Source organism: Mercenaria mercenaria, chromosome 11 (genome assembly GCF_021730395.1).
Source record: "Mercenaria mercenaria strain notata chromosome 11, MADL_Memer_1, whole genome shotgun sequence".
In the NCBI taxonomy this organism is placed as follows: domain Eukaryota; kingdom Metazoa; phylum Mollusca; class Bivalvia; order Venerida; family Veneridae; genus Mercenaria; species Mercenaria mercenaria.
The window spans coordinates 2,412,305-2,484,393 of NC_069371.1; the positions used below are offsets into that span (position 1 = coordinate 2,412,305).

Genomic DNA, 72,089 nt, shown 5'->3' on the forward strand with positions numbered 1-72,089 from the left:
TTCTCCTGTCCTTATGTTTGCATTCTCCTGTCCTTACGTTTGTATGGTTAGAATACTGGACCAGTTCTGTCCTTATGTTTGCATTCTCCTGTCCTTACGTTTGTATGGTTAGAAGTACTGGGCCAGTTCTCCTGTCCTTATGTGTGTATTCTCCTGTCCTTATGTTTGTATGGTTAGAAGTACTGGACCTGTTCTCCTGTCCTTATGTTTGTATGGTTAGAAGTACTGGACCATGTGAAATTTACTGGACTACCCTACTGGACTACCCTACAATATGGAGTGAAACTACCGGTAATAGCTATTTCCCATCATCACTAATTAACAGACAAAAATAAAATTTTAATGTTTATATAATTTTAATTTACTACTTTGCAGTTCATAAACAGATTCTAGACCATGATACTGACATTTCATCAAAAAGGCCCATGGCCAAAAATACCAAAGGCCCCAACCCTCTGAACATAGCGATATAATCCCTGGAAAGGAAAATGAATGTATCAACTATCATGACAGCTATGGACGTTTTTAGTGTCCAAATTATTGTTGACTGAAAGGTGGACTTGCCAAAAAATATGGTTGTGTTGATGTTTTTCTATTTTCCTGACTTACACAGGTAATTTAAGCAAACACATCACTTTCAAGAAGCTTTCCTTAAATGAAAATGTTTGTTTCTTTAGTGACAAAGACATACAATATTGTCTAACTAAAGATCCGACCTCTCCTAATCATATATAGTGATAAACACCATCCCCCCATTTTCCGAAAAAAAATTAAATTTATATTTTAATTAAGGTCTTAAGTGATGGTCCTAAGTGAATAACAGATGTATGGTGCATTTATATTTACTTAAAAATGTAAAAAAACCCCAACATTATAGGGCCTTAATAAATGCCACCTTTTTGTAAAATGTAATGTCCCTTGGGACATTAATAAGGGAATATACTTTAACCTCTGTGATAATTTGATACTAAATATGCCAATTTACAACTGTAAAAAGTATGCTTAAATTCTATATCATAAAAATCTTTCAATATGTAAAAATGACATCTAAATTTTTATTTTTCAATAGACTCTAATTTTTGTTAAAAACATGCTACATGTACTTTAGCTGCAGTGCCCTTAGCCAATCATCAAGCAGCCCTATACTTTTGGGCAATATTCTCTGTCTATCTTTTATTATGTGAATTCGCAAATTGTGCTTCTGAACAAAAGATTTTCCACAAATTCCACAGAAAAACTTTGGCGGTAGATGAATCTTAAAATGTTTTTTCATGTCTTGTTTCACTTTGAAAGTTTTCGAGCATTCAGGACAAGGAAATGGTTTCTCCTCCATGTGATATTTTTTGTGTGTTGTTAACAAATCAGCTCGTTTGAATTTCTTTCCACACTGCTCACAGTTGTGTGGCTTTTGATCTGAAAAATAAACAGACAATTTTTTAAACACAGATGTTTTAACACTTACTATAATGCCAATATCTTGCAAACTATTGGAAGTAAAATTTTGAAATTTAGCAGTTAAACAAGAGGGCCATGATAGCCCTAGATTACTCCCGAGTTTCACAGCCCTGCTTAATGGCGTATGCTAGAATTCAGGCGAAATTTTTCCCAATAACAGAATCTCTTCAAACTTTGGATATTAAAGGACAATCATCTAAGAAACAAAAATATGCAATAAAAATCATAGGTCACCAGTATTGAAAAAGTTATCTGCCCTTGAAAACAGCATTTTCCCCAAAAATGTTCGCCCAATCTCATATACAGGGAATTCTAGCGTACGCCTTCAAACTGTTTTGGCAAAGGGTCATGTAGGAAAATATCTACTGATCACTCCTGTGAAGCTTTGTCAAAATCCAGCCAGCAGTTTGACCTGTGAAAGCTGCATGGACAAGATTTTTCTATCTTTAGCTCTGGTGGACATTTTGTGCAGCAAAGCTGAATGTGTCAGCGATATGCACAATTAGGCTTGGTACTGATCACTCCTGTGAAGTTTCGTCGAAATCCAGCCAGCAGTTTGACCTGTGAAAGCCGGATTTTTTTCCCAATTTTTAGCCCTTGCAGCCATTTTGTGCAGTGAAGTGGAACATGTTGGCAATATGCACAACAGCCTTGGTACTGTTCACTCGTGTGAAGTTTGTCAAAATCCGGCCAGCAGTTTGACCTGTGACAGTTTTGTTTGTTTGTTTTGGGTTTAACGCCGTTTTTCAACAGTATTTCAGTCATGTAACGGCGGGCAGTTAACCTAACCAGTGTTCCTGGATTCTGTACCAGTACAAACCTGTTCTCCGCAAGTAACTGCCAACTTCCCCACATGAATCAGAGTTGGAGGACTAATGATTTCAGACACAATGTCGTTTATCAAATAGTCACGGAGAACATACGCCCAGCCCGACGATCGAACTCGCGACCCCGCGATCCGTAGACCAACGCTCTACCTACTGAGCTAAGCGGGCGGTTGACCTGTGACAGTGACAGCCTGACAAGCTTAATGCAGATGAAAAGACAGATGGATGGATGGATCTGAAGGAACCTGGTAGATGGTCACCCAAGAACAATTGCTGTCAAATATTTTTGGAATCGCATCTGCGGCTTCAGAGAAGATTTTTAAAGTCTTCCATATAGCCACGTGAGGAAAGCTAACCCCTTTCCACGATGGCGACATTTCTAGTAAAGGCAAGCTTTATTTAACGTGTCACAGATCTATGACCAACATCTAACACAAGCTACAAAGTTCTTGTCTGACAAACTAGGTATCAAGTTACAGATACTTACCTGAGCTTATTTTCCCTCCTAGTACAGCCCTATTTTGAAATTGGGCCAGAAGTTTCTGAGAGGAACATTTTGCAAAATGCATGTCAGAGTTAAGGGACTTGATGCTATCAGCTAGTTTTATAACCCCGAAGACACATGTGAAGTTTCAATTCAATATCTGCATTAGTTTTGGAGATAGTAACTTGCATGTGAAACTTTAACCAGGATTTTCCAAGTCCAAACGGGGGCATAATTTTCTCAAAATACAGGTCTAAGTTATGGGACTTGACCCAGTGAGGTTGGTAATTAATCTAGACAAAGAAAAAATAAGTTTCAAATCTATATGCTTTTAAGTACATGTAATAGCTGTATGTAGTTGCACGCAAAACTTCAACCAGGATGTTCTAAGTCCAAAAGCGGGCATAATTTGGCCAAAATGCAGGTCAGAGTTAAGGGACTTGATGCTATCAGCTAGTTTTATAACCCCGAAGTCATATGTGAAGTTTCAATTCAATATCTGCATTAGTTTTGGAGATAGTAACTTGCATGTGAAACTTTAACCAGGATTTTCTAAGTCCAAACGGGGGCATAATTTTCTTAAAATACATGTCAGAGTTATGGGACTTGATGCTATTAGCTAGTTTTATAACCCCGAAGACACATGTGAAGTCCAAAAGTGGGCATAATTTGCTCAAAATACTTGTCAGAGTTATGGAACCTGACCCAGTGAGGTTGGTAATTGACCAAGAAAAAGTAAGTTTCAAAGCTATATGCCTATAAATGATAGCTGTATGTACTTGCATGCAAAACTTTAACCAAGGTGTGATGCTGACGCCAGGGTGAGTAGAATAGCTAGACTATTCTTGGAATAGTTGAGCTAAAAACAAACCTTAATTGAATTGAGCTATATACAGCTTTTAGTCTGTAGCATGTTTTGTCTGCTCTTAAATAGAAAGTTTCTTTTATTGACTTCTGAAATACAGCTGTTAATCAGTCCATAACAAATCTGATTTGATGTGGTAGATGTCTTAAACCGTTTTCTAAAAACGCATTAGTGTTCTTTTTCAGTTCAGTGTTTTACCATCTATTTGCTTTTAACTAGCTTTTAGGCCTAGGCCAAGATTAACATATGTATTTCAGGTTTAACCAATTTGTATGTATAACTCATGTACTATTTATAAACTTGATTTGCTAATGTTGTAACTCTTTTAATAGGTACATCTTTATTATGTATTAAATATACTATTGTTATTTATGTCGGTCAATAGCTATACATAGCTAATGTTGTCTGTATATTTAACACTGACTTTAAATAAAATTTGTATCTTGTATCCTGTATATACCTGAATGTGTTTTCAAATTCATCTTGAACACTGCCTCATATTTGAATTTCATAGGGCAAACCGGACACAGAATATTTCTCTCTTTGATGTGGATTTGCCTGAAATAGATTTAATAGTTGTATTTTAGTACATGTATACAATATGTGCAATTTGATAGTGGAAAGAAACCCCAATAGGTATTGCCATATTCCAAGAAAACTAATCTAATTTTACAGTAGTTTATGGATGGATGTGTATATAACTGTACAACAGATACGTACATAGAACTAAATACATGAAGCAAAATTAAGTACCCGAAATCAAATGCAAACTGAATTGCATTACATCTGAGGAATGCCGTTAAATGTGCACAAATGCTAAAAGTATACATAGAGGAAAATTCTGAATAGTAATGGAAATATACCATTATAAGTCATATTAAATGAGACAAGCAATAAAAGTCACACATCAGAAATGGCAAAATTATAAACTGTTACCATAGGAACCATATTTTTGATATTACAATAACACAAGAGCTGTGTGTAAAAACAAGCAATTATGTCATGATTGCCTGTCCCAGGCAAGTGGATACCTGATTTTGTCTGCCATGATTTTTGACCTGACTAAAACATCAGAGGTCATCTACTGACTACAGGCAAACATGTTAAGACTGTTGATGGCGAAAACATTCTCCAACAGGTCAGATGCAACCGTTTCCAGTCTAGAGGTCACTGTGACCTTGACATCTGGTCTACTGACTCCAAAAATAGTAGGGGCAATCTACTGACCACAATCATCATATGAAATTTGATTACTGTGGGTCAAAGCATCCTTAAGTTATTGTGTGGAAACCATCTTCAGTATAGGGCACTAGGACCTTCACATTTGACCTACTGACCCATAAAAAAATAGGTGATCTAATGATCACAGGCAATCATCATGAAGTTTTATGACTAAACATCAAGGAATTCTTTAGTAATTGAGCAGAAACTACTCAATGGCACCTACTAAAGAAAATAAAAATGTGTTTACATATAAATTCAGTTCTTGTTGTGTGACAATATTGCAGGGTAGTATTAAACTAAGAACTTTACACATCTAACATAATTATATTCACTATACTTAATTTTTAAAGCTGTGTGTTGCTTCCATTTTAATTCATTTATTATCAATATCTATCTTGGTTGTGCAACTTAGTTAGGCAAAGGGAGGTAATAATAACTTTACAAACTTGTATTTCTAATGAATGTGTAATATCTAATGTAAATCTTTAATAAATATAAAACAACAGTTCTTATATTAAAATAATTGTAGGCTTTTAAAATACGTTTATCAAGTTTAATAATCATATAGATTCTACATCAGATCTTATTTTCATTATTTTGGGAATGCCACTAACACCGGTGGAACTGAGAAAATGCCCTTAGAATAGTTGTTTAAGTTGGGAAAATTATAATGTAATAATATACACAAGTTAGAATATAGGAAAACAGCTTTCATTGCCTTAGTTAGATGGCTTCATCATATGATGAAATTATATCTATTCTCTAAACTGCAGCTTGAAATTAACTGGTTTATTTACAGTATGCATAAATTAAGGTCATTTGTGAGATTCAGCCATTTTTGTTGACTTTGATTTTTTGGTATTTTCAGAAAAATCAAAGTCAACAGAAATGGCTGAAAGTTAAAATTGACCTTTATGTAATACGTTAGTGTTTAATAATGTGTATTTACAAAGTTTAATAAGCTACGAGCAGCTCAGCCGCGAGGCTGATTTAGTTTGTAAATGCACATTAGAGAGTTTGAGATTTCAACCTTCGCCTTCCCCTTCAAAGTCTCTTGCGAAGTTAACGTATGAAGTTGAAGTTCGATTAAAATTACTTGTGATTTCAAACTTTAGAACGAACCTTACTTCATTTAATCCGCCCTTTCAATTTATCCGTAATTATGATAGTTTTTTTCGGGCATTTTGATATCAACGGTATAAAACGGTATTGTAATGCTTAAACATTTTCAACTGTCCAACAGGGCAGGGCTTTACAAGAGGTTTTAAAAATGAAAATTAAATAAAAACATTTCAATTAATATAATTATCGCATGGATATTAGTGCGATTACGATAAAAAAGCGAAACACTGAACAATGTAAAAACTCGTTGGTGTTGCTCCAAACATTTAGATTTTATATAAAATGATGTCAGTATACAATGTACGATTGTACATCATACATGAGAGGAAATAAAAATGATAATCATATCAACGTATTTTATTGTTGATGGTGTTCTTGAAAGATGATGCAGTTAATATTTTTCAAATAAAAACATGAAACAGCAACTATTACATATGCATTTGTCGAAATACTTCTAAATTAAGTTAAATATATGCGATAAAGCAAACACAAAAGGCATGAACATAAAATATAAAGGACAGATTCATCCGTCATGCTGTTGACTAGTATTTCATAGTTTTTCTTAAAGGTTTTTTCACTTTGAATTGGTACTTTGTACATCGAATTCTTTAAAAGATGCGTTTTACTTGTAGACACTCATAAACAATGTACCTGATGAAAATTTAACCTTTTAAAAGATATGTTTATAACATGAGCCAATATACACAAGTTATGAATACATTCAACAAGCGAACTGAAACAAATGTAAGATACCCTCGTGATATCATACGTTTTGGCATCATAACACTCTGCATGACTCTGTATAATCTCAGACAGCACAATATACTCGTGCCAAGTCACCATGTGTCTAGGGAAACAGTCAAGAAATGTTAGGCGGAGACGGAAATTGTCGCACAAAATAACATGTGGGCATATACATGTATTTGTTTGAATATACTATTTTATAAGTAAAGCATGTGCAGATCCAGGAATTTCGGTGGGTCACACCGAGTTTCAAGACCGATTTTCTTTGTAAAATGTAAGAATCAAAGTGGGGACTGACCCACAATGCCCCTCTGCCAGGCTCTGGGTCCATGCATGTAAAGAATGGAGTTATCCCATACGGCTAACAGGAAGCTTCTCGCATCATGATATCACAGATCTGAAATTGATACTTCAGAAGAATTTTCCGTCTTACTAGTACCATTTTATGTTTATAATTAAAACGCAACTGTCGTATAAAGTGTCAGGGAGAAACGGATTGTTTTTATCTGGAAGTGAAAATAAAATGTTCCACCAAATGATAATCGCGCGTAATTATTTATTTTCATGTAAAATGACTGTCCTGCCATGTGCCTCAATCCAGATTTCAGTCTTTGATGCCAAGTATGTGGACAGAGTAGATGAAAAAATACTGAAGTTTTGACTTTCGTGATATCACATCTTCGGACGTTCAAAACTTCACTTCATACGACAAAAAGGCCCATCTAGTATAATCAATACCGCCTGGGGACACAATTATGCCATAGAAGTTAAAGTTTGAACAAAATCTCAATGCTTCTCAAAATCAGTTGATAACTTCATACTTCCAGGTTCAATTCAATGCATTTAGTTAAAATTATTAGCCATACAAAACTTCATTATTCTAATACTTATTGATAGTGTTTCACATCAAATTTAGTCTAATTATACATAATAAATTATGGATAATCGAATAACTTAATAAGCAGAAATCCTGAAACAAAGCTTTTTATTTCACATAGTAATAAAGAGAAGTCTTAGGCTTACTTGATATTACATGGAAAACTTTAGTAGCAACGTCTGATATAAATAAAATACACGCATATCGGTGACGTGTAACCCCAAATATATATGAGAGACGTTGAAGGGGGAGGCGAATGTGGAAATCTCAAACTCTCTATTAATAAACATTAACCTACTTAATGTTTGAAATTATTTTTGTTTCCGGAGGACATCAGAGCGAATAAAATCAATAATACACCTCTTGACCCTTCTATCATGTCTATACTGTTGTACTTGGTGGATAATTAGAATAGTCCAGAAACACTTACCAATAAAACTTACACAGTTGAATCAATCTCTACTACATGCAATTCGGGACCATAGCCAATTATTATGTTTTGAAACACCAGCAACGTCTTTCTGCGCTGCACACTCCAAGGGAAATCTCAGTCTTGCTTTGTTCTGTGTTCAGGCTATCACCCCGTAGGCCATCCCAGACTGTAAGCCGGCACTGCACTACACATGACTATCCTGATTAATAAACAACTGCAAGTTAATGCCGATTTACTAAAATAAAATTCCCGAAAATTTCAAAAGTACTGCTGAAAGTACTGCAATGCCATTGGACAAACAATAATTTCAAACACTAATTAGCATACCATTAGTAGGCCTAACTCAATTACTTTCAAGCTGCGATTTTGAGCACAGACACTTGGGGGTCAGCACCCCCTCCGAATCCGCCCCTGCCAACCTTCAGTCAATATATTTTTGTCTTTAACAAACTGAGCACATGCCTCGATCATATAACAACTTCTCTTACCATTTCAACATGTTTAAAGAACTCCCATATTCTCTGAGCATTGATAGAATATGGGAGTTTTTTAAACACGTTGAAATGGTAACAGAAGTTGTTGTATGATCGAGACATGTGCTCAGTTTGTTTTAAAAGATGAAAATATATTGGCTGAAGGTTGGCAGGGGCGGATTCGGAGGGGGTGCTGACCCCCTAGTGTCTGTGATTTTGAGTCTAAATATAATTTTAGCAGTTTTCAAACACTTAATCTGTAATTCTATAGATCGGAAAATCTGTAGATTTATAGATTATCTGTAAATTTATAATCTGTAAATAGGCCACTTTCCTAGACCAAAGAGCTATTAAACAGGTCCCAGAAAAGTCACAAGTTACGGTAGCTATATAGCTAAATCTAGCTATACATAGCTAGAAGTAGCTATAAAACCGAAAGCAATAATGCAAAAGATGTCAAAATCAAATGCAAAATGGTCATAATCACGTCCAAATAGTTTATAAGATGAAGGACAATTGCAAAAATCCAATTATTTTTGCGGTCACATTTTCATTAAATGCAGCAGTATTTTGCGATAAATCATTGGTAAATGTTTCACTTGTGAGAATCATCGTAGCATAAGACAAATTTAGTAATGACTTTTCGCAGAAATTTGCAACATGTATTAAAACAGAAACTACATAGATCTCCGTTCTTTGTGATTGTCTTTTGTCTCATAAACTGTTTGAATGGGATAACAACTATTTTATATTTGATATTGACATAATTATGTTGAACAATTGTTATTGATTTTATAGCTGTTTCTAGCTATATATAGCTAGATTTAGCTATATAGCTAATTCATGACTTTTCTGGGACCTGTTAAAATAAATTATACTTCTCTGCCCAGACATGTTAATAGTCTGTTTATCTATCTTCCGTTCACGTCAAATCCCTTGCGGGAACGTAGACGTTTAGCGCGTCAAAATCAAAAAGAGAAAGAATATAGTGATAAAAATTTAGAGTGGAAGAAACTAAAAATAACTTTGGTGATATAACAAGGTTAAGACTTGAGTTTGCAGGATAACTAGGGCGAGGCATGTTCAAGGCTGCAAACTGCAGCACTGAACCACAGGGGTTCGCCTCATGCCTAGGTCCAGGCCCTACCCTATAAGAAAAACTAGGGTAGGGCCTGGACCTAGGCATGAGCCGAACCCCTGTGCACTGAACTGCTCTAGGGTAGGGAGGTGGGCGACATTGGGGGGAAGGTGTTACACTGTTCTCGGAAAATAAGAAAACTTGTATTTTATTAAACCTAAATGCCGGTATGACTGAATAGCGAAATCTAGTAGATTTCGCGAAATCTAATCAAATTAGCGAAATCTAGACATAAATGTAAACTAATGAATATTTTTAAAAATCCTTTTAAGCTTTTATTAAAAGGATAAATCTACGTGTGCATGTCAATTTTCAAGAAAAAATATTTATATTTAGGGTGGTTTTGAAGCGAAAAACGTATACGGGTCTAGATTTCGCCCGATTCTACATCCGTGGAAATCTCAAGTGCCAGGTAAAATCAAGACATAAAATTTAAAGTGATGAATTTTCTTTTTAAATCATTTTAGGCTTTTATTAAGAATATATTTCTAAGTTTGCATGTCAATTTTTAAGAAAAAATATTTATATATTATAAGGTGGTTTTGAAACGAAAAACGTATACGGGTGTTGATTTCACCACATTCTATATACGCAGAAATTTCAAATGACAGGCAAAAGCAAGACATAAAATTTAAAGTGATGATCTTTTAAAAAAATCCTTTAAATCTTTTATTCAGAATATATTTCTGCGTGTGAATGTCAATTTTCAAGAAAAAAATATTTATATAAAGTTTGGTTTTAAAACGAAAAACTTATATGGCTGTTGATTTCGCCAGATTTTATATGCGAAGAAATCTCAAGTGACAGGCAAAATCAAGACATACAATCTAAAGTGATGAATACTTTTTAAAATCCTTTCAAGCTTTTATTAAGAATATATTTCTACTGTGCATGTCAATTTTCAAGAAAAAATATTTATACTTAGTATTAATTAGAAACGAAAAATATATACGAGTGATGATTTTGCCAGATGGTCAGTGACATGCAAAATTAAGTCATAAAATTTAAAGTGATGGATTTTCTTTTTAAATCATTTTTAGGCTTTTATTAAGGTATAGGTCCATGTTTCGGAGAAAAAAAGTTCGAACGTTATCAAATCATAGAAAGAAAGCATGGTTTTTCATGAAACTATAACAGCATATAAAACATTTATATTATTGTACAAAACCATTGTCAATTTATTCATATATGTTTTGAATTCCGGAAAGGGACTACATGAAGGGGCCACACTTCTGGACAGTCCAGCGCCTTTAAAAACTCACCATTTTTAAAAAGCTGTTACATGTCTTCGTTTTGATGCATGAAAAATGTTTCTATAAGTTGTGCAGGGGTAAAAATTTAAACTTGTTTAGATGTGGCTGTAAACAGGCTAGTTTGGCCAGATTATGATAGAAGATGACAATTTCAGTGCAATTTAGCAGAGAAAAAGAAGAAAAACTAAAAATATTTCAAAATCACTGTTTTGGGTGTATTTTTTTCAAAAAATGCATATTTATTGACTAAATATTGGTATGTTTTAGGTGTCAGGGGTGAGTTTGGGTATATTTTACAGTAACAGTGTGTGATTTGAGTGCAGTTTATGGTAAAACTTGATAAAATATGGCAAAAATAAGCTCAAGCAAGGAAAAGTGGTCAAAAATGATGTCGCGACAGCTTTTTTCCAGGAAATTTGGCGCGCTAGCATACGTTACTGAAAAAGCCATAAAACCTTGAAAATTGATTGTATCAAACTGAAACTGGTATTTTTTTCATGCATTTAGGTTACTGGTACAATTTAAGTGAAAATAACACATTTTGAGTATGAAAAATGTTTCTATAAGTTGTGCAGGGGTAAAAATTTAAACTTGTTTAGATGTGGCTGTAAACAGGCTAGTTTGGCCAGATTATGATAGAAGATGACAATTTCAGTGCAATTTAGCAGAGAAAAAGAAGAAAAACTAAAAATATTTCAAAATCACTGTTTTGGGTGTATTTTTTTCAAAAAATGCATATTTATTGACTAAATATTGGTATGTTTTAGGTGTCAGGGGTGAGTTTGGGTATATTTTACAGTAACAGTGTGTGATTTGAGTGCAGTTTATGGTAAAACTTGATAAAATATGGCAAAAATAAGCTCAAGCAAGGAAAAGTGGTCAAAAATGATGTCGCGACAGCTTTTTTCCTGGAAATTTGGCGCGCTAGCATACGTTACTGAAAAAGCCATAAAACCTTGAAAATTGATTCTATCAAACTGAAACTGTTTTTTTTTCATGCATTTAAGTTACTGGTACAATTTAAGTGAAAATAACACATTTTGAGTATGAAAAATGTTTCTTTAAGGACGGCTTACACCAAACCGGAAGTGACTACTCAGTGTTACATGTGAAGTAGTCCAAAATGTAGTTCCATGCTATGGATGAAATCTGGTATAATGAGTGACATGAGGAGGTGACAGTTAAATTTTTGGCTTCTGTTTATTGCTTATAGTATTGAGAATAGATCTAGACCATTTTCATTGTAAATTTCTTGGAATAAGTTTTATTCTTTGCAAAAAATGTCTACCTACGCGTAACTGCTAAACGGCTGTTTTCTTGGGGGCATTTTTAGAGGGTGATGTTTCTCAGAACAGATTATTTTTCTTATATTCAACATAACATGTCAATATTTTTCTATTTTTAATAGGAAGACATGTTATACTAAATGATCATATATGGTTTTCATATCATTGAAATGCTCTAAAGTGCTGAAAATGAGGTCTGAATGTTTTGTTATTAATATGAAATAAATAAGGAATTGAATTGGTAGAATGTAACCAATAAATTCTTTACAAATGGCATTCTTATTTAAAGGGGGACAACTCATTTAGAATATTTTAAGTATCCAACTCTGTGGGACAGAACAGTAAAACACGTATTGGACTGATAAGTTGTATGTCAAGATGCTGTTCATTCGCTAAAAAAATCTGTTGTTTTGTGATATACAGCTAAACCTTAAGAATATATTTTCTAAGTTTGCATGTCAATTTTCAAGAAAAAATATTTATATTTAGGGTGGTTTTGAAGCGAAAAACACAATTATACGGGCCTAGATTTCGCCCGATTCTACATGCGCGGAAATCTCAAGTGACAGGTCATAAAATTTAAAGTGATGGATATTTTTTGAAAATCCTTCTAAGCTTTTATCAAGAATATATTTCTATGTGCGCATGTCAATTTTCAGGAAAAAATATTTATATTTAGTATGATTAATAAACGAAAAACCTATGCGGATGTTGATTTCGTCAGAATTTATATGCGCTGAAATCTCAACTGAGAGGCAAAATCAACTCTTTAAATTTTAAGAAATGAAATTTCAGTCGTGTAATTTAAATATTATTAAAAATATCGCAGTTATAGTCGTGACCGATTTTAAAAGTCTATGACTGTATAATCAGTACACTAATATTTAAACATCACTTGGATTTGAAATTAAGATTTTATCATGACGAAAATAATCTCAGATGTATCTAAATAATGCGATTGTGTTTTACGCTCGTTCCAACAATTTTCACGGAACTGTAATATGTTGATATACAGAGACTATAATTTTCTACAAAAAATTGATTTCTGTAAGTTAAATATTTTCAACACAATATACACAAGAACTAATCTTACCTCACAGAAGATACAACGGTCGTCACACTGGTCGGCACATACAGTTGATTAATTAATCAAATTAAATTTAATCCAATTAGTTAAGCGGGGGTAAACGATAACTCAATTAAAGATGGTTTTCTCACACGTTTAAAGAGGTGCGAAATGCATCAGGTAATCATTCGGTCAAAATTGTGCCGATTTATATCATCCGACAATTATTAGTTTATTATGTAACAAACAGTAATTATTTAGATTTGCAATTTATTTTTCATTAACACATTTTCCATATGAAAACGTCTTTCTAAGAATTAAATTGAAGTTATATGGCCCATTTTCTTAATGTCATTCATATATGCATTCTTTCTCCAATCATTGGCGAATACAATCTCTTTCAGGTATTAAAAAATTTAGATTATGATTGATAAATATGACACGTGCAAACATAATTATATAAAATTGACATGCAAACGTAGATTTATACTTTTAACACAAGCGTTAAAGGATTTTTAAAAATATTCATTAGTTTACATTTTATGTCTAGAGTTCGCTAATTTGATTAGATTTCGCGAAATCTACTAGATTTCGCTATTCAGTCATACCCCCTAAATGCTGGTAAACATACAAAGTAGCAAAACTCTTATAAAACAAAAAATCTCTAAAATGACAAACCGTTTTCCTTTCAGCAAATGGAGGGTATGTTGGTGTATTACGCTGCACAGTTCTGTTGTGTCTACTTTTTGTAAACAAATGACAACTTTGTTTCCAAGGGGAGCAACTTTGTATATCTAATAAATTTGTCAAATTATCTCGATCAGTCTTGGATCTGAATTCATCATAAAATTTCTACTTAAGATGATATCGGATCCATATAGTTATTCTTATATTACTCATCAAGATTGTGATAGCAGACATGTAACGAAACCTGTAACGAGACATTCTTAAAGATCGTGTAATTAAAAGTTACTTCCCTTAGTTTTGTGTGCGCCATTTGCTTGCAAGTAGTGGGCGATGTGTGTGACTTAGATGATATGGCAAGTTTTTTAGGCATATTCTTGCTTAAAAATAAAGTTGAAAAGTTTTAGATGTAAGTGAGTTTGCTTCTAAAATGATGAAATGTTATAATGAGGTCTGCAGTGTTTGTTTTTCACTGTTTTATGGAATTTTAGTTCTGGCTGCCATAACTTAACAGGCTGGTAACATTGCCCGATCGGGCTTACGACACAAAAAGTAATATTTCTTGACAAATAGTGAAGATATTTCTTTCAAACTTGGTCCATTTATTAAGCATTACATATAATGCTTATCAAGGTAGAAATAACTTTGTTGCCTTCAGTTTAGTAAGAATTACTTCCCTTTTTCAGATATTTATGATGCATAATTTTTGAAGTCCAAAACAATTATGTTTTAATGCAATGTTTAAAACAGAAAAGGGTTCAATGGCTTTCTATTGCTCCAAACTTGTGCGCCAACACCTTTATTCTATATATTTAGGGTAAATACTTTGTTTCTAGTGCAGATGTATGAGCATTTTTTTTAGAACTAACATTTCTCTATAACGTTGTAAGTGAAAGCAGAGTAAAATGTATACATTCATGTACTAGCGCAATAATTTAGAACATTAGAAAGCCATTTAACCCTTTTTTGTTTTAAACTTAGCATTAGAACATTGCTTTTTTGGACTTCAAAAATTATGCGTCATAAAAATCTGAAAAGGGGAAATAATTCTACCAAACCTGAAGGCAACCAAGTTATTTTTATTCTAATTTGTATCATTTGTTATGCTTAATAAATGGACCAAGTTTGAAAGAAATATCTTCATTATTTTTCAAGAAATATTACTTTTTGTGTCATAAGCCTGATGGGGCAATGTTACCAGCCTGCTTAACTTTAGTTAAATCTACGTTAAAACTCACATGTAATTTTCTAATATATAACTGATGCTTGTTCTGGTCCAATGTGGCAGGGGGAGTCCAGGATTTACTATTTGGCTGTTATTCCATCAGTCCTCCTTTCATTAATCTCTTCCATTGCACACGGACAAGACAAATTAATACGCATAGTATTGTGTACTACGCCTTGAGAAAATAGTTCGTTTAACTACGATTTAGTTAAATCTACGTTAATACTCACATGTAATTTTCTAATATATAACTGATGCTTCATTTAGAGGTATGTACATTGCAGCAGTGATGCCTTCACTCTAAACGATGAAATCCAACATATATATAAGTGATGTCTTCACTCAACAGAGAAATCCGATATATATAAATAAGTCGATCTTGCTTTCTGTATAGATCCATATGACAAAACAAGTTTGTGTTAATTATATAACGTAACTCAACAACAGTCAACTATAATCATGTATATTATATTATGTTCAAAGAGTTTATGCTCTTACAACTTTACTGTTTGTGCATTCATAAGTTTAGAAGTGAAATTTTCTGGAACACGACCGTATACTTAGTGATTCATGAAAACTTCTTTTGTTTTCCATCTACCTACTTTCATAACAGTTTCAGGCAATGTACCAGTCATTACTGCTAAAGTGGCGCCTGTAGGCCTAAACGATTTTGCCGAAAAGCCTTGATCACATAATCCTGCAAGTTGAATACTTTCCTCTAAAATGTTAGCTATTGTATCCGCACCGGTTGAATTGTAAGGAACTCTCAATGACAAGAACAGTGGCTTATCTGCCTGTGACCGTAAGTGTTCTGTTTTGCATATGTAAGTTTTGAGACAGTCTACTGGGTCACACCTGATATCCTCTGTTGGCGGAATATTAACTTCAAAGCCTTGCCGATTGGTATCATTCTTAATGCCCCAAAAATATATAGTCATTGATCCATCCGTTTCAAATTTGACATCGTCTGTTGACATGACTATTGGTGACAATAACATACTACTTGTATTAAAACGTTTCCTTTTTGGAGCCAGGTCTGAAGGCCTACACATTGTAACTAAAGCTAGTAAAGTTATTGCTTCCAACAGTAATTGTTTTATAGTAAGACTGTTATTTGAACCCATTGCTTGAAAAAGTTGATTAAATGCCTCTATAGGCGTCGGCTTTTGCCTATGCATAGGCTGCTGTGTGGAAGTTTTTATAAGTGCAGTGACTAATCGCTGGATATCTGCATCTAGTGCTGGTGAAACTTTTCCTAGTCCCTGGAATAACATATTTATTGCAGCAATACTGGTTTTAAGAATCGACTCCGGCCTGTGTGAATTATCAGATACTTTGCATAAAAATTCAGCTAAAGACACTAGAATTGCTATTATCCGCAAACGATACTCCTTTTGAATCACAAAATTCAATGTACTTTTTAATACACGAGTTGTAAATAACTAAAGTGGATTCAGCTATAGAATGTACAGATTGTTTTGCAGCCCTAATTGGCCATCCTTTACATCTAAATCAAGTTGCCCAGAGACTCTCCAGGCATAAATTTCCCAAAGTCTGTTTTTCAATGGTTCTTGCACTGGACCTATTGCAATAACTGTCCTGTTTGACAACGGTAACTTGACCGGATGCTCCACCGTCATTGAGAGCAACTCCTGAAACCAAGACTGAGCTTCCCATTTTGGTGCGATGATGGTTGCTACTGCGCGCTGTTGTTTGATTACTTTTAATATCTTTGGTATAAGAGCGAACGGCGGGTTCACGTAATTGTTCAGTTGACCCCAATCTGTTTGAGCTAATGCATCGATTCCGGAAGTGTGAGGATCGTAAAACATTGAGTTGTATATTGGCAACTGAGCTGACGTTATGGATGCGAATCTGTCGATATCGTGGGGACCCCATATCTGATCTAAGAACTGAAACAACCTTGGATGAAGCATCCATTCGTACGTAGATCGGATTCTGGACAGATAGTCTGCTTGCCAATTCTTGCTGCCCGAGATATATTTGGCGGAAATGTGCATGTTCATGTCTATTGCCTCTAGGTGAATTGACCTGGCTACTGTGTCTAAATGTTGAATCGCACCGCCCATGCCGTTGATCATAGCAACTGTCGTTATATTGGCCGATAAAATTTGTCCTTTTTGAATGATAGAATTGCCATGAAAACCACAAGTAACTCTCGGTAATTGGAACTTTTGTGTGTTGTGCTGTCGATCCAAAATCCTTGAGCCTGTTTTCCAGGAATCCATCCGCCCCAGCCAATGTGAGAAGCGTAAGTGACTCACTGAATGTCAATTTGATTATCAACTACAAAGTATGCGTTCCAACTCGCAACTGAATCATACCACCAAGTTAAATCGTTATATGTAAATGTATCTAAAGTTAATATATCTTGCCATCTTGTTCTGGTTCCTATAAGTCTGTATAAATTTCTCAACAACAACTTTGCTGGCAAAATGCACTTATACATTGATATACACTGTCCGGCAATTCTCGCTAAACTACGCGCAGAACCTTGTTTTTTTAAACAAAAGACGTTTGATATCTTTTAGTAGTTTTCGGATTCTGTCTTTGGTTATTCTAATAACTGTATGTTCACCTGTATTGTCTATAATATAGCCAATGTGTTTTTTACACAAAGACGGCTCCAAATCTGATTTTTTTAAAATTAACACACCATCCTAAATCTTGTAAAGTTTGTAAGAAAATATCTCTGTGCTGATAGATATGCGACTCCTGTGCTAGGAGAATGAAATCATCAACATAAACGACTATTTTTATACCTTGCGCTCTTAAGAATGATATTACTGGTCGTAATATTTTGCAGAAAAAATACGGACTACAACAATGGCCGAACGGTAAAACTTTCCACCTATAGTAAGAATCCAAAAACTTAAATCCTAACAAGTCTTGGTGATCTGAATTTACTGGAATATGGAAAAACCCATTTTTCAAATCAGCTGTAATAATATAATCTTTTGGCTTTACCAAACTGATAACAGAGTTTATATCTTCGTTTTTGAACTTAGGCGATGAACACTTAGAGTTTAAGTACCTCAAGTCTGTAATTAACCGAAAATTACCACTCTTTTTAGGTATACAATTAATTGGTGAAATGCACTTTGGTTTATAATCACATTTTTCAATATGCCCAAGCAATAATAAACTACATAATTCTAAATGCAAGAAGTCTGTCTCCTTTTGCGAAAATCGCCTGTTTGAAAATTCAAAAGTATCTATCTCTGCAATAAACAGAAAAGTGACACCATTCTTTAACCAATTTATAATTTGAGGAGATGTACCAATGTCAAACCATGTTTGAATATTGCTTTGTAAAGTATTTCTCATAACTACTGCTCTGAATCACTATTTTGTCCCCTTAAACTTGGCGTACGGAATCTATTAGCCTGCACTGATGAAAACAGATCATCACGTCTGTCTCGATAATCTGGACGATAATAACTACGTCTTGGGTAGAACCCCCTATTGTAAGATGGTTGGTATTGTGAATGACCACGAGCTGGAAAACGTGGCTGATATCTGTTACTAATACTGGACAGTCGGCTGCCACACGCACGTTGTTTATACACTGTCTATCAAAACCAGAATTTCCCTTTTGTAATGACCTAAATAATTGAGCTGTAGAATCGTCAAATTTGCCTTTTACCAATAATGCAGCGTATTCTTCTTGTAAATACCGTATATTTGCTGTTAACGTTGTTACGATTGGCTCAATATCCAGCGGTTCATTATCCTTTGATCTACTTATTAACTTGATAACTGTATTATGAAGCAAATATTTGCCAATTTTCTTATACACTGCATTTTCTATAAAATTTCAAATAATATTTAATATTTACAGAATACCTACATATTTAGTATCAAAATGTTTGTCTTTTAAAGTTAAAGTTGATTTAATAATTAGTTTTTGTAAATTCTTATGTTTATTTCAATCATTGGAAATTTTCATTTTCTTTTACTTAAAGAAAATTAAATAAGTGTCAGGTTATGTTAAGCTGACTCTCAAAGTCTCAAAAAGATTGTTAAGCCAGGAAGCCAAGCTGTCAACTTGTAAAACTGCTATTATTTGTTTTTCCTGTTCTTCTGTTTAATCATTAAGCCTGCCAAATATTGTGTTGTAATAACTAAATAATTACTTAAGCCATATGTGTAAAAATGTCACATGTCATTTCACATAACCAATGAGAATTCATATATTTTAACATGATGTTTCTTTTAATTTTAAATAGCATATTCTTGCACTTTACTCTTAGATGACAAAGTAGAAGGTGTTCCTTCATAAAGATTAACTTTACTATTTTTATTTGTGGTGTTCCACATGGACTATTGTGTTTGAACTTTTGTTTGTGTTCCAACACATTTCTGGTGAACCAGATAAACTTCTGTTGTGCTTAAATATTGGAACTTTATTGAATTAAAACAGATAAACTACACTGGACTTGATTTATTTTCAATGTAGTGCGATTCGCCGCATAATAACTGTTTCGACATATCGACCGCATTTAGTAATCACATTCAATACTGGCTGATCATCCCGTTTAATTCCAGACCTAGAGTCATGCAATTTCAAATGAGATGGCAAAATAACCTTATCAGCTGATGCTTTTATCACGTTGAATTTCTCCTGTACGTCATCTGATACAGGACTTTCGGCTGCGGCCGTAATAGGGTCGGGACCGAAGATATCACCAGTGGCCTGGTTTGGCGAATTTATTTCCCTTGCCTGGTCTGGCAAATGCAAAGATGGCGGACGGAACTGAACATGCGAACTACTTTCAAACTGTTCATTTGTTTCTTTAAGCTCTAAACGGTATAGACGTTTCTCTAAACGTCTTACAATATCATATAGCTTAACCCGTTCCCAGGGATCACTTTTGGCAGACACTATTATGAGATTAATTCCCATTTGCCTTGAATCAATGAGATTTTTGACAAAATGAATGGGATTTTTTCTTTTTATAATGGGATTTTACATCGGCAGATAGCTTTTATTACACTGAAAAACAAACATCTGTTTATTTTTAAGAACAATTATCTTGTAAATAAACGAAACATATCCTTTCAGAGACACCTTTTACAACTCTAAAATTCAGTGCCAGGAATTGCTGAATAGGTTGATGAAAGTTGTAACCAAGTCTTGGGTCCACATGCATTTTTCTCCTAATGATTTTACTTCAAAGCTGCTTTGTCAAAGTTGAAGTTCAGTTATGTTTTAATCTTTTTGGACTTGATACACTTCCATTAGGTCAAAACAATTTTAAAGTCGAACTTATATATGACCCTACCCTGAACCATTTCGTTTGGAAATTCGGGCGTTCAGCGTTTTTTATGAAGGGACTTCACCGGAGGTTTCTCCACCATCTTGTTATTCTCATCGCTATTCATCTGCGCGAATGAATGCAGAAAGTTTGTCCTTCCAAATGCTTAAATTTCTGTTTCAGTGGTATTTGAAACATCGCGAAAACAGATTATTTTTGTCTGGTAGTCATAATCATCGGACGCTCTATGGAGATAAAAGCGAAATTCAAGCGCCTAAATGAACGTCATACGAAAATGAAGTAACGGCAAGACCGCATTTCAGCGAAAAGTTGCAATTTCGGCAAAAGATCTACGGCCACGCGGATGCGATTTTTAAGCGCATTTGAGCAAAATTTATGCGATTTTCACCAAAATAATGCGAGAATATCGCGAAATCGCGGCCAAAAGTGATCCCTGCGTTCCTGAGTATCACCATAACTAAGCGTTTCATCTAACACTTCTTCTGGATTTTCTTGATTTTTCATCCTCCAGCTTACCTGGACTCCCCGGTGAAATTGCACACGGACAAGACAACTTAATACGCGTAGTATTGTGTACTACGCCTTGAGAAAATAGTTCGTTTAACTACGATGACGCTGTTTTTATTTTCTGATGGTTGTGTCCATTAACAGCATATAAACATCTCTGAGCTGAATTTTTTTAGCTAATGGAATTTCAAAATGTATAAGGCCTATGCCATTTTGAAATTATCGTATGAATTAGGTGGGTGGGGTACATGATATTATTTCTGAGGAATTTCGAAGTTACTGTAAAAGTTTAATTAAAAAAGTAAGTGGGAAAAGTTATCAGGGTATCAAGACATTACACCTCCGGGACAATACACCCTAGGACTTTACACCTCCCTTATTTATGCTATATAGATATCTATTGTGTAGGCAATGATAATTATTGATTATTCAAGTTATAATTCACCGAGTCTCAACGTAAGCGTTGACCGGTGGTATAACTACGTGCGAGCAGGTCGCTTTTTGCGGTTGTTTTCACCAGTCAAGGTAATATTTTCCTTCGCAGTTTTTTCATTTTTAAAGCTTTGTTATTAAGAAATGGCCGAGGATGACCTACAATGGACGCGCTTTGATGGTGATGTATTGAAATTTTCATGTCATTTGTATTTTTTTCTAACATTCAGGAAATATTCACTAAAAAAACACGTATTTGGATACCATACCGTAGTTTTCTCGCTTTAAATGGATAAATTACTGTTAAAATGTCCTGTAATTTAGTTATACATGTACGATATACCCACGTTAACAGATCGCTCACCGTTATATGCAGTTTAAAAATCACATAGCCCAGCAAAACCCGGCCGCCGGCGAAGGTGCTGTCTTACATCCGAGTCGGTGGTACACCAAAATAAAAATGCATACGTACGAGCTGGTGGAATTTAAGAAAAACGATATATTCAAGACTTTTCAGGATCCGACAGTGGACAAAATGCATTTTTATCGATATATAGACTACCATTTCTTGTTTCTTCGTTGTGCACAGTCATTTTAACATATGTCAGGTTCATACTCGAAGCCTGTAGTAAATAATAATGAATTAAAGGGGGGCGGGGGACAGTAGCTGTGCAATAAATAAATTGTATGCGTAAAAAGAGAGCACTATATCAGCAAAAGAAAGTATTTACTAAATGTCACATTAAAATAGTATAGATATTTCGCGATTAAAAAAATCACGACAAAATGACATTTTTTTTGATGATTTTTGTATCAAAATTTACCACAGCTGGCAAACATTTTTCAAAACCTTATACCAACGCTACAAAAATTCAAGACTTATAAAAGACGTGTAATAAATATGTTTTATTCATAACTTCTATGTAATATATTGACATTCTGTGTGACACAGTTACGTAGGTTTTCTTCGTTCAATACAACAGCCAGTTTTTAAACACATGACCAGTTTTTGACCCTTCAACTGACAGCACTATACCCTTTTGAGGCCCAGGCTAGAGTGCCATAAAACATTTTATTTAACATGGTCATTCTTTTCAACATAAACTTCCTAATAATTGTTCATAACAAGGAGCTGCGTTCAATAAACGCTTGATGCCCCCATTGGGATCCTTGTCGATAGATTTTGCACCTAAGTCCAAAACGAGGTCAAGGTCAAACTGAGGTCAGGTGATGTTTGAAGGAATGGTCACAGGTTACATCTGCATTAGTATCAAGTCATTCTAGTTAGGGGTATTGATGCTAGACGAAACGGTCCCATTTGGTTAACCAAGAGATGGCCCATATAAAGCAACCTAAGTCCAAAATGAGGTCAAGGTCAAACTGAGGTCAGATGATGCCTGAAGATGAGGAATGGTCACAGGTTACATCTGCCTTAGTATCAAGTCACTCTAGTAAGGGGTATTGATGCTAAACGAAACGGTCCCATTTGGTTAACCTCGTACGGACGGACGAACGAACGAACGAACGGACGGACAGGAAATCACTATTTGCCTCCCGCATCAGTAGATGCTGGGGGCATAAAAAGAAAAGGCCTTCATCTTGATAGGGCACTACTGTCCATGTTATTCGACCTGGCGGGGCGGAGTTAAATTCTGATTTGTGCGAATGCTGGTAACGAGCAAAATACGCAGAGCAATATATTTCTAGATGGCCACTGAATAAGAAATCTGGTTGCAGAATATACTATATATCCAGCGCAATAACGCAGTGGAACATCGCGAAACCCACCCCGGCAAGTCCAATTACAATCGTACGGAATGTTGGTGGCGATTTCCCGTGCAAAAAATGTAGTTATTGCCTTATATATAATAGTAAATGATCAATGAAATGTTTGATGTTACTCAATCGCTATTGGGTAAAATCTATGTAGAACAAAGAAATAAACTTTCTAAATTGTAGAAAAAGAAAATTGATTTACTTTCAGTGTTGGTATGACCTAATTATGAACCTGTATCCAATTTCACCAAAATCAAGCGTTTGGTTAATAAAAAATTGAGATTTTTTCGTGTCATTTTGAATCGCAAAACATCTAAAACTTAAAAAGTATACATTTATATAAAACAAGTGAGTATAACTGGGACCAAAAGCTGCCACTAGACTAATGTCAGTGCTTGATAGTTAACTATTAACTATCTTCATTGAAAGGTTTTGGTCAAAACAAAGTCATTTAAATCAAGTGATTTCTTTAAATCGATAAAGTAGCATAATTCTATGAGAACCACATGAAACAGTAACTGAAATTTAAATTGCACAATCAAATATTAGTCAGGATGGTTCACAGAGTCTTTACAGTTAAAACTTTCCAATATACATTTATTTATATTTCCATTTCTCGTGCAGCTCGTGTTTTACGTACACTCCTTTTCAATAATAGGTTGTGTCTTATTATGTATTATAATGCAAAGGTCAACCACCGGGGTCAAGTTGCTTCCACTATACTTCAATTACTTTTCTCCCAAACGTTACTTGCAATATTTACACCTATTAATATACTGAGCTAATCTAGAAACACAACATTTTTCAAAATATATATACATGTACAAGGATTGTGTGAAAGAAAAACGAGGGAAAAAACGTTGCGTATCAAGATGTACTTAGCTTTTAATAGGGTCAACTGTGGTTTAACTGTACTGTAAGCGTAGACACATAAGCAAATGATAGTCTGGCGATCGCGAAGAAAACATTACTATTCGGTCACAAAATCCTGCTAAATGCGCTAAATGACTGTGTACAATGATGCGTTAAATGACTGTGCACAACGAAGAAACATGAAATGGTAGTCTATATATCGATAAAAATGCATTTTGTCCACTGTCGGATCCTGAAAAGTCTTGAAAATATCGTTTTTCTTAAATTCCACCAGCTCGTACGTATGCATTTTTATTTTGGTGTACCACCGACTCGGACGTAAGACAGCACCTTCGCCGACGGCCGGGTTTTGCCGGGCTATGTGATTTTTAAACTGCATATAACGGTGAGCGATCTGTTAACGTGGGTATATCGTACATGTATAACTAAATTACAGGACATTTTAACAGTAATTTATCCATTTAAAGCGAGAAAACTACGGTATGGTATCCAAATACGTGTTTTTTAGTGAATATTTCCTGAATGTTAGAAAAAAATACAAATGACATGAAAAATTCAATACATCACCGTCAAAGCGCGTCCATTGTAGGTCATCCTCGGCCAATTTTTGATAACAAAGCTTTAAAAATGAAAAAACTGTGAAGGAAAATATTACCTTGACTGGTGAAAACAACTGCAAAAAGCGACCTGCTCGCACGTAATTATACCACCGGTCAACGCTTACGTTGAGACTCGGTGTAATTGATTTGATTAAATAGAAAGTGTTCTTCACACTTCTAATTGATAATTAATCTTGTAGCTATGTATAATATTAAATACTGTTGATGGTAAATCAAATACATTGAGATGCTGTTAAAGAAATAAAAGTTAATTGTGTATTTTTTGTAGACTCTTGACACAAAATATTAAGCTTAACCCAATAGATTTTAATTCTTTTGTAAGTGTTTTAAGAATGAATGCTGGTGCAAAATTTTGTCAAACCCTTAGCGAAATGCAGTGGCATTGAAACATCATTGAATTACCATTTATTTTTTGGGAAAGTAACCATTGAAATACCATTTTTATTCACATATACATTATAGTGCAGTCATTGAAAATTATTGAAAAACCATCGAAACACCATTGAATTAGCATTGAAATGGGCCGAAATATGCAAATGAGCTCTCTTTAAAAAAATGCAATTTCAATGATTTTTAATGGTATTTCAATGGAAGAATTCTAATAGAAAATAATGGTATTTCAATGGTAAATCAATGAAAAAAAATGGTACTTTAATCATGCTAAATAAAGATCAAAAGAAAAGTGGGGGTCATGTTTGATGCAAGAAAAATATTTTCAGTCAAACACGCAAACTGCAAAATCAGCTAAAAAATGAGACCCAAAATTATAGTGGTGGTGTATGATCTAAGTTTTCATGAAAAATTCTGTCATGTTGTTATTTCATTATGAAAATGCTACCTACATCATAGTACATGTCAAGCATAGATCTGTCATGTGATTTTCGCCAAAAAATGCAAAGAAAATAAAGAAAATAGCTCTACAGAGCAAAAAAAACTGAGGACTATTTGTATCCACCATTATGGGACTACCTTTTTTTCGCGCCATTTTTAGCTCATCTGAGCATGAAGTGCTCAAGGTGAGCTTTTGTGATCGCCCTGTGTCCGTCATCCGTCTGTCGTCTGTCCGTCATCAACAATTTGACTGTTAACACTCTAGAGGTCACAATTTTAGCCCAATCTTAATGAAACTTGGTCAGAATGTTACCCTCAATAAAATTTTGGACGAGTTCGATATTGGGTCATCTGGGTTCAAAAACTAGGTCACCAGGTCAAATCTAAGGAAAAGATTGTTAACACTCTAGAGGCCACATTTATGACTGTATCTTCATGAAACTTGGCCAGAATGTTAATCTTGATGATCTTTAGGTCAAGTTTGAATCTGGGTCAGGTGGGGTCAAAAACTAGGTCACCAGGTCAGATCAAAGGAAAAGCTTGTTAACACTCTAGAGGCGACATTTATGACTTATGAAACTTAGTCAGAATGTTAATCTTGATGATCTTTAGGTCAAGTTTTGAATCTGGGTCATGTGGGATCAAAAACTAGGTCACCAGGTCAAATCAAAGGTAAAGCTTGTTATCACTTTAGAGGCCACATTTATGTATATATCTTGATGAACCTTGGTCAGAATGTTAACCTTGATGATCGTTAGGTCAAGTTCAAATCTGGAATAGGTGGGGTCAAAAACTAGGTCACCAGGTCAAATCAAAGGAAAAGCTAGTTAACACGCTATAAGCCACATTTATGACATATCTTAATGACACTTGATCAGACTGTTAATCTTGATAATCTTAGGTCAAGTTTAAATCCGGGTCAGGTTGGGTCAAAAACAAGGTCACCAGATCATATTAAAGGAAAAGCTTGTTAACACTCTAGAGGCCACATTTATGACTGTATCTTCATGAAACTTGGTCAGAATGTTAACCTTGATGATCTTTAGGTCAGGTTCAAATCTGGGTCATGTTGGATCAAAAACTAGGTCACCAGGTCAAGTCAGAGGAAAAGCTAGTTAACACTATAGAGGCCACATTTATGACCATATCTTAATGAAACTTGATCAGAATGTTAATCTTGAAGATTTTTAGGTCAAGTTTCAATCTGGGTCAGGTGGGCTTAAAAACTAGATCACCATATCAAATTAAATGTAAGGCTTGTTAACACTTTAGAGACCTGATTTTAAGTTTGAAACTCATGGGAATTAATCAGAATGTTTTTCTTGATGACCTCTAGGTCAGGTTCGAATCTGGGTCATGTGGGGTCAAGAACTAGGTCACCAGGTCAAATCAGAGGTAAAGCTTGTTAACAATATAGAGGTCAAATTTATGACTGTATCTTCATGAAACATGGTCAGAATGTTAGTCTTGATGATCTTTAGGCCAAGTTGGAATCTGGGTCATAAAAGGGGTCAAAAACTAGGTCACCAGCTCAAATCAAAGGAAAAGCTAGTGAACACTGTAGAGACCACATTTATGACCATATCTTTATGAACCTTAATCAGAATGTTAATCTTAATGATCTTAAGGTTAAGTTCCAATCTGGGTCAGGTGGGGTCAAAAACCAGGTCACAAGGTCAAATCTAAAGTAAAGCTTGTTAACAATCAGGAAGCCACATTTATGACTGTATCTTCATGAAACTTGGTCAGAATGTTAATCTTGATGATCTTTAGGTCAAGTTCGAATCTGGGTCATGTGGGGTTAAAAACTAGGTCACTAGGTCAGATTAAAGGAAAAGCTTGTTAACACTCTAGAGGCCACATTTATGACCATATTTTGTTGAAACTTGGTTGGAATGTTAATCTTGATGATCTTTAGGTCAGTAGGTCAGGTGAGCGATACAGGGCCTTCATGGCCCTCTTGTTCTATTTAGTGTCTATGTGCCAAAAGTAACTTTTGAAATATTTATCATTATGAAATTCTCACGCTGATTTTCATATCCTGCAAATTGATCAATTAATATTCTGTCTACGTTTTTCTTTTGCAAGTAACTGAAATATTCAATCAAATTATGTTAACATAAATGATACTCTCAATGATATTTATCGTCAGAAATTACAAATGGTTTGTCGAATACACGATACTTTTAACTACAAAAGTTTACACACCATGAGGGTCGGAAAGCACGAAATTTATGTTCTTGAACGTATATGTGAATCGTCATGTTTGAAATGTAAACAAAGGAATAAAAGTAAATGTTTTCATGTTCGTGGAAAAGATCGATCTGTGATTGTCAATGTTCCCGATACGGAGTATATGTGAATGTATAAACACAAGCCGTTTCATCTTACGGGACTTACAGGAACAAATCAGCGATTGTTTATTAGCTCACATGTCACAAAGTGACAGTGTGAGCTTTTGTGATCGCGCAGCGTCCGTCGTCCGTCGTCCGTGCGTCCGTGCGTCCGTGCGTAAACTTTTGCTTGTGACCTCTCTAGAGGTCACATTTTTCATGGGATCTTTATGAAAGTTGGTCAGAATGTTTATCTTGATGATATCTAGGTCAAGTTCGAAACTGGGTCATGTGCGGTCAAAAACTAGGTCAGTAGGTCTAAAAATAGAAAAACCTTGTGACCTCTCTAGAGGCCATATTTTTCAAAAGATCTTCATGAAAATTGGTCAAAATGTTTACCTTGATGATATCTAGGTCAAGTTCGAAACTGGGTCACGTGCCTTCAAAAACTAGGTCAGCAGGTCAAATAATAGAAAAACCTTGTGACCTCTCTAGAGGCCATATTTTTCATGGGATCTGTATGAAAGTTGGTCTGAATGTTTATCTTGATGATATCTAGGTCAAGTTCGAAACTGGGTCAGCTGCGGTCAAAAACTAGGTCAGTAGGTCTAAAAATAGAAAAACCTTGTGACCTCTCTAGAGGCCATACTTTTGAATGGATCTTCATGAAAATTGGTCAGAATGTTCAACTTGATGATATCTAGGTCAGTTTTGAAACTGGGTCACGTGCCATCAGTAACTAGGTCAGTAGGTCAAATAATAAAAAAACCTTGTGACCTCTCTAGGGGCCATATTTTTCATGGGATCTGTATGAAGATTGGTCTGAATGTTCATCTTGATGATATTTAGGCCAAGTTTGAAACTGGGTCAACTGTGGTTAAAAACTAGGTCAGTAGGTCTAAAAATAGAAAAACCTTGTGACCTCTCTAGAGGCCATATTTTTCACAAGATCTTCATGAAAATTGGTTAGAATGTTCACCTTGATGTTATCTAGGTCAAGTTTGAAACTGGGTCATGTACCTTCAAAAACTAGGTCAGTAGGTCAAATAATAGAAAAACCTTGTGACCTCTCTAGAGGCCATATTTTTCATGGGATCTGTATGAAAGTTGGTCTGAATGTTCATCTTGATGATATCTAGGGCAAGTTTGAAACTGGGTCAGCTGCGGTCAAAAACTAGGTCATTAGGTCTAAAAATAGAAAAACCTTGTGACCTCTCTAGAGGCCATACTTTTGAATGGATCTTCATGAAAATTGGTCAGAATGTTCACATTGATGATATCTAGGTCAAGTTCGAAACTGGGTCACGTGCCATCAATAACTAGGTCAGTAGGTCAAATAATGAAAAAACCTTGTGACCTCTCTAGAGGCCATATTTTTCATGGGATCTGTATGAAAGTTGGTCTGAATGTTCATCTTTATGATAGCTAGGTCAGGTTCAAAACTGGGTCACATGAGCTCAAAAACTAGGTCACTATGTCAAATAATAGAAAAAAAACGACGTCATACTCAGTTCAAAACTGGGTCATGTTGGGACAGGTGAGCGATTCAGGACCATCATGGTCCTCTTGTTATTAATTGTATTTATGTTCTAGTAACCTTTTTCGAGGACAGGCCGGGTTTGTGACACAAACATGTATGTTGTTGGGCTGGAAAAAGATAGGTCCAAAATTTAAACTAAAAGCTATATTGCATTACTTCTTCGTTATTTCTGTGCATACAATTAGGTTGTTTAAACGTTAGAATATCAGAAAGCTACAGGAAATAAAACATATCTTTGAAAAAGTCCCGATCTTTCATCACTTGTTTGGTTGGCACATGTTTACAAATTCAATGTTAGTAGGCCGTGATGTTTCAAGAAGCAGTGTAAAGTGATAATTTTGATGACACTTTGGTTTTATTTTGTAATTGTGAGTGATCGTTAAGTGATCAGAAAGATCGGACAGTCGGATGTTAAGTGATCAGAAAGATCGGACAGTCGGATGTTAAGTGATCAGAAAGATCGGACAGTGGGATGTTAAGTGATCAGAAAGATCGGACAGTCGGATGTTATAAAAAAGTGATGCTTCATTAGATTAGATAGTGAATGTACTCTACAATAAGGAAATCTAAGGTAAAATACTCCTTTTATTTCGTTCACTGAAGAAAACATGGCGGACGTATTTTTGTAAAAGAACGGTGCACGTGTGATTTGTGTAACACAGTTTAACGACGTTTTCTTAGAAAACTAACGCTCAGCTCATTTACACTGACATATCCTTGATTGATGAATATACATATTGTATAGATATGAGAGACTTACGGTACCAAATACTTGCACCGAAAATTTCTATGCATTTTCTTCTAGTGCACTGTTAGGACATGCTTTTGAGTGTCATTGATACTTTATAATTTACTCGGAGATACATTTTTTATTAGCTCACCTGTCACAAAGTGACAAGGTGAGCTTTTGTGAACGTGCGATGTCCGTCGTCCGTCTGTGCGTGCGTGCGTGCGTCAGTCCGTAAACTTTTGCTTGTGACCACTCTAGAGGTCACATTTTTCATGGGATCTTTATGAAAGTTGGTCAGTATGTTCATTTTGATAATATCTAGGTCAAGTTTGAAACTGGGTCACGTGCCGATAAAAACTAGTTCAGTAGGTCTTAAAATAGAAAAACATTGTGACCTCTCTAGAGGCCATATATTTCATAAGATCTTCCTGAAAATTGGTCAGAATGTTCATCTTGATGATATCTAGGTCAAGTTCGAAACTGGGTCACGTGCCTTCAAAAACTAGGTCAGTAGGTCTAAAAATAGAAAAACCTTGTGACCTCTCTAGAGGCCATATATTTCACAAGATCTTCATGAAAATTAGTCAGAACGTTCACCTTGATGATATCTATGTCAAGTTTGAAACTGGGTCACGTGCCTTCAAAAACTAGGTCAATAGGTCAAATAATAGAAAAACCTTGTGACCTCTCTAAAGGCCATATTTTTCATGGGATCTGTATGAAAGTTGGTCTGAATGTTCATCTTGATGATATCTAGGTCAAACTCGAAACTGGGTCATGTGCGGTCAAAAACTAGGTCAGTAGGTCTAAAAATAGAAAAACCTTGTGACCTCTGTAGAGGCCATATATTTCAGGAGATCTTCATGAAAATTGGTCAGAATGTTCACCTTGATGATATCTAGGTCAAGTTCGAAAGTGGATCACGTGCCTTTAAAAACTAGGTCAGTAGGTCAAATAATAGAAAAACATTTTGACCTCTCTAGAGGCCATGTTTTTCATGGGATCTGTATGAAAGTTGGTCTGAATGTTCATCTTGATGATATCTAGTTCAAGTTCCAAAGTGGGTCACGTGCCTTCAAAAACTAGGTCAGTAGGTCAATTAATAGAAAAACCTTGTGACCTCTCTAAAGGCCATATTTTTCATGGGATCTGTATGAAAGTTGGTCTGAATGTTCATCTTGATGATATCTAGTTCAAGTTCCAAAGTGGGTCACGTGCCTTCAAAAACTAGGTCAGTAGGTCAAATAATAGAAAAACCTTGTGACCTCTCTAAAGGCCATATTTTTCATGGGATCTGTATGAAAGTTGGTCTGAATGTTCATCTTGATGATATCTAGGTCAAGTTCGAAACAGGGTCATGTGCAGTCGAAAACTAGGTCAGTAGGTCTAAAAATAGAAAAACCTTGTGACCTCTCTAGAGGCCATACTTTTGAATGGATCTCCATAAAAATTGGTCAGAATGTTCATCTTGATGATATCTAGGTCAAGTTCGAAAGTGGGTCACGTGCCGTCAAAAAGTAGGTCAGTAGGTCAAATAATGAAAAAACGTTGTGACCTCTCTAGAGGCCAAATTTTTTCTGGGATCTGTATGAAAGTTGGTCTGAATGTTTATCTTGATGATATATACCGTAGGTCAAGTTTGAAACTGGGTCAACTGCGATCAAAAACTAGGTCAGTAGGTCTTGAAATAGAAAAACCTTGTGACCCCTCTAGAGGCCATACCCTTGAATGGATCTTCATGAAAATTGGTCAGAATGTTCACCTTGATGATATCTAGATCAAGTTTGAAACTGGGTCACGTGCCTTAAAAAACTAGGTCAGTAGGTCAAATAATAAAAAAAACCTTGTGACCTCTCTAGAGGCCATACTTTTCACGGGATCTGTATGAAAGTTGGTCTGAATGTTCATCTTGATGATATCTAGGTCAAGTCTGAAACTGGGTCAACTGCAGTCAAAAACTAGGTCAGTAGGTCTAAAATTAGAAAAATCTTTTGACCTCTCTAGAGGCCATATTTTTCAATGGATCTTCATGAAAATTGATCTGAGTGTTCACCTTGATGATATCTAGGTCAGTTTCGAAACTGGGTCACGTGCGGTCAAAAACTAGGTCAGTAGGTATAGAAATAGAAAAACCTTGTGACCTCTCTAGAGGCCATATTTTTCATGAGATCTTCATGAAAATTAGTGAGAATGTTCACCTTGATGATATCTAGGTAAAATTTAAAACAGGGTCACGTACCTTTGAGAACTAGGTCAATAGGTCAAATAATAGAAAAACCTTGTGACCTCTCTAGAGAACATATTTTTCAATGGATCTTCATGAAAATTGGTCAGAATTTTTATCTTGATAATATCTAGGTCAAGTTCAAAACTGGATCACATGAGCTCAAAAACTAGGTCACTATGTCAAATAATAGAAAAAACGACGTCATACTCAAAACTGGGTCATGTGGGAAGAGTTGAGCGATTCAGGACCATCATGGTCCTCTTGTTATAATTAGTTTCTCTTTGATCCCCGTGCATTTCTCGCCTTGTTACGACAATCTCAGTTTTACATAGGAATTCTGCATTGTCAAAATAGCATAGGCCATAAGCATGTGCAGTTCTTAAAATATTACTCTGCCCCTATGTTATATGTATTATGTATAGCCACATGAGTGGCTGCTTTTTAATTTCTGACATTTGCAGCCACTGCGAGTCGTAACAGTTTGACCGTCGCAATATAAAACTAGTCCAACTATAGCGGATAGCTAACTAATTTTTCCTGCATTCCAATTCAAAGAAATGAAATTTAGTAGTTTGTGTCTGTATATCAGCCAGAAAATAGCTATTCTTTTCAAAATATTCAGCTTTTAATAGAAATTCATGTGTGTTTTCTCTCAATGACATTGTGCACATATGTGCTGATATAGGGTGTACAGGATAGATTTGGTCATTTTTGCATTACTATTCTAAAATCCACAATTAAACAAACTTCCCAAGATTGCTTTACTATAAATCAGAAAAATAATGTATTCTCTTTTCAAAAATATTTAGCTTTTTAAATTTCTATCAAATACTTTTCATTCACTGACTTTGTTTTCATACACACTGATTTAGTCAGTAGAGGATAGCCGTCGATTTTCATTTGGTGACATATGAAAAATAACACAGCAAGCAAACATTTAAAATGTATGTCAGAATGTCTGTCTGCATGCCAGTAAAAGAATGATATGAAAATTTATGCAATAATTCAAATCTAAATACAAAATTTATCAACCTATCCTCTATACCCTAAATCTGCTGTACCCTTAAGAACTGTAATTTGACGCGATCCTTGGAAATATTGAGATATTTTTTTCATATGGGCAATATCCCCACTCGTGTCAAACACTTGAAAGACCAAATTAGTTGAAGCAATTACCGATGAAATTTTCATCGCTGCCAAAGCTTTACATCCTATATTCACGAATTGGCCACAAATTCAAATAAAACTTGCATGTATCGAAAGGGGATTCAATTTCTCATTGATTTATGTAAAAAATATAAAATAATATCCAAAATTACAATTTTTTTGATGATTTAAACCTATGTATGTACTGTACAAGATTAACGTTTACTGTGTCTACACAAGCGACAAAACCAATAACTTTACATGACCATGATGACTGTGTATTGTGATTTATCTTCCATTATTTTGGTCCTTCAAAGTTTTGACGTTTAGATTGCCAGTCACAAAGATAAAACAGTCTGAACGTTGAATTATTTTGACTATGGTAATAAGATACATTAGCATTTTAGATTAAAGCTCACATGTCACAAAGTGACAAGGTGAGCTTTTGTGATCACGCAGCGTACGTCGTCCGTTGTCCGTAAACTTTTGCTTGTGACCACTCTAGAGGTCACATTTTTCATGGGATCGTTATGAAAGTTAGTCTGAATGATCATCTTGATGATATCTAGGTCAAGTTCGAAACTGGGTCAAGAGCGGTCCAAAACTAGGTCAGTAGGTCTAAAAATAGAAAAACCTTGTGACCTCTCTAGAGGCCATACTTTTCAATGGATCTTCATGAAAATGAGTCAGAATGTTCATCTTGATGATATATAGGTCAAGTTCGAAACTGGGTCACGTGCTATCAAAAACTAGGTCAGTAGGTCAAATGATAAAAAAAACCTTGTGACCTCTCTATAGGCCATCTGTATGAAAGTTGGTCTGAATGTTCATCTTGATAATATCTAGGTCAAGTTCCAAACTGGGTCAACTGCGATAAAAAACTAGGTCAGTAGGTCTAAAAATAGAAAAACCTTGTGACCTCTCTAGAGGCCATACTTTTCAATGGAGTAGGTCAAATAATAAGAAAACCTTGTGACCACTCTAGAGGTCACATTTTTCATGGGATCTTTATGAAAGTTGGTCTAAATGTTCACCTTGATGATATCTAGGTCAGGTTTGAAACTGGGTCACAAGCTTTTAAAAACTAGATGAGTAGGTCAAATGATAAAAAACCTTGTGACCTTTCTATAGGCCATATTTTTCATGGGATTTGTATGAAAGTTGGTCTAAATGTTCATCTTGATGATATCTAGGCCAAGTTTGAAACTAGGTCAACTGCAGTCAAAAACTAGGTCAGTAGGTCTAAAAATAGAAAAACCTTGTGACCTCTCTAGAGGCCATAATAGTAACTTTTCAATGGAGTAGGTCAAATAATAAGAAAACCTTGTGACCTCTCTAGAGGCCATATTTTTCAATGGATCTTCATGAAAATTGGTCTGAATGTTAACCTTGATGATATCTAGGTAAAGTTCGAAACTGGGTCACGTGCTATGAAAAACTAGGTCAGTAGGTATAAAAATAGAAAAACCTTGTGACCTCTCTAGAGGCCATATTTTTCATGAGATCTTCATGAAAACTGGTGAGAATGTTCACCTTGATGATATTTAGGGGAAGTTCAAAACTGGGTCACGTGTCTTCAAAAACTAGGTCATTAGGTCAAATAATAGAAAAACCTTGTGACCTCTCTAGAGGCCATATTTTTCAATGGATCTTCATGAAAATTGGTCGGAATTGTTATCTTGATGATATCTAGGTCAGGTTCAAAACTGGGTCACATGAGCTCAAAAACTAGGTCATTATGTCAAATAATAGAAAAGACGACGTCATACTCAGTTCAAAACTGGGTCATGTGGGGACAGGTGAGCGATTCAGGACAATCATGGTCCTCTTGTTTCTTTCTGTTTTGGGAACATAGCCTATACCCCCAATATTGGGAATTTTGACGCCTAAATGTTCCAAATTGGGAAATATTTAGTCCCATAGGATATAGTAAGGATGTGTTTAAGCACTTTCTCATACACTTGTTTCACATTGTACAAACTCTTTAACATACTGCCATTACAAAATTGTCCATAATTTGGTCAATATTTGTGCAATTTTGATGAAATGTTTTTCAGAATGTAGATTGGGAATTTTTACACTCATTTTGGGAAAAATACATACTTTTTGGCATTGGGAATATAGCCGAATAACGGCTATAAAAACTGCCGGAAAAAAAACCCTGTAAAGGTAGGCTGATCAAAACATGAAACAAAATACAATAGCGTAAAACATTAACTGACCTATCTAAGACACAGGTTAGAGCAGAATAGAACAGAAGATATCTTACATTTTGAACAGACAGAACTAACCAGTATGATGCCTGCGAAATGCATCACAGCATGCAAACTGTCCCGGATGATTGGGTCAGTCCCCACCTAAATGGTCCCCAGAACATCCATGATACATCCCACAGAAAAAAAAACTGTCTATAATATTCTGTCAGACTAGAGTTCTTGATAAGAGTAATTTATTGGCCGGCATTAAGTACCTACATTATTCTACTAGGTAATTAGTGAGATTAGTTCCCAAAGAACTGTATGAGATAATGCGTCTTTAGTGCTTTTTAAAAAAACAACTTTTCAAGGTCTTGCACTCTCTTATGCCAGATGGGAGGGCATTCCGTAACCTCGCAGCTGCTGTCTGAAAGCTACTGTCACCAAATCGCACTGTCTGACATTTGGGCACCACTAGTTTTAATGCACTATTCTGCGATCTCAGATCTCAGTATTAGCCCCTCTTGGCAGCGATTTTTTTCCTTATGTAAGTGGTACCGAATATCGGACCCGTTCACAATTGCAGACGGTCTTTCACAATTTTCAAATTAGGTCCGCCGGACCCATTCACAATTGGTATGAAAACCTCTAAAAATAGTAGAAAAATGTAAATATATTCGTTCAGGGCATTCAGTTGACCCGAGGCTCCGGTTTTGAGCCGCAAAAATCAAGAAAAACTGAACTCGTATTTGACCCGCAACAAAAAATTTAATCCTAAATAATACCATTATTTATGAAAATAGATAGCATAGCCTTTAAATATCTTCATTTTGGTGTCAAAAAATTATTTTTTTTCACAATTATTCATATGATATGAGATAGAAATTTGACATTGATATAGTTAAGGTAACTACCGTATGATCTTACACATTCAATACTAAAACTTTTAAAATCTTCAGTTAAATACGGAATAAATACACATTAAAGAGGTGTGAATATCCAGTACACCTAAATGTATATAAATCACATGAGGACAGTATTGCTCACACAAGTAGGTAGCCAAATACCCAGTGTGTTGATGTAAAGATGACCATAAATAATGGACTTTTTTTCTGTGTCTATCTTTTTAGAATTATGGCCCTTTGTTAGTTTCACAAAATAGGCCATAGTGAAGAAATTTTGTGTGTTCAACTCCTCATACACATTTTGAAGGAATGGTTTCAAAGTTGCATAGGTGAAGAGCCTAATGATCTGAATTGTGCAGTATGTGGGGGCATACATGTCCTATGGACACAATTCCAGTTTCTATAAATGAATAAATTAGCACTCAAAATTCTTGCATCTTGTTTGCAGAACAGTGTAATACCAATAGGGGGTTACGAATGAGGTCAGATTTGTGTATATTTTCCAAAGTTATCTCCCCTGCATTGCAGGCAGTATGGTTTACTTAAGGCTAGGAATTAGCTATTTAATTTAATCTGGCTATATATAGGTAGAAATGGCTATAAAACCAGTAACAATTGTACAATATATGTCATTATGAAATAGTAGACACAATCAACTCTAAATGGTTTATTAGATTAAAAACAATCACAGAGAACTGAGATACTGTGAAATCATTAATATTCGTGGGGGACTAATTTTCGTGGCTTACGTGGTTGAATTCGATCCACGAAATTTAATCCCAATGAACAAGTAAAATTCCCATTCATTTTATGTTCAAAAGTTGAAATCGCCACAAAATTGCCATTTTGACCAATACCACAAAATTTTATGCCCACGAAATTAAATGATTTTACAGAAGGTGCCCTTAGATCTAGCTATGCAATCTCAATTTCAAGACATTTTGTAAATTTCTGCAATTAATCATTACTGAATTAATCATACCGTAGTAATGGTGATTCTCACAAGTGACACATTCTTCAATTATTTATTGCGATCCATCTGATAAACCATTGTCTTTCTGACAGAAAATTTGTGACATTCAGTCTGATTTCAGTCTGTAAGCAGATTTTAGAAATGTAGTGTCATTATGTAACATTATACTGTGAAATCGTTAATAATCGAGGGGAACTAATTTTCGTGGATGAGTCAGTACACAAAATTTAATCCCAACAAACAAGTAAAATTCACATTCTTTTCATGTTCAGAAGTTGAAATTGATGAATTCATATCCGCACGAAATTGCCATTTTGATGAAAACCACTAAATTTCATGCCCACGAAATTAAATGATTTTACAGTAATTTTACAGTAAGTTTGCCAGTCTGCAAGACATTCCACAAAGCATCATTAAGAAAGTAAAATGATATAGAAATATTCCTGTAAACTTGCTTGTGTACAGGTGTGTAAATTTTAATCAGTTAAAAGATGATTGTGACATTCTACTAAGTGTCAAGTGTGTAAGTATATGACATTCCAGGAAGGTTCTTTAAGATAGTTAGTTTCTGTCAAAAAGAATATTGTTCCACCAAGTTTACTAATTGTATTATGCAGTGTGTGACATTCCATTGATATGTTAGTAATTCCACTTTATAGAAATAGCTGGATTTATTTGCTAAATTATTTGTTACTTGTTAAAATTTCAGTACTTGCCACAAGACGAGAATATGGTATGACGATTACTTGGAAAGAAGTCAAGTGGAGCTTGTAATTTGAATGGTCTATAGAAAGTTTTATTGTGGTAAATTTATTGTTGCAGCTTTAAATTAGAACACCGCTAGGTTTCTCATTCTTTAACTGATAATCATCAGTATTGCACTCGAATACAAATGAAAGGAAAATTGATGGATGAAAGTCGGTCTGCAAACAGTCAGTTTTACAACAATTTGTTTACAAAACTTTGTATTTTGCGCTCGACAATTAAACAGAAAATGTCAAAGAAGTAACTGATGGGCTGAATACAATTATGTCTTGTTTTACAGATAATTAGGGGAGAGATATTGTTTTTGCCTTTGCCTTTCGTCTGTCTGTTTGTCCGCATTAAGCTTGTCCGGCTATCACAGGCCAACTGCTGGCCGGATTTTGATGAAACTTCATAGGATTGATCAGTACCAAACCTAGTTGTGCATATTGCCGGCATGTTCCACTTTGCTGCATAAAGTGGCCACCAGAGCTAAAAATAGAAAAATCTTGTTCGGCTTTCACAGGTCAAACTGCTGGCTGGATTTCGATGAAACATCACAGGAGTGATCAGTACCAAGTCTAGTTGTGCACATCATCAGCATGTACATCGACAGCATGTTTTGCTTCACTGCACGAAATGACTGCCAGAGCTAAAAATAGAAAAATCTTGTCCTGCTTACACAAGTCAAACTGCTGGCTGGATTTCGACGAAACATGACAGGAGTGATCAGTACCAAGTCTAGTTGTGTACCGGTATGTTGCCGGCAAGTTCCGTTTTGCTGCACAAAATGGCCACCAGAGCTAAAAATAGAAAAATATTGTGCGGCTTTCAAAGGTCAAACTGATGGCTGGATTTCGATGAAACTTCACAGGAGTGATCAGTACCAAGCCTAGTTATGCATATCACCAATACTTTCCGCTTTGCTGCACAAAATTGCCGCCAGAGCTAAAGGTATACATAGCGGGAGACATGTTTTTGTGGCAAAAAGATTTGCTTTGACAGTTTTTGTGAAAATTTGACAAGTTTCTGAAGTATGCGGAGCTTAAATATTATGCCATTGGAGCGTTAATTCCAGTCATTTTTACAGCATGCATATTGTCAACAGTCCTAATTACGGTAATTAGCCATTGTGGACCCCCCACCCTCGTCACCACCCACGTTCCAAATTTCTTACTTGATTGTGCTCTCTGAAGGACGTCTGTTCTTATAAGTTAAAATGTAATGAAATTATTTGCTTCTTAGTAACATCCTTAACTTTTTGCCAGATATATTTCTTTGCCATTCTTCAACACAAATCCATTTGGCTGGGGTTACCAATTCAGCGAATTTGCTTGTTTAGATGGGGACAATTGGCCCCTTTTAGGTGCTGTTAGAGCTCAAACTAGAAATTCTTGTGAATGATTCTCCTCATGAATAGGGGTGTAACGATACGCTAGTCTCACGATACAATACATGTTGTGATACAGATACAACAATGCGGTATGTGTCGCGATACACATTGAGCATTCATGTGACAAAATGAAAAAGAAAAAACAAAGTTCCTACACTTGGAAAGTACTTGAAATTTTGTTTTAAAGTTAAAGAAACTGTCATAAATGATAATATTTGTTTAGTTACTATCTTTAACTGTGATTTTATGAAAGTTTTCATTAAATGTTTTTACTTTTCACTGTATCGTGAAACCACTGACACTTGGTTGATAGAATATGGGAGTTTTTTTAAACATGTTGAAATGGTAACAGAAGTTGTTGTATGATCAAGACATGAGCTCAATTTGTTTTAAAAGACGAAAATATATTGACTGAAGGTTGGCAGGGGCGGATTAGGAGGGGGAGGGGTGCTGACCCCCAAGTGTCTGTGTCGTGAAACAGGTCTATGATACGATATGCGTATCGCCAGACTAAGGTATCACGAGACAGTGAATTGCAATATATTGTTACACACTTACCCACTTCATCAAGCTAGGTCTGTAGCATCATTGTAAGGTCCTCTCCCAGTTTTGTTCAAATGGGCGGTACTCGGGGGCATTGTGTCTAAAATCATTGGTCCTCCACCTCTGATTCATGCGGGGAAGTTGGCATTTACTTGCAGAGAACAGGTTTGTACTGTTTTAGAATACAGGAAGACAGGTTAGGTTAACTGCCCGCCATTACTTAACTAAAATACTGTTGAAAAAGGGCGTTAGACCTAAAACGAACAAAACAAAAAATAATTTTGCTGAGTTATGCCCTCTGGTTATAAAACATAAGTGTACTATAGTACCATTTCTTGTCTGGAGTATTCCTCAGCAAGCACAGGGTGGAACTCATTGAAACCTTATAGAAATCTTTACTCTCACGTTGAGATGTGCATATTGTCTTTCATGTTGTGATTGGATAATTTTTCAATAGATATTGCCCTTTGATTATTCAACATTAGTAAACTGTTAGTGCCCCGTCAGTGAAGTCCACTTTAGTTTTTTTAACATGCAGTAATCGTGTTTCTAGGAATATCCATTGGTTTTACAGTTATTTCTTGTTTGCTTTTTGTTGATAAGTTAATTTGAAACTCTCATCTACTGAATATTAAAACAAAAATTACTGTATTATACTAAATTACTTTAATACTGATTTGTAATACATTTCAGAACTATACCATGTTCCTGCAAGATCTGCACTGACGGTTTGAGATCTAAGTAGATGATATAAGATGTACGTTTACAGTTCGATATCTACAGTGCTGGTATGAGATCATCGATGACATTATAAGATCAGCAGTGACAGTACGAGATAGCCGGTAACAGAATTAGTTCTGCAGTGACAATTTGAGATCTGCAGTGACAGTATGAGGTCTGTGGTGACAGTATGAGATCTGCAGTGACAATATGAGATCTGCGGTGACAGTATGAGATCTGCGATGACAGTATGAGATATGCAGTGACAATATGAGATCTGCGGTGACAATATGAGATCTGCCATGACATGAAATCTGCAGTGACAGTACAAGATCTGTGGTGACAATATAAGATCTGCTGTGACAATATGAGATCTTCAGTTACAGTATGAGATCTGCCGTGACATGAGATTTGTAGTGACATGAAATCTGAAATGACAACATGAGATGGGTATGAGATCTGTGGTGACAGTGTGAGATCTTCACTGACATGAGATCTACGGTGAGTGTATGAGATCTGCCGTGACAATATGAGGTTTGGGTGACAGTATGAGGTCTTCAGTGACATGAGATCTGTGATTGGAGAAGGAGATATGCCATGACAGTATGAGGTCTGTTGTGACAGTATGAGATCTGTGGCAACATGAGATCTGCAGTGACAGTTTGAAGTTTGTGGTGACAATATGAGATCTTTGTTGACATTATGAGATCTGCAGTAACAATATGAGATCTGTGATGACATTATGAGATCTGTGGTGACAGGATGAGATCTTCAATGACAGTATGAGATCTATGGTGACAGTATGAGATCTGTGGTGACAGTATGGGAATAACGTTGACATGACGAGATCTGTAGTGACAGTATGAGATCCATGGTGTCGGTATGAGGTCTGTGGTGACAGTATAGGATCAACGGTGACAATATCAGTTCTGTGGCCAGAGTTTCACATTCCCAGCTTTTTATGTTGGTGTGTGTTCTTTGATGTAAAGATCATCAGGAAATAGAGAAACTACATGAAAGAAGTGCCATTGCATTACAATATGAATGGATAAGAACTGTGATAGGAAATCAAGATCTTAAGCAGCTTTTATCTGGTTTGTTTTTTATAAACTTTTGTACAAACCTGCAACATATGGATTCACATGGAAGTTTATGGTACACACTAAAGAAAAAAACAAGTGGAAAAGAAAATAAGTAAGGAAATATATTCTATTGGTGTCATTGACATGTGTGCTCAATGCAGTAGACAGTTTCATTAGGTAAGTCACGATACATACCTTTCATACATGTACAGTTTGGGATTTAGTTAGTTAGTTTGTCAGTTAAGCAGGGCTTGACTAATGCTTTGAAAGGAAATCTTCTTAAAATTTTCACTTGTCTAGCTGCAGTTTATACTTGTCTTGTTATTTTCTAAGGAAATAGGCATACTTTACTGTATTAATTTATTCATTAGCTCAACTTTTCGAAGAAAATGTATCTATTGCACTCGCCCCGGCGTCGGCGTCGCCGTTGGTTGAAGTTTTTGGTAAAGTCAAATATCTCTGTTACTATCAAAGCTATTGACTTGAAACTTAAAATAGGCATTTACTATCAAAGTCTACACCAGGAGAAACAATCCCCATAACTCTGGTTTGAATTTTGACAGAATTATGCCCCTTTTTAACTTAGAATTTTTGGTTAAAGTTTTTGATAAAGTCAAATATCTCTGTTACTGTCAAAACTATTGACTTGAAACTTAAAATACTTATTTACCATCAAAATCTACACCAGAAGAAACAACCCCCACAACTCTGATTGGAATTTTGACAGAATTATGCCCCTTTTTAACTTAGATTTTTTTGTTAAAATTTTTGATAAAGTCAAATATCTCTGTTACTATCAAAGCTTTTGACTTGAAACTTAAAATACTTATTTACCATCAAAGTCTACACCCGGAGAAACAATCCCCATAACTGTGATTTGAATTTGGACAGAATTATGCCCCTTTTTGACTTAGAATTTTTTGTTAAATTTTTTGATAAAGTCAAATATCTCTGTTACTGTTAAAGCTTTTGACTTGAAACTCAGAATAGTTATTTACTATCAAAGTCTACACCAGGAGACACAATTCCCATAATTCTGATTGAATTTTGACAGAATTATGCCCCTTTTTAACTTAGAATTTTTAAAAATTTTTTTTGATAAAGTCAAATATCTCTGTTACTATTAAAGCATTTGACTTGAAACTCAAAATAGTTATTGTCTATCAAAGTCTACACCAGGAGACACAATTCCCATAACTCTGATTTGTATTTTGACAGAATTATGTCCCTTTTTAACTTGGAATTTTTTTTACAGGCAAAGCTCGAATTCAGAGTCAAGCACTGAGAAAAGTCGAGCGCGCTGTCTTACGGACAGCTCTTGTTATAAGTCTAGTCAGAAGTCTGTTGAAAACAATATTACATATAGCATAATCTTGTCGTGGACTACATCATAGTGTAGTAACAGAACAGGAGGGGTTTAGATTTTAGAGTTGCAAACTTACAAGCAACAAGTGGATTTGTCAAGCCCTGTTAAACCTCCGATATAGGAACAGTATGTTAATGGGGCACAACTCTAGATAATGTCAGACCTAATGTTCATAATGTAGATCTGTAAAATATTGAAAACCAGAAATCAATCTTATTTATTACATTTCTTCTGTTTAACATGAATTTTTATTGAATGACCAGTGCTTTATAAGAATACATGTACATATTTAGAGTGGTAACGAGCTTTTGTAAAACTGAAAGATTCGTATTGTTTCTTTTAAAGTTTTATTGGCTGGTCTAGTTTTTTGAAAAGAAACCTATAAGGTGTTGTCATCACTTGATTTAAAACTTTGTACACAGAAAGGGACTACAGGAATGCACTCTGTCCGTCCACAAATCTGAATCCTGCAGTTACTCAAAAAGTATTCAAGCTAGGCTCATAAAACTTGGTATGTAAATAGAGGGCAATATGTAGATTATTCCTGTACATGACTTACGCTTGTAGGCCATAGGTAAATGTCACTATTGAAGGTCAAGGAAAAATTGTTACCGCTCCATAACTTTTATATGCATTGATGGAATATCTTAGTACTGCACACAAATGTTCCCCATGATGAGACAATTTGTCATGTACATGATCTTTGCTTGTAGTTCAAGGTCACTATAATTGAAATTTAAGTAAAAATAAATTTTGTTTCTTAGCTCCTAAATGCCTTGAAGCATTTTTAGTCCGAACACTGTTGCCAACAACCACAAGGGATGAACACTAACAAAATTTTCGACTGGTAGGTGACTTTCGTATTGCCACTGAAATACTTTGTCAATTGTTTAACAGAGTCATGAACCTTGATCTGTTTTTGATCTGTGATACTTCTCTTATACCAGTGGTTGGAATTCTACCAAACGCCACAGGAGTTACCACTGCCTTGCCTAGTTGTGTATAGCATTTAAATGATATGTATCAGTGGTTCAGTGATTTTCCCGGGAGTTATGGCCCTTTTGACATTTTACAATTTCTGCCTGATAAGTGGTGGAAGACATACATTTTTCTTGAAAAACAACCTCTAGTTTACAGTTGGTAACAAATAAAAGTATATTTGTTATGGTTATTGTAACAAATAAAAGTATATTTGTTATGGTAACAAATAAAAATATATTTGTTATGGTAACAAATAAAAGTATATTTGTTATAGTAACAAATAAAAGTATATTTGTTATGGTAACGAATAAAAGTGTATTTGTTATATGTTAAGATATTGACATAAATCTCGAGATGTGCCCTTCTAAGACTTTCATTTTAAAAGACATATAGAATACATCATTTAGTTGTGCTGTGTGTTGGAATTAGTTCATGAAGCATTTATTGAGATATATTACGGAAATGGATCAGATTTCAAGACTTGTTAATCCCTCGTCGTGGCAGAGGGATTATAGGAATGGTCTGCGTCCGTCCTTCCGTCCGTCCTTCCGTCTGTCCTTCCGTCCGTCCTTCCGTGCCCGCGAAATGATGGTTAAGTGACTGCATAACGGTACTTTCTCTTTGATGTCATTCATTCCGTTCTGTTTATGTGACCTTTTTCTTTTTATGTGACTGTTAGAACAATAGAGAGAACAATGGGGGTGTCACATAAATACCGTTTCGTTAGAACGTCCGTCCGTCCTTCCGTCCGTAACAAAATCGTGTCCGGTCCATATCTTTTGAACCCATTGACATATTTCCATTATATTAACAACAAATGTTGAACTCACCAAGGCGATGTGCAGAACCCATATTCCAACTGTGCTGGGTCAAGGTCAAGGTCACACTTGGGGATCAAAGGTCATGGGGTGATATTTCGTGTCCGGTCCATATCTTTTGAACCCCTTGACATATTTCCATTATATTAACAACAAATGTTAAACTCACAAAGGCGATGTGCAAAATCCATGTTCCAACTGCGCTGGGTCAAGGTCAAGGTCACACTTGGGGATCAAAGGTCATGGATTTTTTATCTGGGTCATGTGGGTCAAAAATTAGGTCACCAGGTCAAATCAAAGAATAGGCGTGTTTACACCCTAGGGGGCACATTTTTGATTCTATCTTCATAATATTTTTGGTCAGAATGTTTGTTATCATTCATGAACTCTTGGATGCTTTCAAACCTGGGTCACGTTGGGTCAAAAACTAGAACACTAGGTCAAATCATAAAGCTTGTATACACTCTAGAGGCCATTTTTTTGCTCTAATTTTCCCGAAACTTTGTCAGAATGTTTGTTTTCATAAAATTAAGGACAAGTTCGAATCTGGGTCATGTGGGGTAAAAAACTAGGTCAAGTCAAAGAAAATGATTGTTTACTCTCAAGAGGCAACGTTATTTTGGTCCAATCTTAATGAAAATTTGTCAGAATATTGTCTCCATGAAATCACTAGGTAAAACATGTTTACACTGTTATGGTGTGTTACACAGTTGAGCGACTTAGGGCCATCTTGGCCCTCTTGTTTTTACTAGTGATGTCAATAGAACGATATTTGTTCGGATTAGTGAATTTTTTTTTTTGTCGGATTTGCTTTCCTTCTCGACCTTGCCTTTTTTGATACGTCCGTTTGAAAAACGGGACGTACTATGGGAACGCCCCTGGCGGGCGGGCGGCGTCCACAGACTTTCTCCGGAGCATATCTTCTTCATGCAAGGAGGGATTTTGATGAAACTTGGCACAATTGTTCACCATCATGAGACGGGGTGTCATGCGCAAAACCAGGTCCATAGGTCTTCATTTTACTAGTAAGCTCAATTGAACTGCATTTGTTTCTCTTGCTTTCTTCATGTATGTTTTCATATATTCTAACCTTGACTTTTTCTTTCCATCAGTTGATTGCTGGTGCTCAATTTCATGAATCAAAATCTTGCTTGCTTGATCATGAAAGTATGCCTGTATCATCGAATTCGCTTTTGCGTTAGTCTTGAAATTTGGAACATTCAAAAACGGCTTAATGGTGGGCACCAAGTATTCACGTCTTTCTATTTTAAATTTGTAAACATTAAATAGCGAACACTTGTTGTAACTAGAAACTTGCTACTTGAAAGTTCGTACATTAAGTGGTGTATCCGCTTTTTTCTTACTAGTTGTCATTTTTAGCTCCACTAAAAAAGCGTGGGGGGGGGGGGGGGGGGGGGGGGGGGCTATACTTCTCGCCCCGGCGTCGGTGTCGGCGTGACCCTTCTTGGTTAAAGTTTTTCGGCAACCTTTGTTTTTCTGTCATATCTTTGTTACTATTGCTTATATCTTACTGTAACTTCACATAAACATTGTCCAGTATACAAACAATATATGTATAGGTGCTGAGCTCATTATACCCAAGGTCAAGGTCACCAAGGTGTTATACTTAAGTTATTTTTAAGGTTAAAGTTTTTCGGCAACCTTTGTCTTTCTGTCATATCCTTGTTACTATTGCTTATATCTTACTTTAACTTCACATAAACATTGTCCAGTATAAAAACAAAGTATGTGTAGGGGCTGAGCCCATTATACCCAAGGTCAAGGTCACCAAGGTGTTATACTTAGGTTATTTTTAAGGTTAAAGCTTTTCGGTAACCTTTGTTTTTCTGTCATATCTTTGTAACTTTTGCTTATATCTTACTGTAACTTTAAATAAACATTGTCCAGCGTACAAACAAAGTATGTATAGGGACTGGGCCCATTATGCCCAAGTTCAAGGTCACCAAGGCCTTGTACTTAGGTTATTTGTAAGGTTAAAGCTTTGTTTTTCTGTCATATCTTTGTTACTTTTGCTTTTATTATACTGTAAGTTCACATAAATATTGTCCAGCATACAAACAAAGTATATGCAGGGGCTGGGCCCATTATTCCCAAGGTCAAGGTCACCAAGGAGTTATACTTGGAATTACTTTCATATTAATTTTTTTCGAAAGCTTCGTTTATAGACATATCTTTGGTACTTTAAAAGATAATGACTTGAAATTAAAAATATTTGTTTATAATCATCATCTGCATGTGTGGTTACATACCCTATAACTCTAATTGTATTTTTGACAGAATTATGCCCCTTTTGTACTTAAATTTTTTTTGCAATCTTCGCTTTCTCGATATTACTTTAATGCAATATAAGATAAAGACTTGAAACCTAAAATGCATCTTTATCACCATCATCTGCATGTGTGGTGACAATCCCTATAACTCTAATTGTATTTTTGACAGAATTATGCCCCTTTTGTACTTAAACTTTTTTTGCATTCTTCGCTTTCTGAATATTACTTTAATGCAATATAAGATAAAGACTTGAAACTTAAAATGTATCTTTATCACCATCATCTGCATGTGTGGTGACAATCCCCATAACTCTGATTTGTATTTTTGACCAAATTATGCCCCTTTTATACTTAATTTTGTTTAACAAACTTCGTTTTCTGGACATAACTTTGGTACTTTATAAGATAATGACTTGAAACTCAAAATATATCTTTACCATCATCATCTGCATTTGTTGTAACAATCCTGATAACTCGAACTTGTGTATTTGATGGAATTATGCCCCTTGGTGTATCTTCCTTTTATAGTAGAGGTCTCTTATTCAGACATATATTCATTTTACTGTCAAAACTCCGAATAGTGGAGCACGCTGTGTAATGTAATTTCAAAAAGGGTGCTAGGCTATTGTTTTAAAAGACTAAATTATTCAATGTCTTGGAGAGTATTTATTCATACTCTTTACCTTTTTAAAATTGTTGAAATATAAAACTGACAAGTTATCGTAGCCCTGGGCAGGTTAAGACATAACACCAGGAAAACTACATCTTAATTTGGTAATCAACAGTCTGGCCGGTGCATATAAAAGGTCTATGTACTAGACATTCAGGAGGCAAGGCGGCAGAGCCACCAACCGTGGTTCTGCCAACGTAAGTCAAAAATACTATTATGCCTAGTTAGGTTACCTTCCAAATATGTAGATTTCATGAAAGACAACTCAAACATAATTAGTTCTTAACATTTTACAGTAGCTAAATATTATTTGAAAGATGGACACTGAGACAATAAAATTACTTGTTCTAAAATACTTTATTTAACTACCTGAAATTAAATAAACATCAATACGAACTATTGTGTTTTCAATCTTATATATGTGTGTGAAAGTTCTACAACAGGTTTTACAAGTCTGGTAACACTGGAGCCATGTGGCTTTCAGAGGCCATTACGCTACAAGACGATTTTGGTATCCGAGGACCAGGATGTTCTCTGCGAGATTGTTGCGGCCACGTATTACACGAAGTACTCTGCCACTATACATCACGCCGATCTGAGAAGACGTCACGAGCCACTAGAACTTCGAAAACGCAAGTAGAAATGTCTATTTTTCCTTTTAAAAGTTTTGGGCATATTTTGGGAGAAAAAATAGTTGAATTCAATCTAGCACGAAATGCAATTCAAAAATTAAAACTGTTACTGTAAAGTTTGCCTTAATAAAATTATGTATCAAAACAGAGTTGCAAATTATGTATAAAAATATTTACAAATCTTGTAGGGTAGGCAAAAATTAAATAAAGCAAAATAAAGCAAAACACTGAAATATATAAAATTTGAAAACTCGGTAAATTAGCTAAATCGGGCAGACGAAAGCTAGCTGTCAATATATCATGGTTATAAAACAATTGAAATATTACTTCATAAATATATCGCCATAGGGTTTTTAGGTTGTTTGATTTTTGACAAACCTAATTTATGATTTTTTTTTCCAAAAGGTAGGCATTATCAAGCGATGCCTATCAAGAAAGATATAAGATGAACAGAAGAGTAAACTAAACTGTTTACAAATAAAGTAGAAAAATACAAAAAAAAGAGAATAAAATGAAATTACAAATGTAAAAATGTAAAGTACACGAAAACAAATTATGCTGCTGGCAGTTTATCTGTTCGAGGATTTTTATTAAAATTACAAGTTGTATGTTATGACAAAATTAAAAGCAAGTTCAGTTGTCAAAGTAACGTGTGGGAAATGTCATTTATAGTATAAAATTCAGATTACACCTGTCAAATATTAGTTAACATGTAGGTAACTGGTCAAATTTGCTTCTGACAGTTCGCATGTCAAACTATATTTTAACATACCTGTATTCAATTTGAAATTCATAATTTAAACTATACTTGTTTTAAAAGTATTTTGTCATCATATTTTTTTGAGCATTATTTAGATAAAATGTTTGTATGGGGTTTACTGTTTCAAAAGAATGAAGGTTCGGATATTGTGATTATAGTAAATGTAACGTGGCAGAAACTAAGACCACGGTAAACACAGGAAATGTGTTTGATGATGACCTGTGAGCAGTGACTCACAAAGAACACTAGATTAGTGTTATTTTAGGTATAAAGGCCGTGCAAACAGAAGCATAGGAAACCTATAGAATATACCTACGGAATAGTAGATAAGTATGTCTACGTGACGAACATATATTTTTTATGAGCAGTGAACAATATACGTGCATTTTGTCAACGTTTTGTTTTGAATTAATATGTTGATATATTTTATCAAATTGACACAACTGAAAAGTTTTCATGTTAACCGAGCTTGTTGCACATGTACAAGTTGACGAGTAGGGTGGAACATTATTAAAAATTAATAGATGTAGAGAATATATCTTTGATGTGCATAAGTTATACATATGAAAAGTTAAAAATTTATTCGTAAAAAAAGATAAGACCACAATTTGCTTAAATGATACAGTTCATCAAAACAGAATTTAAAACGCATGGTAAAATAAATGTAAATGAAAATAGAAGATGATTAATATCAATATTTTTCTTAAGGGCAAAAATGTTTTTATTAAGGCCTTTCTCCAGCTGTCAGCAAGTTGGTATGTCATGTCCTCGTGTATTGAAACCGTATAGATCTAAATATAAATTACACAATATTAATATTAAGGAAGTAATAAATTGGGTGCAACTATTTTGTTCAAAATTTCAAAAACATGTAAGGGGAAAGGAAAATGGGCGAAGACACTTGCTATGTGTGCATAAAAATGCTGTGCAAATTTGTGAAAAATTAGAAGTCATCATGGAAAAAATCATAGAAATAAAATGCAAAGTCATACTGGAAATTCTGTGAAACAAAGAGGAAAATAATTCATATTCAGATTGGGAATTTTGTCGAGCTCATGACACGGAGAATTCAAATAGTCGTTTTCACATGGACTAGCCTTCGAATTAAAAACTCCATGGAAATATATATCCATAGAAACAATGAATGTTTACAACAACCATGGTGACAAGATAATAAAATCTTTATAAGTTTATAACATGCGTCTTGATGGACATTTAAGCATGACCTAACAATTTTAATTTTTGACGGAGAAACTCTTTCAAGATCACAGCCGAACATATAAAAGCCATTAGGAATGAGCTGTCGAAATTCAATAACAACATGACATTTGCTGATCATACTTTTAGTCAATTTCAGTATATTATAATTCACCGATGAGGTTACACAGTACATGCCGCTTGATGACACAGCCTACAACATGACGATGTCTGCACGTAATACCACTGGGCAAAGACGAAACACAAAATAAATAGTCGCGTGGAATTTTATGTACAATTGTATTACCATTTCAAATATTTACCCATCGCGTTTTGAATTTTTGTTAGCTCTGTGTCCATCAATTTTTGTTTTAAATCTGTATATTTGTCAGCAAAAACGTCTGATATTACCAATAAGAAACAAGCATATGTGTTCAAACACCTATTTTTGCATTACAATTCATAACATTCAAAAGTTTCCGAGGATAGTAAAATACCTTTTTTTATTGTTTTTTTTTCGTGAAGAAATGAAGGAATTTGTAATGTAATTTCAAAAAGGGTGCTAGGCTATTGTTTTAAAAGACTAAATTATTCAATGTCTTGGAGAGTATTTATTCATACTCTTTACCTTTTTAAAATTGTTGAAATATAAAACTGACAAGTTATCGTAGCCCTGGGCAGGTTAAGACATAACACCAGGAAAACTACATCTTAATTTGGTAATCAACAGTCTGGCCGGTGCATATAAAAGGTCTATGTACTAGACATTCAGGAGGCAAGGCGGCAGAGCCACCAACCGTGGTTCTGCCAACGTAAGTCAAAAATACTATTATGCCTAGTTAGGTTACCTTCCAAATATGTAGATTTCATGAAAGACAACTCAAACATAATTAGTTCTTAACATTTTACAGTAGCTAAATATTATTTGAAAGATGGACACTGAGACAATAAAATTACTTGTTCTAAAATACTTTATTTAACTACCTGAAATTAAATAAACATCAATACGAACTATTGTGTTTTCAATCTTATATATGTGTGTGAAAGTTCTACAACAGGTTTTACAAGTCTGGTAACACTGGAGCCATGTGGCTTTCAGAGGCCATTACGCTACAGCTGTCTTATGGACAGCTCTTGTTAGGTACAGTTGTAGGTGTCATTTTCAGGTACAGTTGCGGTTGTTTTACTATGCTGGTTGAGCTCGACTATTTGAAGTATAACAAGTGTTACGGTGTTGCACATACCAGGGCACAGGCATTTGCATTTGTAAAATCTTCTAAATTATTTAAGATATTCAATTGAACCTTGCTGTACTCAAAATAATCCAGAAAATGAACAAAGTTTCAAGGATTGATTATATTTTGGAAACAACAATTATCACATAATTACATAGCACATAATCAAAACATAGTTTGTCACTCACAAGCAAGTGCTGGTTTACTGTTAAGTATGTATGATCACTTTCACTAAGTCCTGCTTACATAGAAGGACTTTCACAATTTTCTTGCGATACATTTCGAAACAGCTTCTTCCTGCACGGGTTTTAATCTGTAATATTTGTGTTAGTCACATTTTTAAGTATTTTTGCTGCTGGTGTTACGGAATGAGTAATGACAAGTTTTATTCTTCCATTTTCTCTACACAGTTTTACATTTTTAGCTCACCTGAGCCAAAGGCTCATGGTGAGCTTTTGTGACCGCTCAATGTCCGTCGTCCGTCGTCAGTCGTCAGTCATCAGTTGTGCGTCGTTCGTCCGTCAACATTTTCTAAAAAAATCTTCTTCTTGAAAACCACTTGGCAGAATTACACCAAACTTCACAGGAATGATTCTTAGGTGGCCCCCTTTCAAAATTGTTCAAAGAATTGAATTCCATGCAGAACTCTGGTTGCCATGGCAACCGAAAGGAAAAACTTTAAAAATCTTCTTCTCAAAAACCAGAAGCCCTAGACCTTAGATATTTTCTGTAAAGCATCGCCTAATGGACCTCTACCAAATTGTTCAAATCATGACCCCGGGGTCAAAATTGACCCCGCCCCAGGGGTCACTTGATTTTACATAGGAAAATCTTAAAAAATCTTCTTCTCAAAAACCAGAAGCCCTAGAGCTTAGATATTTGGTGTGAAGCATTGCCTAATGGACCTCTACCAAATTTGTTCAAATCATGACCCCGGGGTCAAAATTGACCCCGCCCCAGGGGTCACTTGATTTTACATAGGAAAATCTTAAAAAACCTTCTTCTCAAAAACCAGAAGCCCTAGAGCTTAGATATTTGACATGTAGCATTGCCTAGTGGACCTCTACTATAGTTGTTCAAATCATGACCCCAGGGTCAAAATTGACCCCGCCCCAGGGGTCACTTGATTTTACAATAGGAAAATTTTCAAAAATTTTCTAAAAATAAACCAGAAGGCCTAGAGCTTAGATATTTCACATGTAGCATTGCCTAGTGGACCTCTACAAAAATTGTTCAAATCATGACCCCAGGGTCAAAATTGACCCCGCCCCAGGGGTCACTTGATTTTACATAGGAAAATCTTCAAAAAATTTCTGAAAATAAATCAGAAGGCCTAGATCTTAGATATTTGACATGTAGCATTGCCTAGTAAACTTCTACAAAAGCTTTCACATCATGACCCCAGGGGTCAAATTGACCCCGCCCCATGGGGTTACTTGACTGTACATAGAAAAATCTTCAAAATTTTCTAAAAATAAACCAGAAGGCCTAGAGCTTAGATATTTCACATGTAGCATTGCCTAGAGGACCTCTACAAAATTTGTTCAAATCTTGACCCCCCAGGGTCAAATTGTCCCAGCCTCAGGGGTTACTTGATTGTACATAGGGAAATCTTCATAAATATGCTAAAAATAAACCAGAAGGCCTAGATCTTAGATATTTGATATGTAACATTGCCTAGTAGACTTCTACAAACTTTGTTCAAATCATGACCCCCGGGGTAAAATTGGCCCCGCCCCAGGGGTTACTTGATTGTACATCGGAAAATCTTCCAAAAAAATTCTAAAAATTTCTAGTTTGACATTTGAAACATGTAGCTCATATTACTCAGGTGAGCGATCCAGGGTCATCATGACCCTCTTGTTTACTAATTCTTCACACATTGATAACACTTTCTGCATTTCTGTGTATAAAAATTTGTCACATATATGTACATTTTCAAAGTTACCAAACGGAAGATTAAATATCTCAAACATGGATTTGTATTTGAGCGCATTGCGACATTTTTGAACCTTCAAACATGACCAGAGGGATTATTGCATGTCCAACAACATTTCAAAGTTTTCACTGTAGTTTCCATCACTCCTGCTTAATTTGAACATATAATCTTAAATCGAAAAGTTTTAGGTAATCTCCAACCACCAATTGCACAATTGTAACTGTGTTATGGTTATCTGCTTGTTGTCAAGTAAAAATGAAAGAAATGGAAAGAAAAAAAAAACAATCTAAGCATAAAATAATGTTAAAATATTTTCAATTAATTTTTGCTGAAAATTATGCAGTCATATTTTGGAGAACTTACTGGTTTATTGAAACACGTCCTGTTTAACTTTCCTGACATATCTGTTTTCCTGTTGTAGTACTAATGTATCTTGTTTTACGTTAAATATTGGTCAGTACGAGCTTCTTGGATCTCTGTCCGTTGCCTACTTGGGGAGGGATGGCCACGTTTTTACCACGACGAACGCCAGTTAACGACTTGTTTTCATTGGTAAGAACATGCGAAGACAGTTTGACGTTTTCTTTTCTCACATCTAGCAGTCGACCTCTTAAAGCAGCGCAAACAGTGAGCTATTTATTCAGCCTATTCACCAACTTGGCATTTATTTCTGCCATTTCATTATTCTGCTGCTCCTGTTTTTGTTTATCACATCTCAATCTAGAAACTTAAGCGTCCAGAGAAGCAGATATTGTTTTCGTTCATTACAATCGGCTCGTACTTACCTCCCGTCTGCAATTTGCCTTTTCAACTCAAGAATTTCAAGCTTAACTTTCATAACTTGTTTTCCTCTTGTAGTACTAATATATGTTGTTTTGCGTTAATCTCTCAGCAGATATAACTCTTTTTTCTACCCAACAGACTCTACAACAGAAGAATATAGCTAATGGCAATCAAACGCGTGTTTTGACTGGCCTCAGTAAGATTCGGTAGATTTAAACCTACACAATAGAAAAAGTGGAAACTCCAAAGGTCGCTCAACACAACAAAAACGTAAATGTTGCAGGCTCGGTTTGATTGAGCCTGTTCATGGACGGTAGTGGAAATGCATGCTACCGTCCACGCCCTCTAGCCCCGGGTTGAGCAGAACTCATGCCATCGCCCAATCCTTAGGTTTGATTTAGTTTAGGGTAGAGTGAGAAAATAATGACAGAAAAATCTCAGGGAGTGTGAGAGTTGCACTCTTGTAAACAACCTAGTACTTCCTTAGGTTTTTGTGTTTAGAAAGGATTTTGCAAGGTTAAGTGACATTTTCTACTAAAATCAGCAAACAAGTGTGATCATCAAGTGACTTTTTCACTTAAATTATGATTAAAGTTTGCTCTAAATTTTGTCAATGTGATAACTATCCTATAACGGGTGCAATCAGAACAAGTCAAAATAGACTTTACCTTGGTAACCCTTTCAAATATTCGTTATCAGATGAAATGTAAAAAATCATGTCAGCAACACGGAGGTAAGTCAGTGTCATGGCATTTTTTTATCAATAGGAAAGGTTTTGACACTGGCTTAATCGTCTAATTTCTGTTTTTGCAAGTGCAACGACAAAAACAAAACCGTATGTTTCCGTCTGAAATACAGTTAAACCTGTGTAAGGGCTCACCTCTATTAAGCAATCGCATTAGACACCTTCATGAGTGATTGGTTATGGGTGTTGACGTTGTATCATATACTCCCAACGTTTTGTGTTCAAAACCTCGCTTAGAAGGTGTAAATTTCTTTCCGGCTAAATTACAGAAGGTTGTTGAATCTACCCGGTTACAGTAACACGTACTTACCCTGAAATTATATCCAAAGAAGCAGCTGAGGTCCTCCTTCACCGACAAAAAAACCCTGGAAAAATGCCTTAATTGCCCTCTAATTGTATCTGCGTGATGTCATAGAGTAGTAGCCTATTGACAAACTTGGCATTTATTTCTGCCATTTCATTATTCTGCTGCCCCTGCTTTTGTTTATCACATCTCAATCTAGAAATTTCAGCTTCCGGAGAATTAGTCATTGTTTTAAGTTCATCACACTCGGCACTACTGCTGCTCATCACTACCATGCTGACTGCCATTGTTGGATTGGTTGTCATTGTAGGAATGGTGATTGTCTTTAACTTAGAAGTGGAGCTGGTTGTCTTCACAGTCGAGCTGACTGTTTTCTCAGTCACTGCCTTAGCAGTAATGGTGTCGATTCTGTCAACCATTTTCACAGTGTCAACCGCCTTCGTTGTGGGTGTTGTTATGGTGTTGGTTATCGGCATAAGGGTAGTAGGAGTAAACTACAATTCAAAAAATACAGAAAATGTGAAACTTTAATTTCTGTGTCGGATGACAGACAGACCATGTACATGAAGTGATTTTATAAGCTAATCATCAGTCATAATGGTGGCTAAAAAGTCAAATCTTGAGTTCAGAGAAAGATTATGTTAAGAACTTTATATGTACATACTGTACTGTCAGTTTCACTGGACATCTTAAGATTTCCTCCTGTACACCAAAAGGATAGGTACTTGGGTCTTTAAAGGGGACACCACTCTGCATGCCACTCAACTCCACTGAAATCTCTCCAGCTTTTATTTTCCCATAAGGCACCGCCTTCTTCGATCCGGTGGCCTCATCTATAAACATAAAATTAAAAATGTACAGAGATATGACTGCCACCGAAGCGGATCTATTTAAAACCTGACATAGAAATCATCAACATTCGGCAAAGTATTCTCACGTAGGTTACTGGTGATTGTCTTAAGTTATTTGTCATGGAAAAACTCTTTTATATCTAAAAACAAACTAATGGACTAATTTAGTTAAATTTGAGAGCTATCTGTAAAAGTCTTCAAGAAATAACAAAAAATATTTTCACTTCTATTTTTGACCTTCGAACGGTAAGTGTGATCTTAACATTCTAGCAAGGAAACAGAAGAACTCAGACTTTAACTGAATATTGCCGCTGTAGGTGTGTGAAAAATTTGAAAGAGCTAGCTGTAATTGTTTTCAAGAAACCACAGGAACAAATATCAAGACCCCTGTTTTTGTCCTTTGGCCTCTGTGACCTTGACATTGCAGCAAGAAAAAAAGAAGACTACATATTGCCCTCTACGTGTGTGTGAAATTTGGGAGAGGCAGATGCAAAAATGTTCAAGAAATCGCAGAAACAAATTTTAAGCATATTTTTTACTTTCGACCTCTAACTGTGACCTTGAAGCAAGAAAAAAAGAAGAGGTCGGGCATTAACTACATACTGCCCTCTATGTCTATGTGCAATTTGAGAGGTAGGTGCAACAATTTTCAAGAAATCGCAGGAACACATTTTTAGACCCCTCTTTTTGACCTTAGGCCTCTAAGCATGACCTTGACCTTAAAGCGAAAAAAAAAAAGACCAGGCATTAACTACATATTGCCCTCTATGTGTGTGTGAAATTTGAGAGAGCTAGGTTCAATAGTTTTCAAGAAATCGCAAAACAATTTTTTGCGGACAGACAGACACACTGATGGACGGGTGGTAAACCTATAGTTCCCTTCAGTTGAAATATGTAGGGGACTAATAAAGCAAGAGCTGCCAGTAGGACAGTGCAGTCCACTTTTCTCACTGCTTGATAGTGTAATATAAGCTATTTGTTAAAAACATAATAGTTTATATAACATTAAGTCGAAAAAAGGGCATAATTCTTCCAAAAAAAAAAACGATAGAGTTGCCTGCTCTTGGCTACAGATTGGGGTCATCAGTCACCATGATACATAAATAAGCATGTAAAGTAACAAGGAATTATCTTTGATAGTATTGAAACAAATTGACCATAGCCGAAAACTTAATCAGCATTAACGGTAACTAACGCCAAAACCGGACAAGAGGGTCATGACAATAGATCCTCAGTTTCTTCGAAAAGTACACCTAAAAATAATGAATATTCACCATGGCATATTGTACTAGTAATCCCATTGTCTCACAGTAAGTCACAGTAGATGACAAATGCCCCCGAATGAGCCTTTCAAAAATTATTGAGTGGATATGGCATTTTTTGTCAAATTTAAATGGAAAAGGGGCCATAACTCAGAGAAAAATTCTTGGACCAAAGCCAGAAATGAACTTGACCTGCATATAGTTATATACCCGAGTACCAAAAATAAATTAAATCTATCAATCCTTTCAAATGTTATTGAGCAGACAAGGCATTTTTGTCAAATTTTAAGTCGAAACGGGGCCATAACTCTCTCAAAAATTATTGGAGTGAAGCTGAAATCGATCTTGACCTGCACTTAAAGTCATTTAAAGGTTCAAAACAGTAGTGTATTCTCTTATTAGAAAAGTTACATATTTGTGTGATGATGATTAAAACACATGTTAAATGATATATATGCGAAATACAACTTTAATAAAAGATGAATGCATTGTTTACGAATATTGCACATGTTGATGACATATTATTACGAAAAAAATCAACTTTTTTTATCTCCCATTGACCATTACAAAAATTATCTTGGAGAATAATGTAAACAAATAGTTCAATTAACGGTTTGTGAATATAAGAAGCATGGTTTCGAAAATTCGGCAAAGTATTCTGACATAGGTAACTGGTGATTGTCTAAGTTAGTTGTCATGGAAAAACTCTCTTATATCTAAACACAAACATGTATGGACTAATTGTGGGCCTCTAATGGTTGTATACCAAAAATAAATTCCATTAATCCTTTAAAAAGTTATTGAGCGGACAAAGCATTCTGAAACGGACAAATGGACAGACAGTGCAATACCTATCTGTAGGTGTCTTGATTGCCTAATATTATTTAATTTCACTACAGCAGGTGTTAAGTGCTTGTGTGGCGACTGTGAAAAGTCTTCCCGTACTTCACTTCAGTGTAGTTAATTATATGTTGTGTATTCTGGAAGCTTTGCATTCTACTTGTATTTCGCAAAGTTGAATATGCTCATGGTCGCTAGGGGGCGTTCGAAATAAGCAGTTACAATGAATAAAACCCAGCCTGGAGCTTTGCTGTAATTTTGGGGGTCTCTGCTTTCATTGGATCTTTGCCTGCAGAGGGTCACCCGGGATAGCCCGATTGGCCTGTCTGTAGGTGTCTGATTGCCTAATATTATTTACTATATGTCTCCCTACCGGGGGCATAAAAACATGATATGTGCAAATAAATGTTATATACTAACCCCAGCAACCTCGGAACTTCGTGCGCACTTTCTGTCGCACCTCTTCTCTTTTTTCTTGAGGAGTTGTTATTGCTTTGGGAGCGATATGGTCTAAATCTGTAATTACATTTCAATTTTTTTGTGATCATAAGTGTTGGCATGAAACTACGGTAGTACTTGTCAGAAATATTGTCAAATTCTGTCGGTGCAGAGTGGATACCATGTATTGTACATGTAATACTTTATGACACAAATATGTTCAACTTCAATGCCAGTACTGGTGCAGGACCTAGATTCGGATGAGTTTGAGGTTTTGACTGTATCTTGGGTAATAATTATCAGATCACTTTAAAATGTTGAACTTCTGTTCAGAACACTTCTGAAGAATATTTGGTTTACATGTACTTCGGAGATGAAGAGACAACTAAGAATTGAGGCGTCAAAAGGAGGAGCCACAAGATACAGAACAAGAGCTGTCCGTAAGACAGCGCGCTCGACTGTTCAAAGAATTTGTCACAGAAACGAATTTTGTCACTTGCAAAATGGTAAGCCAATTTCAAACATGAAGACTAGAAAATAAAACAAAAATAAAAGAATTATGATACTGTAATATATAAAAAGGAAATGTATGGATGAGCTGACCTGAATATGACTGGTTTAACCACTTATGTGTTCACAGGAGCATTGCTTTTTAAGTTCTAATCTGGGGCAACATTGCAGTGCTGTAGACAATATGCTTCCTCTATGGAAGATGAGCACGACAGTAGAATAAGTACAAGCTGAAATATAAGTTGAAGTCAGGTAACAATCAACTATGATCCTAATCCGAAATTGCTTCCAACGTGGTAAATACACACACAGGTTTTTGCGGTAAAACATGTCTTTCCATTTTTGAAAGAATACATTGACATTTTGAATGAAGTATTTTGGTTCTTTTTGGGGTTGTCCGAATTCTAGGACGTCAACCAGTACAGTTTTCTTAAATATGTTTGTGGCAAGATCTTTAATACATGTATGTGCAGATCATTGAAAAAAGCCAGTCATAATTACCTTTGACCGCTATATGTTTAATGCCACAATTAGTAAAGCGTTACAGCCCGCCCGCTTAGCTCAGTAGGTAGAGCGTTGGTCTACGGATCGCGGGTTCGTGAGTTCGATCCTCGGGCGGGGCGTATGTTCTCCGTGACTATCTGATAAACGACATTGTGTCTGAAATCATTAGTCCTCCACCTGTGATGATTCATGTGGGGAAGTTGGCAGTTACTTGCGGAGAACAGGTTTGTACTGGTACAGAATCCAGGAACACTGGTTAGGTTAACTGCCCGCCATTACATGACTGAAATACTGTTGAAAAACGGCGTTAACACCCCCCCCAAAAAAAGTAAAGCGTTGCAAGCGGTTTACTTTTTGAAGCGTATAATTTAAAAAATAAAGCAACAACTGATAAAATATATTTTGGAAACTGTTTATATATATATCGATTATTTCTTCTAAATATATCAATTTGAGACCAATTAAATATAATTTATTTTGCACTGACATCTGTAGGAGAGCAGCTTTAAACTTTTACCAAGAAATTACACCATTAGAAGCAGGCTGGGGTTGCAATTGACATTTGAACTAAGTTAAGAAATCACACACTTACTGAAGTGCCGTGTGTATTGTGCTTGCAGTTTTGGTTTGTTCATGAACTGACAAGAGATGTCACAGAAGATGACAAATGCCCCCGAATGAGCCTTTTTGAAAGTTATTGAGCGAACAAGGTATTTTTTGTTGAATTTACCGTAAGTCAAAAAGGGGCCGTAACTCGATGAAAAATTATTGGACCTAAGCCAAAATCAAACTTGGCCTGCATTTTATGAGTATATATACCTGTGTACCAAAAAAATTAAATCCATGATATGAGTCCTTTCAAAAGTTATTGAGTGGACAAGGCATTTTTGAGGATTGTTGTGAAACATAATCTGGTATACATGTATAAAATATCCTAAAATAATTCCCCGCAACAATGTGCAACTCCTGATTTTTGTGTAAAAACTGATTTTTTTTGCCAGTCAAAAACATGAAAGAATGCCAACTAAAATAAATCTTAAGACACATAAGTCGTTGCAGTTTTTAGAGTTTAATGTTGAAATCGGACCTCTGTATATCACACGCTTTTATTTCTAAGAAGTAACCTGTACACCTAACAAAACCCCATGCATATTGTCTATATCAATACCTTTCACAGAATCAAAACTAGGACAAACGGCTGACGAAGAGTGTTCTTTTATGCCTAGTAATATTAGCCTTACAATATTAGATTTCTGTTCTTTATCTTCAGTAGAGAGAACATTTTGCATTGTTCTTTAGGTCCTTTTGGATCACCTTAAAAGTGGTATACATGAGCATGTCCTTTACCAAGTGCAGCTGACTCGCTTTTCTGAAAACATTTCCAGCAGCTCTAATCTCCATCTTATATATTGTACACAGTTATAAAGCAATGCTGTAGCAGGCAAGTCAGCTGTTGCAAACAAAAAAAACCTTTTGATGTAAAATGTCCTTGAGTGTAACAGTTTACTTCATTTGCAAACTGCTTGAATTATTCAAGGAAAGGTCTAAGAAAAGTACCAACAGCCTTTTATCAACATGCCATCACTGTCATTTTCTGCAAGAAAAGAAATGAAAAAAATGGCAAAAATCCTTGGCTTTCACACCATTCTGTATGATGTCCATCTCACCACTGTCTTTGAAGAGTAACTACTATTCTTTCACCTAAAAGTCTAACTTCTCCATAGATTTTTCATTTATCAGCTTTAGGTCTGACTCATCCAGGTTATGCTGCCATCAGGTGTACCCTGTAGCATGCGGCGATACTCTTGAGATTCTGTACAAGCAATAAGAAATTTGTCAAATTACTCTGGTTTCCTAATGTTTTTGTTACTCTGCTCATCTACTATACCGTAACATTTAACAACATTGTTAACTTTATTCTCTAAATAAAATTGACCAGGACAATTTTTGCATAAGATTTACAATCTTGGTTTTGAATCCTTGTACAGCTGTTGTTGACATAGGTTAACTGTTGACTGCTTCTATCTGGAGCTAAAGTCTCCCAACCATCACGGAAGTAATGCAAAACAGTAATATGGTTAACACTATTGCAATGATCGCATGTTACCGCAGCGGAACAAACTTTGGTGTCATGATTTGATTGTCGGCACCTGAAACACAACTTGTTTTCTTTCAGATAGTTTCCCATATCTATCATCTAGTCCGTGCCAGATCTTTTGTAATCCAGCTGTAGGATCTCTGATGTAGACTGTCTTCAAGTTCTGTGCTTGTTTTCATGACCCCCTTCCTTTCCAACCATTTGATTAAGAGATCAATTTGGTTTGGCATTTATTTCACTGAGTACTTGTTTAAATGTGCTGTTCGAGGAATTTTATTAACTTAACGTGATAAGGATTGTAGAAATGTTCCTGTCATTAGTGCGTTTTTGCTTATGTTCTGTCCAGTTGTTTCAGTGCAGACAGCAAATGTAAAAGAGGTTGTTGCATTAGTGTTTGTTTGGTTTAAATAGAAAATGTTTCAACGAAGGGGATTGGAGGCATTTTCTTTAGTGATAACCTTGGATCCAGACCAGACTGCGCATCAACGCTTTCAAAGTCTATTGCAATTAGAGAAACTGTTAGCGAACAGCAGGGATCCTGACCAGACTGCGCAAATGCACAGGCTGTCTGGATACATGCTGGTCGCAAACCCACTATGTTGGTTTTCTCATGGCACGGCTCATATATGTTTCAAAGAAAAACGATTGACTTGGACTCTACAAATGGCATTTAGTTTTGAAGCTGCCGCAATATCTTGTCCTATAATGGCATTTTTACCACTTGGCCAAAGATTGATACAGTGTTGATTATTTTGAATTAATAAATATAAGGTATTTGAAAATAAAGATGTTATAGAAATATTTGGCACATATATTAGTTTATAAAGAGAAACTGCACGAGTAACTGTTAACCATAAGATCTCGTTTCTTTTTTATACGCCCACAGGGACGTATTATGTTATCGCCTCGGTGTCCGTCTGTCTGTCTGTGTGTTGGTTAGCAATTTCCCTTCCGCTCTGTAACTCTTGAACCCCTTGATAGATTTCAGAGAAACCTGACACAAATGTTCACTCATTGAAAGGATGTGCAGAGCGCATGTTTCGGATAGCTAAATTCAATGTCAATGTCACTTAGGGGTCTAAGGTCATATGACTTTGTTTTATGTGAATATTGCTCTGCATTTGCGTTGCATTGCAGTGCTCTTGTTTTTAGCTCGACTATTCGAAGAATAGTCTAGCTATTCTACTCACCCTGGCGTCGGCGTCGGCGTCGGCGTCACACCTTGGTTAAGTTTTTGCATGCAAGTACATACAGCTATCATTTAAAGGCATATAGCTTTGAAACTTATTTATTCTTTTTCTAGGTCAATTACCAACCTCTCTGCGTCAAGTCCCATAACTCTGACATGTATTTTGAGCAAATTATGCCCCCTTTTGGACTTAGAAAATTTTGGTTAAAGTTTTACATGCAAGTTACTATCTCCAAAACTAATGCAGATATTGAATTGAAACTTCACATGTGTCTTCGGGGTTATAAAACTAGTTGATAGCACCAAGTCCCATAACTCTGACCTTCATTTTGGCCAAATTATGCCCCCTTTTGGACTTAGAAAATTCTGGTTAAAGTTTTGCGTGCAAGTACATACAGCTATTACTAAAAGGCATATAGATTTGAAACTTATTTTTTCTTTTTCTAGATCAATTACCTACCTCACTGGGTCAAGTCCCATAACTCTGACATGTATTTTGAGCAAATTATGCCCCCTTTTGGACTTAGAAAATTCTGGTTAAAGTTTTACATGCAAGTTACTATCTCCAAAACTAATGCAGATATTGAATTGAAACTTCACATGTGTCTTCGGGGTTATAAAACTAGTTGATAGCACCAAGTCCCATAACTCTGACCTTCATTTTGGCCAAATTATGCCCCCTTTTGGACTTAGAAAATTCTGGTTAAAGTTTTGCGTGCAAGTACATACAGCTATTACTAAAAGGCATATAGATTTGAAACTTATTTTTTCTTTTTCTATATCAATTACCTACCTCACTGGGTCAAGCCCCATAACTCTGACATGTATTTTGGCCAAATTATGCCCCCTTTTGGACTTAGAAAATTCTGGTTAAAGTTTTGCGTGCAAGTACATACAGCTATTACTAAAAGGCATATAGATTTGAAACTTATTTTTTCTTTTTCTAGGTCAATTACCTACCTCACTGGGTCAAGTCCCATAACTCTGACACGTATTTTGGGCAAATTATACCCCTTTTGGACTTAGAAAATTCTGGTTAAAGTTTTACATGCAAGTAACTATCTCCAAAACTACTACAGATATTAAATTGAAACTTCACATGTGTCTTCGGGGTTATAAAACTAGTTGATAGCACCAAGTCCCATAACTCTGACATGTACTTTGGGCAAATTATGCCCCCTTTTGGACTTAGAAAATCCTGGTTAAAGTTTTGCGTGCAAGTACATACAGCTATTACCAAAAGGCATATAGCTTTGAAACTTATTTATTCTTTTTCAAGGTCAATTACCAACCTCACTGGGTCAAGTTCCATAACTCTTAACATGTATTTTGAGCAAATTATGCCCCCTTTTGGACTTAGAAAATTCTGGTTAAAGTTTAACATGCAAGTTACTATCCCCAAAACTAATGCAGATATTGAATTGAAACTTAACATGTTTCTTCGGGGTTATAAAACTAGTTGATAACATCAAGTCCCATAACTCTGATATGTATTTTGGTCAAATTATGTCCCCTTTCGAACTTAAAACTCTTTTGATATTTAACATTTTGGGTAATAATTTCCTGCTTCTGTGACAATATTTCGAATAGTCGAGCTTGGCTGTCTTACGGACAGCTCTTGTTATTTGGCAGATCCTTCTTTTGTTCGCTTACATTATATTTTTTTTATTACTTCCCTTTTATGTTACTATAAATAGCTTATTTAGTAACTTTTTTATTATTGGCAATAGGGAAAAACTTAGACCACTTTTCTATGGTACAACATGGATGGTACCTCCAATTTTAGGTGTATTTTGACATATCTGTACCTTGTAAGAATTTTTATGCCCCCGAAGGGAGACATATTAGTTTTCAACTGTCCGTCCGTTCGTTCGTTAGTTAGTTAGTTCGTTCGTTCGTTAGTCACAACGTTAACTTTTTGCATGAAGGCACTTTACTTGCGAACCACTGCACCAAGGACCTTCAAACTTCACATGCTGATAGTACTTATTGAGTACACCACCCCTACTGACTTTGGGGTCACCAGGTCAAAGGTCAAGGTCACAGGGGCCAACGTTAACTTTTTGCATGAAGGCACTTTACATGCGAACCACTTAACCCAGGACCTTCAAACTTCACGTGCTGATAGTACTTATTGAGTACACCACCCCTACTGACTTTGGGGTCACCAGGTCAAAGGTCAAGGTCACAGGGGCCAACGTTAACTTTTTGCATGAAGGCACTTTACATGCGAACCACTTAACCCAGGACCTTCAAACTTCACGTGCTGATAGTACTTATTGAGTTCACCACCCCTACTGACTTTGGGGTCACCAGGTCAAAGGTCAAGGTGCTGCGGGTGCATTTGTCACCATTAGTGACAGCTCTTCTTTCTTTTTGTTTTTGGTTAAAGCAATGGTACTCAGGTGAGCGATATAGGGCTATCATGGCCCTCTTGTTTTAAATATTCTGATTTAGTTACGTTGATATTTTGACATAATACCTTTTTTCAGTATTCTGATTTATTTACGTTGATATTTTGACGTTATTGATATTATGAAATTTTAGTTATTTTTAGTAATCTAATTTAGTTTGGTTGATATTTTGACATAAGTGATATTTTGAGATTATTAATATTTTGACATTGTACTTACTTCTACTATTCTGATTTAAATAGGTTTATATTTTGACATTGTACTTATTTTCAATATTTTGATTTAAATATGTTCAGTACATCTAGAAACGCAACGTTTTAACTATCGATTTTTTTTCATACTTTCCTTTATAATTTCCTTGTACATGTATATTTGAATTATATCAACGGTCCAAATTCACGTTTAAACAAGCATACAGTTGACCCTGCTTGACACGATTTATTCTGCCACTACGACGAGTGCAGATCAAGATCAGCCTGCACATCCGTGTGGTCTGATCATGATCTGCACTGTTCGCCATTCAGTATCTTTTTGGTATGCACCCCTTTTAACAGTTAATGGCACTGTCCAAATTGAAAGATGGACAAGTTCATTACAGACATTTAGCAGGGTAAGGGTTAATAACATGTAAAACCGCCATTTGCATTTACCAATGCAAGGCATCGTCGGTTAAAAAAATATTTACTGTAGACCAAGTGTTGCGTTTCTAGATGTACTCAGTATATGTTGATGTTTTGACAGTACCTTTTTCAGTATTCTGATTTAGTTACGTTGATATTTATTTGACATTATACTTATTTTCAGTATTCTGATTTAGTTATATTGATATTTTGACATTGTACTTATTTTCAATGTTTTGATTTAATTATGTTAGGCTGATATTTTGACATTGTACTCGATTTGAGTATGCTGACTTAATTTGGTGGATATTTTGAAATTCAACTTATTAGCTCACCTGAGCACAAAAAGACCAATGTGAGCTATTGTGATCACCCTGTGTCGGTTGTCGTTGTCATCTTCAGTTAGACTGTTAACACTCTAGAGGTCAAAACTTTAGCCCAATCTTAATGAATCTTGGTCAGAACATTTACTAGTTTGCTGAAGGGTCATCTGGAATCAAAATCTAGGTCAGTAGATCAATTAATAGGAAACACCTTGTTAACACTATAAGTCACATTTTCTGTTTGATTTTCTGAAAACTCTGTCCGACTATTTGTCACTGTGACATTTTGGTCAAGTATAAAACTGGGTTACTAGTCATTAGGTCAAATCATAGAAAAACTGTGTTAAGACTGTAGATGCAGATTTTTCAATCTGGGTCATGTTAAAAATGAACTATGTCACTAAGTCAAATCATTGAAAAACTTGGTTAATGGTCTACTGATTTACTTAAAATATGGTCAAAATGTTTGTCTCTGTGGCATATAAGCCAAACTAGATACCATGTTGTCTTTGGTAAGAACAAGGACAGGTGAGCGATACAGGGCCTTCAGGGTCCTCTTTATTTAGTGTAGTGATTTAATTAATGTTGATTTTTGATAGTATGTTTATTTTCAGTATGCTGACAGATTAGAACACACAATGCTGGCGGTTTAGACTGTGTTCTTATGTCAAGGTATACATTATATGATACCATATTGTTGTATATTAGATTTACAGGATGTTTATTTTCAGATGTGAAATTATTTTTTAAACTGTTTGCTGAGATCTGTGTTTTACTTTTGAAATAAAAACAAGTATTTTTTTATCATGTTTTTGTTATACTACCGCCTAAAACTAATTTTTGAAAGATTACAAGTGATTGGTTTGACATGCTAAAATTCTGTTGTACAAGAGTTAGACTTATAAATTGCTGAATAGATTTGTCGTTATCTCCGTCCATTCTGTCCGAAATTGAAAATGCATATCATTCAAAAAGTATTTTCAATAGATTTTCCAAACCTCACATGATTATTAGTACCAGCGTCCGGCCTCTTGTCCACAGGTTTACATAAACACTTTCTCATCTGAAACTACTGGTCAGAATTACAATGCAATGTCCTTATTTGATTGGTTCCAACTTGCATTATTTTAGGGGCGGCCAGAGCTAAACCTTGATGGATCGTCATCAAACATGGTTCATAACATCATTGTAAGGTCCTCCCTCCGGTATATTTAACTCATTTTAGGGGCCGCCAGAGCTAAAAATAAAAAAAACATTTAAACAACGTTCCCTAAACCGCTTGATGGATCATCAACAAACATTTTCTTAACAACCTTGTAAGGTCCTCTCACATTGGTGATTTTAGGGGCCGTCAGAGCTTAAAAACAGAAATATACTTAAATGACTTCTCATGAACCGTTTGATCAATTATCATCATATTTGGTCGATAGCATCCTTTTAAGTTTTTCGCTCAATTTTGTTTTGCGTAGAACAGTATTTTATCCTAGGGTCACTTAAATACTTTTAACTACGTATGTATGTTTGTCTTGTTTTATCTACATGTATATGTTTTACATTCATGATTTTTGTTAATGTGGAATGCATTATTTTTTGTATGCATATTTGTTTGTATTGTTTGCAATTTATTATGTAAAGCACTTTTGAACGTGTACATGTGCATGAAAAGAGTGCTGTATAAATGTGGTATAATAATAATAATAATAATGATAATAATTATAAATGGTTTAGCTCGACTGATTTTAGGGGCCGTAAGATATGAAAATAGAAAAAGTTTTAACGACTTCTTTTCATGAATTGCTTGATGGATCATCAGCAAACTTGGTTTGTAGCATCCTGGCAAGGTCGTCTGTCAAATGATTTTAGGGGCCGCCAGAGATTGAAATTGAAAAACCTTTTAATAACTTCAAATGAACCGCTTGATAAACTGTCATCAAATTTTGTCTAAAGCATCCTTGTAAGGTCCCCTCTCAATGGTTCCTCTCAACTGATCTTACGGGCAGCCAGAGCTAAAATTAGAAAAACCTTAAAATGACTTCTCGTGAAATGTTTGATGTATCATTACCAAACTTGGTCTGTAGCATCCTGACAAGGTCCTCATATTTATTCAAATGGTTCAGCTTGAGTGATTTTGGGGGCACCAAAGCTAAAAAACCTAGTAACTACATTTCTTGAACGGCTTCATTGAGCAATTTATAGAATCCCAAAGATTAACTTTGAATTGTATTACATTAGACTAGCTCCTAGACTATGATATATCTTTTTTTTACATTTTCATGATTAAATGTAGTGAACTGAGCCAGTCTATATCCTATGTCCAATACCATGATAATTTCAACATCATTCCTATGTGAAAATCTCTGGCTTTTGTCTCTATAAAATTAAATTCGTCAAAAAAGGAAAAATGTAGAAATATATTATTATCAGTCTAGTGGCTAGTCTAGTATTACATGTACTTCTCATAATAAAGTTTCACTAATTTTTATTCAACCTGTTAACATCAGACTTCCAGTTACACACTTTGAAAATTCCTCTTTGTAAGATCAATTGATCTAATTAGCTGAACCTGATCACATGGTAATCCTATCCTGAAGCTAATTGTTTTCTGATGTGTTTAAAGTCCCTCAGAAAATGACAGAGTTATTTCCCAGAGTTAAACGGCCAGACATTTTTCTAAGTGCTACTTTTCCGCAGTGTCCGTAAACATTCCATGAACATTTTGAAAGATGTCCAGAGTGATTTCCAGAGATGTCCATGGAAATTTTTTGTAAACACTCAGGACATGTTATAATTATAATAGGTAACTTTTTCATACTATTCCTTGGAAAATATCTACTTTCCATGGAAGTTTTGCAATTGTTCACAGTTTTTCCATAGTTATTTTGGAATATGTACAGCCGGGTTGTTAGTTTCTCTCTCAGTTTTCTAACCATTGACAAATTTTAGAGGCCGCCGAGCTTAAAATAGAAAAGACTTCAAACTTCTTCTCATGAACCGCTTGATGGGTCATCACCAAACTTTGCAGCAACCTTGTTAAGTCCTCTCTCAGATTTCTTCAAATGATTCCACTTGAATTTATAAAATTTTAGGGGCCGCCATAGCTTTAAGTAGAAATCCTTTGAACAACTTATTCTCATGAACTACTTGGTGGATCGTCATCAAACTTGGTCTGTAGCATCCCTGTAAGGTCCCCTCTCAGATAGATCAAATAGTTCCGTTTGACTAATTTTAGAGGCCGACAGAGCTAAAAATAGAAAGACATTAAAACCATTTCTTCTTATGAACGTCTTGGTAGATCACCACCCAACTTGGTCTGTAACATCCTTGTTTTTATCAAATTTGTTCAAATGATTCCTCTTGACTGATTTAAGGCGCCGCTAGAGCTAAATATAGAAAACGTTTTAATGACTTCTCATGAATTGCGCGGTCAGTAGCATCAGCATCTTTGTAAGGTCCTGTCAAATGTATATTTGAACGGTCCCGCTCGACTGATATTTGTGGCCGCCGGAGCTAAAAATAGTACAACCTCAAAGCTTTGTCTGTAGCATCCTAGTAAGGTCCTCTCTTCAATTTATTCAACTGGTTCCGCTTGACTGATCTAATGGATAGCTAAAGCAAAAAACAGAAAAATCTTTAAATGACTTTCACCAAACTTGGTCTGTACTATCACTTCAGTAACTTCAAAGTTATTGCCCTCTTATTGTTTCACAATCCATAAATGTCCACGTAACACAGTAATCCATTGATGGATTTTCATGAAATTTAACATACATATCGGTAATGCATGCATATCCTTCGTCAGGATCTTTTAACTGCTGAGTGATTGCCTTCTGCCTTCTAATCGTTTTGAAATTCATAAATTCCCACGGAACAAAGTAACCCATCTTGACGGACTTCAATAGATACCTAAAGAGCAGTTGTGCACGTGCAACTTTTGTAAGGATATCTGAACTAACTCTAGAGTTTTCTATTACCTTAAGCGTATCTATATAATTTAAAAAAAATAAATCACAACTATTCTCAAATCAGTCAGTGAACCAACAAACCATGGAACAGCTCTATTGTACATAACTTTTGTATATCTGGAAATTAAATATCTTTCAAAATATATATAGTTTAAAAGAACCTATTCGGCGAGGGATATAACTTCACTGAATTTGCTTGTTACTTTAGGCATGATATTGCAGTGGAATAGAAGTATTATTGTATAACTTAAGAATAGCACATTAAAACATGATGAAGTATGGAAGGCCGGTACGCCATGCCAATTGCCGACTGCCACATGCTTATTACATTTAATGATAACTGTTTATTGTTAAAGGCACTAAATGTCAAATGTTGTTTTTTTTATGATGAAGAGCTGAAAGTTAAACATGATATGTTTTAGTATGCTGAAGGTATCATTCATTTACTTTGAAAGCTTAAAGTAATGGAGATACAAAGCCTTCTCCCATTAAGCATTATATTTATTAATTGGCGCATTGGCCGTCCATACTTTATATAGGCAGGTTTAATTTGTAGCAAAATAGTTTGTATTCAATGGAAGATGCATCATACTATTTGTCAACTGTAAAGTTTACCTGTCACAATGTCATTTGTTTATTGCGTAATACGGAACAATGCCATCGTGGACAAGTTACTTAGTTGAATTGTTTTCTTTGGCTCAGAAGCAGCATAAAGCTATATTTTAGCAAACGGAAAACACTTAGTATAAGGTGTATTGTGAATCGAGACAATGAGGAACATCCTGTAATATACGGTATATTGTAACTCGAGACAATGAGGAACATCAAAACATCCTGTAGTATACGGTATAGCGTAAATCGAGACAATGAGGAACATCCTGTAGTATACGGTATAGTGTAAATCGAGACAATGAGGAACATCCTGTAGTATACGGTATAGTGTAAATCGAGACAATGAGGAACATCCTGTAGTATACGGTATATTGTAAATCGAAACAATGAGGAACATCCTGTAGGAACAACCACGTTCCAGAAACGCGGCTTTCAAAACCCTAGTCTAAATAATTGTACTCAAAGAGTTGGATATCGTTATATTTTTTGACTGGTCGATATCCCTCTAGGTATCAGAATGTAAAATCGGTCTACCCGATGTCTTATTATTTAGACTACCAAAACCCGCAACCACATAGCTGTGTGTATGGATATGTACATGAATTGAGGGTTAAGCGGAAAACTGTCTTAACTCATGTAAAATAAAGTATAAGGTATGACAGTTTGCCGTTCAGCTCTCAAAATACACAGAAATACGTCAAATAAAACATAGACAATGA

General features: G+C 35.4%; 1 protein-coding gene and 1 long non-coding RNA gene across 2 annotated transcripts; one reads left to right on the top strand and one right to left on the bottom strand.

The window, feature by feature from the left end:
• Nucleotides 1-343: 343 nt before the first annotated feature.
• On the bottom strand, nt 344-13,990 carry LOC128546974 (gastrula zinc finger protein XlCGF49.1-like). The gene is made up of 3 exons (XM_053518402.1): nt 13,926-13,990; nt 4,092-4,189; nt 344-1,413 (listed from the first exon to the last, which is right to left on the bottom strand). Exons 2-3 carry the CDS (start codon nt 4,141-4,143, stop codon nt 1,094-1,096), a joined length of 372 nt encoding a protein of 123 aa, XP_053374377.1. The 5' UTR covers nt 4,144-4,189; nt 13,926-13,990; the 3' UTR covers nt 344-1,093.
• A 253-nt stretch (nt 13,991-14,243) lies between these two features.
• Nucleotides 14,244-51,752, top strand: LOC128546975 (uncharacterized). Its single transcript, XR_008366239.1, has 3 exons — nt 14,244-14,340; nt 38,254-38,348; nt 40,918-51,752. It is a non-coding gene; the product is annotated as an uncharacterized LOC128546975 (long non-coding RNA).
• Nucleotides 51,753-72,089: the final 20,337 nt, after the last annotated feature.

What these genes read in the sequence shown, in the direction of transcription:
- LOC128546974 (XM_053518402.1), bottom strand. Translation starts at nt 4,143, where the DNA reads ATGAAATTCAAATATGAGGCAGTGTTCAAGATGAATTTGAAAACACAT. An exon ending in GAATTTGAAAACACATTCAG is followed by an intron (nt 1,414 to 4,091) that starts GTATATACAGGA and finishes TTTATTTTTCAG; the next exon opens with ATCAAAAGCCACACAACTGT.